General features: G+C 41.2%; 4 protein-coding genes across 11 annotated transcripts in view; 2 read left to right on the plus strand and 2 right to left on the minus strand.

Moving 5' to 3' along the window:
* The window catches only part of eps8a (epidermal growth factor receptor pathway substrate 8a), a 60,464-nt gene extending 51,959 nt beyond the window's left edge, over positions 1-8,505 (minus strand). For 4 of the 5 annotated variants that reach the window (XM_042078389.1, XM_042078388.1, XM_042078387.1 and 1 more), the window contains exon 1: positions 8,204-8,503. The gene's annotated coding sequence lies outside the window, so the exon portion shown is untranslated. Of the gene's footprint in view, positions 1-8,203 lie in introns of all 5 variants that reach the window. The other variant, XM_042078386.1, reaches the window with a different exon arrangement.
* Positions 8,506-17,267: 8,762 nt separating this feature from the next.
* On the plus strand, positions 17,268-41,845 carry tbk1 (TANK-binding kinase 1). Of its 3 annotated transcripts, none has more exons than XM_042078862.1 (22): positions 17,268-17,354; positions 17,937-18,042; positions 18,577-18,683; positions 20,509-20,649; positions 22,241-22,370; positions 24,277-24,458; positions 28,078-28,238; positions 28,950-29,060; positions 29,462-29,641; positions 30,408-30,604; positions 31,307-31,365; positions 33,728-33,819; positions 34,066-34,167; positions 34,465-34,543; positions 35,291-35,412; positions 35,707-35,783; positions 36,290-36,329; positions 36,496-36,597; positions 38,979-39,075; positions 39,404-39,504; positions 40,072-40,143; positions 40,996-41,845. In XM_042078862.1, the coding sequence occupies exons 3-22, from the start codon at positions 18,597-18,599 to the stop codon at positions 41,045-41,047; spliced, it is 2,184 nt and encodes a 727-aa protein (XP_041934796.1). In that variant the 5' UTR covers positions 17,268-17,354; positions 17,937-18,042; positions 18,577-18,596; the 3' UTR covers positions 41,048-41,845. The 3 variants fall into 3 exon arrangements, with proteins under 3 accessions (XP_041934796.1, XP_041934798.1, XP_041934797.1); XM_042078863.1 differs by having other exon boundaries at positions 17,324-17,372; XM_042078864.1 differs by lacking the exon at positions 17,937-18,042 and having other exon boundaries at positions 17,269-17,354.
* A 2,265-nt stretch (positions 41,846-44,110) lies between these two features.
* On the plus strand, positions 44,111-49,668 carry gpr19 (G protein-coupled receptor 19). The gene is made up of 2 exons (XM_042078998.1): positions 44,111-44,602; positions 47,662-49,668. Exon 2 carries the CDS (start codon positions 47,686-47,688, stop codon positions 48,967-48,969), a length of 1,284 nt encoding a protein of 427 aa, XP_041934932.1. The 5' UTR covers positions 44,111-44,602; positions 47,662-47,685; the 3' UTR covers positions 48,970-49,668.
* Positions 49,669-52,176: 2,508 nt separating this feature from the next.
* Positions 52,177-56,233, minus strand: crebl2 (cAMP responsive element binding protein-like 2). 2 transcript variants are annotated; one of them, XM_042079001.1, is made up of 3 exons: positions 56,114-56,233; positions 54,992-55,189; positions 52,177-54,393 (listed from the first exon to the last, which is right to left on the minus strand). In XM_042079001.1, the coding sequence occupies exons 2-3, from the start codon at positions 55,187-55,189 to the stop codon at positions 54,232-54,234; spliced, it is 360 nt and encodes a 119-aa protein (XP_041934935.1). In that variant the 5' UTR covers positions 56,114-56,233; the 3' UTR covers positions 52,177-54,231. The 2 variants fall into 2 exon arrangements, with proteins under 2 accessions (XP_041934935.1, XP_041934933.1); XM_042078999.1 differs by having other exon boundaries at positions 55,959-56,200.
* Between the last annotated feature and the right edge of the window lie 15,856 nt (positions 56,234-72,089).

A 72,089-nucleotide genomic window follows, 5' to 3' on the forward strand; every position in this document is an offset into this window, starting at 1 on the left:
TCTCAAACAATTTCGACTTGCAGGTGGTCAAAAAGAATTGGAAAGTGCACAAATCCCCGCTAATACTGTTTTAACAAGCTTTTAAAACACAACTATGGACTAATCTTTCATGCAAAGAGCCTAAGGAATTCAACAACTGTGGTGTTAGGACCCGAGCTGAGTTAATATGCTTTTTTTTACCCCTCTGATCCTCTCCCGTGATTTACTCTTTTGAAGGTCACAAGAGCATTAAAATATGAAATTCCTAAACATCTATTTTAAGTCTGCATTCCAGAAAAACAGCTTCATAAGGCCTTTCCTTTTTACAGCTGTGAGGACCTCGAGTCACTAATTAAGCTAGCCACACGTCAAACTATGAGCTAAACATGCACTTGAGACACGCGGGCGCGCGCACACACACACACACACACACACACACACACACACACACACACACAAGGGCAGGAGGACAGAAAGGCCCACAGGGCTGTCTATCATTCTTTGTTTACGGAGGGATCACACTGTTTACTGGCAGCTTGATGGCAAATCCATACCTCAAAAAGTCCTGCACTGCTCAGCTTCTCTCTGCTTCACTCCAGGCTCTCTGCTCTGCTGGAGAACTCAGCACTGTTCTCTTCAAGGATATCGCCTTTTCAATTGGTATTACAAAGGTTGAGCTGACTGTGAAATTATTTGGCTACCCAAAGAGGACCTTTGCATTCATTCATATGCAACTGTTTTATCTAAGTGATCATCTTATCAAATCATCATCATCATCATGTAGTATAAGATGACAGAATAGGCATAGACGAGTTCCTGCACTTTCTTTCTACATGTCATGATTTCAGAACACACACATACACACACAGCAGGGGTGCTATGTCCTCCTCCATGCCTCCAGCTCAGAGACCAGATGAACTGCTATCCCATTCAGCCTCTCTGCATTGGTGATGTTGTGATTTCAGCCTAATCACTGAGAAGAGCACTACCCTATCTTCAGTCAACGCCCTGTCCACACACACACACAGTCTAGGGGATGCCTCAACCCCTGCTGTTAAAAACACGACAGTAGCATTTTCTGATTTACAGCAGTATTGTCTTTTACCAAAGGCAAAAACAAGACAGAGAGGAAGATAGAGAGATAACTAAAATATAAACAAACAGAGAGGTACCCTCAGAGGCGAACGAGAGATTCCTCTTCCAGACACAGATGACAACAGTGGCTGACTTCTTTGGCTCCATTTCTTATGCACACAGCGAGGGGGCACACAGCGAGGGGGCACACAGGCCCCTACCAGGTCCCCTCTTGACCTAGAAACACAAAAACTACTCCCTCTCCCACTCTTACAGCCTTTCCACATAACTCGCTATGATGTCTTCTTCCCCCCTCCCCTCATGACAGATAGCAGTTCAGGATTTCACCCTTCATCACGGATAAAGAGGTCAAAAGTTTGAACAATTAGGATGCACTTGGACGAGGATGAAACAATTGTGGCAGGTCGGGCTGGAGTCCAAGGCTACTGTCTAAGCACCGGTCGGGACTGGGCCCTGCCAAACCGCTCTTCCGGGTGGAAGGAAAGGGCTAAGCAGCCAAGTGACCGAGAAGAGGGTCAGGGAGATGGTGGTGCTGTCCATCATTATTATAAGTGCTGTCCATCATTATTATAACAGTGTCTTTGAGTCTAGTACATTTACATTGACACATTCAGCAAATGTTTTTTTTTTTTTTATCTCAACTGTACTTACAGTACAGTTAAATGTGCTATATGGAGTTTTATCTTAGCTTAAAAATTAAAAAATTACCTACTACCATTTTGTGCTATATGTGGTGCATGATTAAATACAGTACAATGCAAGTCAATGGAAGTGTCGTGTGGCTGCGTTTCAGACAACTCAAAACCTACAGAATGCCACAAAGCACTTCTAAGGCGCAGATGTAATCAGTATTGTGAGATTAAAAGCATAACTCTGTGTTGGTGGCACACTGCTTTACGCTGCAGGAACACAGCAGACATAGTTAAAAATGAATGCAGTAATACAATTTTTAAGACTTTAAAGCACTGAAACAAATATTCTGTGATTCACAACAACAACAAAAAAAAAATGTTGTGTCGTTTTGGAAGATTTCTTTGGGGAGAGAGAAGCGTAGTGTTTGTTCATTCTTTTTTTCCATGCCGTGTTGTTGATCTTTGAAACCACTACACTGCAAAAAAGGAACTTGCAAAGAGCACTACAGAAAATAAAAACATGCATGAAAGGATGTAGTGAATCAAGACAGAAAACAAAAAGAGGAACAGGGAGCATCCCCAGGACGCCTCTGCTACTGGATCCATCCCAAAAACCAACCAAAAGCAAAATACGAGTCTGGTTGTTATGGGTGAGACGGCGCAGACCTACTGCAGAAGTGCCCATTCAGCTCTGGTACACTCTTGAGCAAGAGAGTCCAGTCTAACGGACAAAGGAAGGTCAACGCTTGACAGGAGATTGTGAAAGCCGCAGTGTTTCCCCCTCTGTCTCTTCTCAATGAGACCCCTGTCTGTGAATATTACCTGGATACTACCATCTTGATCTAGAAGAGGCGAGTTCTTGTAGTTCAAAGAGGAACTTAAGATCCCCCTGTGACAGACCCATTGAACCTTCTTTGGTGGTGACAGTGATCGCTATTCCAACTGATGTTAGTCTTACTGAAGAACACCCAATCTGACAAATTTAAGACCAGCACCACAAAAGCCTAACATAATATGACAACGCTGCTTCTATCCTGGCCATTAAATATAATGGCCTGGTCATTCTCCCTCTCTTTTGTAGGGCTCTGTTTTTTTTTGTCAGTTGACTGAGTCAGCATCTTTCCCAATACTGGATGTGACACCGCTACATATAACTACTGGATAATAGGCCCCCCTGGCATTGTGCTTACACTGCACTTTGATGAAGTCAATAGAGATTGTGGCACTGGAAACGAAGACCAGGACATGCTATAAATGGATCCCACAAGGTCTGCTGTGGAATTTAGTGTGATGGGGTAACAGTGATGAATGCATGAGGCCGATTCAGATAAGACAGCAGGGTGATCTCATACAGTATTCAGCTTGACTCCCAGTCCCAAATCAAATTACACGCAGCAGTGATAACAGCAGCATTGCGAGAGGGAAAAAGTCCTTCCATTTCACCTCCATTTCTTCATGGTGGTAAATAACTTTCATGCCATTTCATTTTGTCAATGTATAATTCCCTTTCAAACGTGCAGGATGTGAATGGCGTGGTGAAAGGCGTGTAAAAGAAGATTGTAGAACATCTCAGCTATGTTGTGTATGAGCACAGGCACATCACACAGATCTACACAACAGAAAAGGACGACGCTTGAACATACAGTTGATTAGCCAACACCTGGATACAACTGAATACGAGATCATTTACATTGATCTTCCTCTTTGCCAGGAGCGCGACAGAAGCACCCTAACGTCAGGCCACTTCCCTGTCCGTGGAAATCTCCCCAAGACTATGTGCAGGACTGTCTCACTCTGCTGTGTTTATGTGTGGTCGGACGCTGGCCAACAGGAACAAGGCAGGCAACAATAGGCAGGCCTACTGTGCACTAGCAACACCCGCAGCCCTAGGATAATACAGCGGGCCTAAGAATAGACAACAATCAAGGGCCTAGGTGACATCAGAGATAAGAGTGGAGGAAACCCCTTCAATGGAGCCGAAGGCAGCCCAAATGGCTCTACACTCGTTGCCATCACAACCCACTATTACCACATAAACAGAAGGGAGCTCAATGTCAATGACACTGATTAGGAAAAGAAATGATGGTAATGATGATGGTGGTGGTGATGGTGTGTGTGGGGGGGGTGGGTGGGGGGGGGCTTGTTTGAATGATAAATTCTGTTTCAAGAGAGCTATTCATTATGGACCTGAAAGGAGAAATCCGGTGAGTTTTCCCATAGATTCTCGCAGCCAGGCAACTACAGTGCTACACTCTGGGGGTATGTCCATGAGCTCCCATTTACATACCCACAAAGCATAACACTGTAGCTGCCTGGCTGCATTAGCTGCTGGCTATAGCAACTCGAGCTAGGTAAAAACGATTGTTTTCGAGTTCTTTTTGTACCAACAATACTCGGTGACCTTGAGAAACGAAGATCTATGTGAAAAACTCGCCGGATTTCTCATTTAATCCAAGTAAATACAGTAAAGACACAATAGTGGAGGAGAAAAATCCAGTTCACATCAAGTTCATTAAGCAAATTCCTACTTGCAGACAAATTGGCACATTGTAAATGGTTAAAATTACACAATTGAACTGTTAACTATACAACTCAAAATGATGTAACCTATGTACTTCATGGAAATCCAAATCTCCAATTCAATTAGTCACTTGTTCCAGACATTCACAGGCTTTTCAAGCATAATTTGGCATCTTTGTGGTGTTTACACCAGAGAACAGTAACAGATGGACATCAGTCATTCTCCATCATCTCTGTCTAACCACAGCGCTGACACTGAGCCCTCTGCTCTGATGTAAGTAGACCCCAGTCAATCTCCTCCACAGCCACCATGATCTTCTTAGAGATCCACTTGCAATCCAAGGCCTCAAGGCATTCCTTGTGGGAATTCTATCGTGTACATATATCCAGACTGACAGTTTGTGTTATATTATAACAGTGTAAGGCACGGGCTTCCCTATGTGTGTGTGTGTGTGTGTGTGTTTAAATAAACGGAGACCGATATTTCATTGGCCTAGAATACATCACAGGCAAGTCTACAATGCAATGGATACAAAGTTTGTCATGCCATCAACAAAATCCCTGACAAAAACACAGCATCACACATTGATGTAAAACATTTTCCAATAATGAAACTTCCCTAAAACAGTACAATAACTATCAAAACACATACCTTTACGAACAGTCTTTCCCTAACATGTGTTCACTTCATGTAGTATTCTTCATTCACGCGGCACTGTTCAGACAATTTAGCGATCCACTCTTCAACTACTTCATCACTTTCACCACCTCACTCCTCCCCAACAGCCTTGTGTAATGTTTATTCCCCCCACTCTCCTCTTGTCCTCATGAAGACACCAAAGCCTCTTTCTCTTCTCTGGGAGCAATGAGCATGCTTAGCCGGAACTCAGCTTTCAGACCTCTCGCTCTCTCCCTCACCATCTGTTCCCCTTGGTAAACTCCCGATTAGGGCCCTCGCCCCCCAGTTAATACCCCCCGGATTCTCAGCTCCTCGGGTAATTGTGCTCATGATACTCCCATACTGAACTAGTGTTTTACTTGATTCCGTTGAATGAATGAATGAATAAATAAATAAATATTTATTTATTTATTTATTTAAATAAATAAATAGCAAAAACTGGACAGTATCCTTTTTTTTTCTTTTTTTATCTGTATAGGGTCTCCATATCAGCTGATGCTTGTGTTTAATTCTATCACCATCCCATCACTAAATTCAGTGCTTTTTGGGGAAACTCACTAGCCTTGGAAAATCCAAGCAAATCCATAACTTCACAGGAAACTTTCATAGACACGGGCCTCCCTACCAACCAATTACTTTGCATGTGCATAGCACAGTGATGGGGGTGTTATGGTAGCCACGCCTGAAGGAAGCAGACAAGAGCCACTAGCACCAGTTATAGCAGATTTACATGTTGAAAATGCCAGTGTCAAGAACTGCCAGCTGACAGGTATTTGGATCGCCTGACACACATGTGTCGCTGGCAAACACAAGGTTTTACTCAAACAACCGGCTATAAAATTCACATAATCACACTGATAAACAATCCACGATGGAGAACGCACTGGCCTTCTGCAAGCATGAGGGCTTCGTTTGTGCGAGATTTGCTTTTCTGGCCAACGCAGAGAATAACAAGGCTTGAGAACATCCAAAAATACTGCAGAATGCTGGGACTTTGGCCAAAATGAAGTTTCACATGGACTCTCGCTGTCCCAGGTGACCAGCCGCTTTCAGCTGCAGCTGTAAGTTAGGGCAGAACTCTGCAGTGTCTGAATGTGCGGTGTCCAACTAACACTACTTAACGAACTCTCAGCTCTGCAAGGCCATGGTTAGATAAGGTTACAAAGCTCACCTCCAGATCAAAGGTCCCCTCTTCTCTTCTCCACAGTGATATTCCTTTTGGGAAGACAAAGGTGTTTTCTGGAGCAAAGGATTATCATCACATCTGAGTGTTAATAATAACTAAGTAATGTGAGCCTTATTCATTTCACCAATCCAGTATACAGCACTGTGGCTGCAAGGTTGAACTACACTGGGTGAGAATCACAAGTGTCATGTTTTCGATAGGGCAAGAAGAGGAGTTGGAGGTAAAGAGGAATTATGGTTGTGTAACCTGGCTCTTGATTTAACCCCATACCAGAGGGACCTACATAACACCAATTACTGAGCAAGATCACCAGAGACATAAGGCTTTCCAGTGAGCTTTCTTATCCTTTTTAAAATGATTAACCATTTCCTTTGTCCTGCATTAAGACATTGCAGGCACAACGCATCCAGTAAAGCACGGAAATCTCTATTTTGATGAAGGTTACATAGAAAGTGACAAGGGTTGGGTGGGTGAGGGTGGGTTAAAGCACTGCTTGATACATCATACATTAAGACTTATCTGAATTTTATTTTCAGAGGTACAGTAGGCTATTTGTGCTCTAATAACAGCTTAGGTCTACATTAATAAAGATGCAAAATGTGATCTCTAAAGGGAGACTAAACTATATTGTTGTGTACTAGCAATACTGGAAACTGTTTAGAGGTAGTTTCCGTTGGTGAGAAAATACCACCAACAATGGCACTGCACTTGTTTGAAAGATTAGAATAATCCACATTGGAGTGTTCCCTCAACAGGTCCAGTTTAGGGTATGTGGGTTTCTTTTTCCCCCACTTTCAAAAAGGGAAAAGGGCTGTCCCTCCATAAACAGGCTCAGATTTAAAGAAACCATTGAATGCCATTACAGGCTCCTCAGACAGAGGGCATGCCGAGTATTTGGAGACTTGCATAACATTCCAAAAGTCACACTCTCTTCCCAGGCCCTCGTGCCAGGCACTTCAAGGGAGCAAGAGGGGCAAAACAAAAGCTGAGATATGTGAGTGAGTACAGGCAAACCAAACACAGGCAGCTGCTCTGTGGTCAGCGAAGTGGATGGGGTAACAAGTAGAAGCTGATAATTTCAAATGACTGCCTACAGTATATCAGCAACTCATTTCCCATTCAACTTTCATGGAACACACCCTTATGAGGCGGAATGACATTTTGAGTAGCCTAGAGGATGTTTGTGTAGGCTCGCCTTGAGAACTCATGGCAGCTGTTGCATTTTATATGTCCTTAGGATATGTTGCGTTAGTGATAACACGCGCCTTGATAACCACAAGACCCTTCCTATAACCCCGGCTACATAAACAGCGCACACCCCTCTCCAGACAAGCGTTTTCCGAGAGACAAAGCACTGCTGCATTATCGTTTTTCGCGGACCCAGATCTGATAGATATGTTGCTTTTCTCACGTCTGTCCTAGAAAATAGCGATTGTAAGTCTTTAGATGAGCCAAAGAGAAAGATTGGTCATGTTGAACAGAAAAAAAAAACACTGAACAAAAATCACTCTGGACCACACTGACACATTTACTTACACTGTAATGTGGAACCTAATCCACTCATTGTTTCCTAATAACCTGTAAATGCATTTGATTCCTAACCTGCTTTGAATTTATTGCAACCACCTTGACATGCACCTAAAATTTACCGCGTGGTTCCAATCCAAAGCTTACTATGGTTACCGAATTAGTCAGCGTGCACTGTGCAGGTGTGCTTGAACATGTCTTCATTAACCTATCAAATTGCTCATAAGGTGCGGCCGGTTACTTACTCTAGTATCCTTGACAATGTCGGTTCAACAATCATAATAGTAGGCTACAGAATTGTACCTTACGTTTCGTTAGGATATATTTACATCATCTTATATTGCCAGGGACTGAGGGACAGTTATCTTATAGTAACCTAGGTAGCTAAGTATATGGCAACTAATATTAAAGGGGGGAAATTATATAGCCAAAACTTATGTGTTAATAGAGTAAATTCGTGGCGCAAAGAATGCGCTTCATGACACACACTTGTTAGGAGTTTGAGTCGAGAACAATGTCACCTTTGTGTAAGGAACAAATAAAATATCCCTCTACACAGCTATCAAAGGAACCCATTTGCCTTACCTGCTTTGGGAAGATGCAGCTTCTCCACTATCCAGGGTTACCGCATGGCACAAACAAAATGTATTTGACAGAAATGAACTAAGGGATGGCCTGGAAGTCTTGCTGCGGTCACTTAGACGTCCAACCCGTTTTCTTCCGCCGCATACATCGACTTGATGTGAGAAGTTAGACACACAAACAGGCAACTTGCCTCACAGAGTAACGCAACGTAGTCCAACCGAGGACTCTTTGGTGGACGAGGATACTGTTACTATGTGTGTGTTTTTTTCACTGAAGGTCCGCCTCACCTCTGCATGACAGCAAAGCCATTAACGCCCTCTACCGCAACGACCGAGCATGGGCACGAGCGTAATTTCTTTACGTCAAAATGTAAGGCAAGTTTATTTCAAGATTACATTAAACCACCTCGAATTTTCATTCTAGACACCATGACAGCTTTGATTAGAGTCATTTTTTGTCATCAAGCCACAATTAGTAAAATGAGCAAATAACTTGTTTATTTTCACCAGTAAGGTGTTTTTTCTGCACGTTTAGAAGAAGTTAAGTACGTTCTTGCATAGGCTATGTAAATGTTCAGGTTTCTCGGCCAAGTATAGCCTACTTGCAAGAAATTTGGTCTCTGCATTTATCCTATACGTGAATTAGTGATCACACAGACAGGGATGGATTACTGCACGGGCCTACAGGGCCCAGGCCCAAGGGCCCAAGGGGTCAGGGGGCCCTGAAGCCCAAGCCTTTGCATGGAATCATTGCCTCAATATGAACAAATCAGGATGTAGGCTATATGAATCTGATTGAATTTAGTATTGGCCATCCCCAAAATGCACCAGAATACAGGAAATCACATCAAACAAATTAAGATTTTTCTGAGGGAGGACCCCCAAACCCCCCCTCCCACATATACGACAATAAGTGGGGGGCCCTTAATACATCTGGGCCCAGGGGCCCGAAAGTTCATAATCCGCCCATGCACACAGAGCACACAGTGAACACACAGTGAGGTGAAGCACACACTAACCCGGAGCAGTGAGCTCAGCTGCCTTGCCTACCCTTTTGTGATATTATTAAAGAGGTAACATTAGTAGTGTGTGTGTGTGTGTGTGTGTGTGTGTGTGTGTCTGTCTGTCTGTCTGTCTCTGTGTTTGAGAGGTGAACTATTTAATATACAACCTGAAGAAATACACAATATCATACATATACTGTACACATAGACATAAGTGGGAAAGGCTTCTTAGGAAACAACAATTCAACTTAAACTTGAAAACATGAATTCTTAAGAATTTAAGAATACAAATTTGCATTTTATATGACCAATAGTCTACATAAGTTAAACATATTAATCTCCCTTATATCTAGTTGTTGTGTCTTCATGTCTAGTTATCACTAGATGGCATCCTGGCGCTGAAAAGGAGGTGAAAAAGGGGTGATTAGCTCCTAAACTGATACAATACTGTATCAATACTGAATGAATGAATGGCTATAACCCTATTACCTCAACCTGTTATTGCACTGAAATAGTTTTTTACTCTACCTTGTCTACATTATACTTTACTCTCCTATTTGTCCATATTATTTATGCTGGTCTCTAGACCTTACTCTTGCACTGTTGCACTGTTGGACTATTGTTGGACTACTTTTTGCACCTTCACCATGACACTCACTCTCTTGAGCACCTTGCCATGCACACAACTAAAGGACTATGGTTGGACTACTTTTTGCACCTTCACCATGACACTCACTCCCTTTAGCACATTACCAGTCCCGGCCCTGTCACTACAAGCGTCTTACTGTATGCTTGATCACCCTCAAGCACATTGGACTTTCTTAATTTAATTTATATAGTGTATTTAGTATTTAGTTTTGTTAGTTTTCTTATCTTTCTTATCTTGTACTGTCTTTATTGTACAGTGGAGTTTAGTTATATGTTTATACTTATACTTATGTTTACCATTTCTGCTGTAAGTGCATGTTGTGTGTGATGTCTGTATGCTACTGAGACCCTTGAATTTCCCCATGGGGATAGATAAAGTATCTATCTATCTATCTATTATCTAAACAGAGGTTCATTGTGTGGGTGGGTCACAAAATGATTTAGAAACCATGGTGGGTGGGTGGGGGGTGAATCCAGCAGTTTTAGTTGCTTAATACCTACTGATATGCAATGGCTAATCTGCTGCACCAAGCACTTTCCCATAATGCAATCTCAATCATTATTTTGTCATTTTTATCTCACTGTCTGATTAGCCTGAGATATCTCCAGACACAATGGATATTGACACTTTGACATGCAATGGACATGTAGTTTCTCTGATCGTCTCAATAAACATGTAGTTTCTCAAATCGTCTCAGTTCTTTACAAACACTTGGGAACATCATCGCTGAACTTAGAAGTTGGCACATCATGGTTCTAAGTTATCCCTTACGAAAATTAACCATGATTGTTTTTTGGGGGGTAACCACGATAACCATGGTTTATCATTACAGTTGATAAACTGCATCATACCCTGTGTAAGGATCAAATTCACAACCTTTAGATTATGACAGTGACAGAGTACCTATACAAGGCTTCAGCTACAGATGTCAGGAAGGAGAGCTCATTTTCAACTTAACAGTGTTTCATCTTTGGTTTTGAAGTCAACTCAATATCATGTGGGCTGAACTTAAGTATTCACGGGTTTCATCAGGTCCCTTTCCGTATTAATCAAGCACCATGCAGCCTGCATTGATAATCAAGGTGCTTTTATACACCTGTGGAAAGGGACCTGATGAAACCCATGAATTGTAAGTTATGGTCCTAACTACAGCAGTTAGGGATTGTGAGTAAGTGTTACTTTCTTGTTTATAATGGTCATTTTTTCCCCTCATTACTCTTCATTGTGGCTTTTTGGGATGTGTACTGTATGTCATTGTAACGAATGAACCTCAGACTCAAATGCAGAAAGCAAATTGATTTAATAAAGTTCACGTAGCTGGTCACAAATCCAATAAACAATCCAAAGAGTAATCCAAGTTCAGGCAAACAGGTCAAAAAAACGAGAGATCAGAATCAAATCGTAGGCTATACAGGCTTAGTAGAGTCACAAACAACAATACCTCACGTTGGTGTGAGGTGCTTCAAGTGAATATAAAGGGTGAGGTTAATTGGTGATTAGTCCCAGGTGTAGCTAAAACTCCGGGGAAGCTGTGCAGGGCTGAAGTGGGCGTGTCTGTTCAGAACGTGCAGCCTGCACAGTCTCAGGTCTTACAGTCATAGAGCAACTAATGAGCAAAATATAACTGTGTAAGGGATTTTTAAGGGAGTTTTATCAAGATTACCACTAAGTTGAAGACCATTATTCAAATATATGGACATTTTAGAAAGCAGACATACTTCTTCTTGGGTGAAATGCAAAATTGACTACTTTCCCAAACACACATACACACATACACACACACTGGCAGACACCCCCTTGGTGGTGTCACAAAGTTGGGCACTCAACTTTCTCAACAGACTCAACGGACTCTTGATCATTGCTATTCTACCATCAAAGAGGCATATCGCGCTTGTGCGCGCGCCACTAGGCAATAGCGATCATGCTGTGATTAAACTCATCCCCACATACCGGTCTCAACTCAAAAAACAAAAACCGATCAAGAGGTCTGTACAGAAATGGACACCTGCGGCAACTGAAACACTACAAGCCTGCCTTGACATTACAGACTGGGAAACTATTAAATTGGCATGCAATAACTTTGATGAGTATGCAGACACATGCTCGTCCTACATCTACTCCTGTGAGGAACTCTGCATTCCCAGACAATCTATTGTCATCTATGGGAATAGTAAGCCATGGTTCAATAAGGAAGTAAAGCTATGGAGGAGAGAGAAGGAGGCGGCCCACAGGAGCGGAGACAAGGCTGCCTACACCAGGGCCAAATACGCACTCAGCAAAGCCATGCTAAGGGGCTGTATAAGGCCAGGATTGAACAACAGGTCGGGGATAAGAACATCAGAGCTGTCTGGAAGGGCCTACAATCTGCCACGGGCTACAAAAAGCCCACCCCTACCAGCCTCCACCGACCCAAATCTACCAGATAAGTTCAATGTGTTTTGCACTAGGTTTGAAGCCCCACGTGGGTCCCCCCACTCCATCCCCCCTGCCACCACCTCACCTTCTCCACTGGTCATCTCGGAGCATGAGGTTCGGAGGCTCTTCAAAGGTCAGAACATCAGGAAAGCACGGGGACCAGACATGGTGTCCCCTGCTACCCTCAAGCACTGTGCCAGCGAGCTGACCCCAGTGTTTACGGTCATTTTTAATCAGTCACTAGAACTATGCCGAGTACCTGTCTGCTTCAAATCTGCTGTCATCATTCCGGTGCCGAAAAAGCCCAAGATCACCTGCTTGAATGACTACAGACCAGTCGCCCTCACCTCTGTAGTCATGAAAGCATTTGAACGCTTGGTCCTCTCTTATCTCAAAGCATCCACCGACCACCTCATGGACCCCCTTCAATTTGCATACAGACCCAACCACTCAGTTGACGATGCAATCAACATTGCACTTCATTTCATTCTACAACACCTAGACAGTCGGAATACCTACGCAAGACTCCTGTTTGTGGATTACAGCTCTGCCTTTAACACCATCATCCCTGACCTCCTCCACAGCAAACTGACCCATCTGATCATTCACCCCCTCCTCTGCTCATGGATTACAGACTTCCTCACCAACAGGACTCAGTATGTCAGGCTGGGCCCACATCTCTCACAGCCCCGCACAGTTAACACCGGTGCCCCCCAGGGCTGTGTGCTGTCCCTCCTGCTCTTCTCTCTGTACACCAATGACTGCACCTTTGGAGACCCTTCTGTCAAAACCATCAAATATGCGGACGACACCACCATAATAGGCCTCATCTCCAACAACGACGAGTCAGCCTACCGCAGAGAGGTCAGTCTCCTGGAGTCCTGGTGTGCAGTCAGTAACCTGGAGCTGAACATCAACAAAACAGTGGAGATGATAGTGGACTTCCGCAAAAAGCCCCCGACTCATCCTCCTGGTCATTAACTGAATTTCCCCTTGGGGATCAATAAAGTATCTATCTATCTATCTATATAACAACTCATCTGTTACTCGGCACAACCATCACCAACACACTCAAATGGGACAATAACATCTCCCATCTAGTGAAGAAAGGCCAGCAGCGCCTGTTTTTCCTCTGCCGCCTGAAAGGACTACAGGTCAGTCCCCCCATCTTGGTACAGTTCTACAGAGCGGTCAATGAGAGTGTGCTAACATCCTCCCTCACGGTCTGGTTTGCCGTTAAGCCCGTGCAAAGGCCAGGCTACAAAGAATCGTCCGGGCAGCAGAGCGCATCATCGGCTGCCCCCTGCCCCCCCATCATGGACCTGTACAGCTCCAGGTCCATTAACAGATCTGTGAAGATTGTAGCCGACCCCTCTCATCCTGCCAATAGTCTGTTTAATCTTCTCCCCTCTGGAAAGCGGTACAGGGCTTTTCTGCCCAAAACATCACGCCACCGCCACAGTTTTTCCCCCCAGGCAATAGCCCTCCTAAATAACTCTTAAACTTGGACTTCATTGCACTTTATTTTTATTTAACACAACACTATTTACATTCCTATTAATTTATTGCTCATAATGGTCTTGTCTGTCCTTGTATTGTGTTTTTTTTGTCTTTATTTTTGTCTTTCTGTTGCACTTTGTGTTGCCTGCATGGAGAAGATCAAATCAAATTCCTAGTATCTCTGTATACATGGCGAAATAAAGTTGAATTGAATTGAATTGAATCAATGCTTACTTGCATTATGTGTCTGCAGGGGCACTGCTGGACAATTTGGGCCCTCCAATAATATAGAGTAGGCCTATTATTGGGAGGGGGGGGGCTTTCTGGGGGCCATCTCCCTAATAATATTTAGCATTATTGGGGAGAGGCCGCTCTGGGCTCCCCTGTCAGTGCTGGGGACATTAATATCGCTGACTTTAAAGTTTACAGCACATTAGACGTGCGACCAAGAAGTTCATAGTAATGCGAGAGTTCATAGTCAAGTTAAGATATATTCATGGTCAAACTGTAAAGGCAATGATAGAACTATAAAACATTTAAGTTGAACTATAAATTCCACTGTTTTACTGTGAAATTGTACAGTTAATTTTTTCTTGGGCGAGTTTGGTTCCAAAACGCTATAAATCCATTTTTGAAAACAGTAGGCCATGTTAACAAGTCATGTTGAAAACAGTAGGCCATGTTAACAAGTCATGTTAACTGTGTATTTCAATCAAATTGCAGTTAAAATAAAATAACAATAACCAACAACTACAGTACATTTCCACTGAAAATTACACAAAATTAAAACAAATGATTTATTAATCATTATTAATGTATTAAAATGGAGGATAGGCTATATAGCCAGAGACTTTCTAATGAGGAGACACAGCGCTTGAATAATCTCTCATACTGTATAAATGTATGGGGTTAGTTCTTAACACAAACATGGCAGTCGTCTACGCCATTCCGTCGCCAAAAGTTGACATGTGAATACATTGTGCCAATCATGTGGTATGTTTTGAATACATCGTGCCATTCATGTGTTGGGATCTCGCAGCTGGAGCGAGGTTGGTGTGTCATGATACGTGAAGCATTGTGCATGCACAGTTGTACCAGAAATAGATGCCCGAAAAGTGCCCAAAAAGCGTTGCAATATGGCCACTGAATGGAGGGACTTGCCTAAACGGACTTTTCTATAGCGTTTTGGAACCAAACTCTTTATTTTCATCTGTTTGGTTCTGTTATCTTCAGCATGCATTGTATTTTCTCTTCTTTGCAACCGCTATGCTATGCAACTTTGCATGTTTTGAAGAGTTGGAGATTTGTGTGCGGAAGATAAGGAATTAGACATATGTGGCTTGTCAGTTCACAACCTCAAAAACAAACAATACAAATTTCAATTATCCCTAAACCTTATGACTATAGTTCTGATAAAATTGGTCTCAAACATTTTGGTCCTACATCAAGGTCTGGCATCCACATCCAGGATGGTGATGAGTCTGCATACAGGCAGGAGGTGGAACAGCTGGTCCAGTGGTGCAGTCAGAACCACCTGGAGCTTAACCCCAAGAAGACTGGAGATGACAGTGGACTTTAGGAGAAGTCTCTCCCCCCCCCCCCCCTCGCCATTCTGAATGACAGTGTCCAATGTGGATTCCTTTAGGTTCCTGGGATCAACCATTTCACAGGACCTAAAATGGTCTCTCCACATCAACACTATCCAGAAAAAGGCCCAGCAGAGGTTATACTTCCTGAGACAGCTAAAGAAGTTTAATCTACCTAAGGAGCTGCTGATCACTTTCTACTCAGCCATCATTCAGTCTGTCATCTGCACCTCCATCACTGTCTGGTTTGGGTCAGCCACCAATAGGGACAGGGCCAGACTGCAACGGACAATTAGGGCTGCAGAGAGGATCATTGGAGCTGACCTTCCCTCCATCCAGGACCTGGGCAGCTAAAATCTCTACACACCCCTCACATCCTGGTCACAAACTGTTCAATCTCCTTCCCTCTGGCAGACGATACAGGGCGCTGTTTGCCAAAACCAGCCAACACAAAGACAGCTTCTTCCCCCAAGCAGTCACTCTGTTGAACACTCAGTAACAGCCCCCACCCTCATACTGAACAAGTCTGCTCATCTACCTCATGTGTACTTCAACCTTACAGTTACAATAGTATTATTAATACATGATCATTGCACTGAACTGCCTTGCACTATATTTATTTTTAATCATAAACCTCAGCCTATACTGATATTGCACTATTCCCACCCTTTCAACTGTATATTGCATCTTGCTTGTGTCTGTTGAGGGGTCCACAACCATGACATAATCTATGATCATAACATAATAACATAATTATGACCCTTGACATAATCTGAGTACCCAGAAGTTCGCGTCATGCAGGGACAACAAGGAAGCGATCATCCTTAGCTGCACACTACACACCAATAAAGCTGATTCTGATTTTGGAAAACTTGTGTGCTGGAGAGGAAGGATTGTTTGCGATGACATCCAACCTGAATTTCTGCATACCGAGGCTACCCAAAAATGTAGCATGTCAATGGTGATGGTCTTAATTTCAGAATATAACTGTTTCAGATAAGATGAGAACTACTTCATCCTGAAGGAAATTTGGCTGTCACAATAGTAGCCTACCACCCTTTGCATGTGGGCTGCACACATAAAAGTAAAAATAAGATAAAAAAAGATAAGTCACATCAGTCACCAGCCACATCACTGCAGCAAAGAGAAGAATTATGGGCCTATAGGTTATTGGAAATTTCTAGGCAGTAGGAATGATTTTCTGTCTCTCAGAGGAACATTTGGGGAGATTAATTGAAGGTAGGCTACTATTCCGCTTAACAAGCCTATAATTTAGGGAATACGAGATGTTTCAGTCTACACCATCTTGAGAAGCATCCTCTTCTCTGCCACCATTATATTCGCAGCAGTAATAGCCCAGAAAAAAGCCATCTGATTTCAAAATCATTTTTTAGTCTATCTAGCCTACCACAAGGGGTCGCACAAACATAGAAAATGTAACAAAAAAGCGCTTACATTGACAAGCGCTTACATTGACACCTTTTTGCTAAGGAGTTGTATTTTGTATGCCAAAAATGTATCTAATTGGACTAGCTTCTGAAATCATAGACTAGCCTACTAATGCGCACCATTAGTGACTAGCCTACAAATCAGGCAATAGGCCTGTGATGCTTTTTCTCTAAAAGTAGCCTAAGATTTTTGAGTCGTGGTAACAGTTGATTCTTAAGTTTCGTTTAGCCTACGTTTCTAGATTGTGACCAAGGCCTGATAGGCAAAAGTTACGAAATACATGAGGTCGATCTAGGCTAATTAAAGAAAGTATTGATCAGATCTGCAATCTATCATGTCGGAATAAATAACGTCCATTGCCAAAACATGAATAAGACGTCTAATTTGTTTTTCATTTCTTACTGCATGGTTTCGGTATTCGTTCTACTAGAAATTACGGTAAACAAGACCCGCCTCTTTTTTGTGATTCTGTGATCCTGATTGAATCTTTCCAGCCCCGTGACTATGATGTCAACATAAGAAAACGGAAGACAGGTTGGCATTGTCGGGGTAAGGAAATAAACATAAGTATGATCTGATATAAAACTACTATTAATCCAAATGTCAGTTGCATTACAGACTTTGTGTATTTGTAAGTTAACGTATAATTTAAGTGAACGTAGCCTACGTACAGGTTTTCCCTTAAAGTGAACAACGAATGCCCCAGCATGTAGTAGTAGTAGTAGCTAGCTAGAATGTCTAGTGTTATTATGGACAAGAAATCACTGGACGTTTGTTTATGCATAAGTAGCAGTATCGTAGTCTTCATAACTCAGATGACCTTAACTGTCATAATTTACTTTAAGCAATTATATTGTGGATAGTTGCGAATCATAAATGTTAAATCTTGGTCGGAGAGGACCCCCCCCCCCCCCCAGCTAGCTAGCAATAGGCTATAGTTCATAGTAGCATTCATGGTTAGCTTTTTCATCTGACATGTTAGATGTCCTCTTTCAGTATATTAGCTAGCTAGCACACTGAACTTGAGTGTTGTTACTCTTTTTGCATGACTAGTGATCAAATATTTATTATTTTATTATACAATTTGTCATGAAATTAAATGGTTTAAAACGTTGCTCCGACACGTTCTAGGTTGTTGGACACAAGCTTTTTTAATCTCGGGGGGAATTTCCCACTGGTGTGACGTCGGCTCATTTATATCGCACTGCACATCGGGACAGCTCCGTATGTCGAAATAGTAAGATGTATCGTCAATTATATCATTCTATCGTTTGTTTAAAATGGTGTCATATAATACCTGGACATTATTGGCCAACGTTAACTGTAGCATTCAAATTGTTATTGTATTGTTATTTTGTTTAGTAAACTCGCTATATCCCTTCAATAACTTCTGTCACAGTACTCACCTACTTCACCTACTTTTGTTGATTTTATGGAGTATTGTCTAGTTAGTATGTGTATTCAATTTCTAGCATGTTGAACATGACAGTATGCAGTCACTGGTTCATGTTTGAATATGATGCACACCTTAATACTGTACAAAAAACAATTTCCATCAGCATTGGTTGTGTGTCTATTGAATCTGTCTACTGTATAACAAAGAATAGCAAAAGCCTTCATATTCTGATTACACATATTCCGGTTTACATTGGGGAATGTAACCCTACACTGCAACGCTACTTGATGGAAAGAAAATATAGTCAAGTTAATAGAAGGAATTGTTCTATTGTCAACATAATGTTAATTACGTATCTGCTTCTTTCCCCACCAGCTGTTGCTTTTGAAGTCATCATGCAAAGCACAGCAAATTATCTGTGGCTAATATCAGACCTTCTGGGTCAGGGGGCCACTGCAAATGTCTACCGCGGAAGGCACAAGGTAGGTCAACAACATCTCAGTGCAGAAAACAGGAGCATGTCCTCCTAAAGCAGGCTGGTGTGGTTAGGTATGCTCCAGTAGCATCAGATAGCAAGTGTTTGAGCGGTTGATTTAAGAAGAGGATGAGACATATTGCCACAGTTTGGCAGTTTATCAGACGGGAAACCACAGCTTGTCTCTTTCTGGTGGCTGCAGCACTTGACATTTTCACAATTATGTGTGTGTGTGTGTGTGTGTGTGTGTGTGCGTGTGTGTGTGATTGAGTTGTTGTCCTCATTGTTTGTCTCCCCTCTATCTTCTGAATTTGTTTGACTTGTGCCATTTTAAATTCAGCAGCTGCTCACACTCTGTACACCCCAAAGGAAGTCAATGTAGCATTTGTTTCACGGTCACCCTCCCAGGACTAAACCCATGATTTTTGAGTATAACAGACCACAGTTCTTTGACAAAGATGTCATGTGCAATTAGGTTTTTATTATGCAATGGTATGTGTCTTTATATCTCTCAACAAAACTGCCTTAGAATGTCGACAGATCAGCTTATTTACAAGGGCCTCATACAGAGCTCTTCTTAAGTCTGATCAAATCGAATTATAATATATTCTAAAAACAAATTAGTTAGGTTGTTCAGTATCCTAATTACAAGTTAAATTTTCCAGTTAGTTGCAAAACTAATGGCTTGAAATGAACACCTGTATTTGCAATGTCATTCACATGGTTAGATTTGCCAAGGTATGAACGGTCTTGTGTGTTGTGGGTCATGTTGTTGCTAAAAGACAGAGAATCTGTAGAGAGTATCGAAGTAGAACAAGTATTGACCTCTGAATTCCGAGTGTCATGAAAAAGGTAGTATTTTCTCTATGAGTCACAGACGTAGTATGCAGCCTTATTTTGTTGTGCGTAGCCCTGGTTGCTGTTGAGTCATATCCATATGTCTGGAGCTCTGGAGCTCCAAAGTTTGACCTAATATGTATCTCTAATTTTGGTATTTGACACAGTTACATCATTTATTTAATGGCAGCATTCTGGTCAAAAGTTGACAAATTCACCATCACCTCCTCCTGTCTACTCTACTGAGTTTTCATGTGGAAAGCACTGCTGTTTGTAGTGAAAAAGACATTTCAAATTACGATCACACTGATACACTAAGGTGCTGTGGGTGTCACAGTGCCACACATACCAGAACAGTCTAAGAATCACCGTTTGTTTTTTATTTTTGCGATGTCAAAGATAGAGATCTGTTCTGGGCATTTGCTTGCAGTGCACATTGCATCCCACGCTCTACATGGCTGTATGTCTGGCTCCAGCTCCTGGGCTATTGGGGTCATGTGACCTGTGGGGCCCCAAATTACCAGCACACCACAGCTGGGGATTTCCCCTCAGCGGTCCCGCGTGCAGCAATCTGCTCTGCGTCTCACTCAGCTGTCCCTGCGACGCGTGCAGCTGGGGACAGCCACTCCATAACTGCCCCCCTACTCATGGCACAGACGTCCTTCATTGCTGTATGCCACTGCCCTGTGCCCTGCCCTATCGATAGATAGATAGATACACAGATACCCCCCCCCTTAAGTATATACTTAAGAATGAAGCATAAATTGCTTCGTAAACTGATAGGAAAACAGTAGGATTTTAGGATCTTAGAAAATCCATGATTTCATAAATTGTATGTTTTTATGATGGGTGTTGTGCAAGTGTTTTTGTTTACACTGTTACACTGTTCTCTGTTAATCAAATACAAATGCAACTAGGTATGGAGTTGAAAGACTTTGTTTTCATCTCCTCTCTGTCTCCTCATTTTTTGTTTTTGTCCCGCACCTCCCATGCAGAAAACAGGTGACCTCTATGCCGTCAAGGTCTTCAACAACTTGAGTTTTTTGCGACCCTTGGATGTGCAGATGAGGGAGTTTGAGGTGCTGAAGAAGCTCAACCACAAGAACATTGTGAAACTCTTTGCAGTGGAGGAGGAGGTGAGAGTTTTTGGCTGTTTCCTAGTTTACGCAAAGCTACATGGACGCCAGGACAAGGACACGCCATCAGTGTAGCTTGCGTAGACTACGAGTCGGTTCTTTAATATGTGTGTGATCCTTGTGTTTAGAACTGGTTCCACGTATCTTGTGTTAACTTTGAAACCTTTTAGTATAGTTTTTTCACACTCTCCAAATGCTCAACAAGGTTGATTGCTTTCTTTTTGTAATCAATTTGTTTTTGTTTATAAACATGTTAGACAACAGTTCATATTGTACACCATACAGAAAAGCTTGTTAGAAGTCAACTGAGCCATGAAGTGATCTCACATCCCCAGGCCCTTTGCCCCTACATAACCTCATATGATACTGTCTCACTCAGAACTTTCCACTCTTGCGGTGTTGGGAGTGTAGGTGATTTCCAATATCTCAGTATAACTCTTGCAGTATCAACCATCTTGCAACCATCAGAACTGAATAGGCACTTTTTTTGTCAAATTTCATATTTCTGTGTTATCTCCCAAAAGGCATAAACATGGAGATACCGGCAAGGTTCCTCTTGCCCATGTTTCTTTTTTGTTTTTTTGTTACATGTATTCCTGCTCATTAGTCCTGTTTTGAAATGCCCCCTTGGTCACCAGTAGTGTCCGTGCAGAATTTTTAATAGAATTTCCCTCTAGTTTTCCTGACATATTTACCATTATTTGCCATAACCTGTTTCCAAGCATCCTTGTTGATTTTACAGTCAAGGGCTATCTGCTAAATTATTATTAAATTATCACATTTACTATGAAATGTTCACACACCTTTTTTTAAAAAAAAAAATCTCCTTTCTTTTGTCATCTGTACTTTTGGGCTAACTCAGCTGATGACTAAGGTTGAGTATCGAGTGTTTGGAGAGGAACGTGGATTAAAAGCAGTTCCCTTTGTCATAACACAAACATGTGCAAGCCAGGCAGTGTACCACTGCAAAGCGAGTGCTGTTCTTCCTTTGCTCTCTGCAGCAACCTTATGTGTGGGAGGATTGGTTTTGGTCTTGTTTTTTTTTGTGGACAATGTTGTAACAGCACTTCCTTCGTGTGTGTGTGTGTGTGTATCTATGTGTGTGTGTGTCTGTGCGTGTGTGCTGTAATAGTTATTCAGTAAGTAATCGGCAAGAGTAATTCACAAAGCATTTTAGCTATAAAAATAGCACCGAAGTCTGGGTGAGCTTAGTCTAAGACCAATTTCACATATCATAAAGCAGACGTTTTGTATGCTTCATTCCACATTGTGACATTGTGATGTTTTGAAATGCACATGCAAAATCAGTTTATAGGAGATCTGTTCACTCTTTTGTTCTTTAATTGAAAGTTAAATATGGGAGTGAGTATGAAACAGAAGTCAACCGCACATATGACATCATAGAACATTGCTAGTGCATCAGCAGACGTACTAGCCTATTGAATGGATATGTCAGCGCATCCCAGGCCAACAGTGAACGTTATTATCCACAACTTGACTAATGGCTGGCCAAATGGACCCTACTATAAGGATTCATCCTCACAGGCTGTCTCTGTTATTGTGTCAAACCTCTGCTCTTTCCATTCCCCAGTCGAACACCCGACACAAGGTGCTGGTGATGGAGTACTGTCCCTGCGGCAGCCTCTACACTGTGCTTGAAGAGTCATCGAACGCCTATGGCCTCCCAGAGGATGAGTTCCTCATTGTGCTGCAGGATGTCGGTAAGGAAGCAAAACACACTTGACATGTATTTATTGCTAAGGCATATGCTGTTGACGCTTTTTAAAAGATCTCCATTTTGGATGGTTTATTATTACTGCTTTTTTTTTCATTTCCTATTCACAAAAGAGTGGGATGTAGTAGTATATATCATTCCTCGTCACAGTGTTTTCAAATGTCTCACTTCAGTGAGATCTAGATGCCGAGGGAATAATTGTGCAGCTTGTAAGGGATGCAATTCTTCAATGTCATCTTTGTCACTTATGAGATCATACTAAACCACACTGGCTGTAGATAATTAAGATATAAAAAAAAGATTTCATAATAGATAACATATTCAGTAGGTTGGGACAATACTTTGGGTTAGGAAAATAGTTTCATTCTGACTAGGGCCTATTTAAAGGGCCAGCCCTTCCTGTGGTAAATGCTTTCACTTTTCCATTGTTTTGAACTCTGATTCCACTATGGAGGCATCTGGTTAGAAACTGGTTAAACGATTATTGTAATGCTACTGTATGTCTTGCTGTAGTAGGCTATGCTGGGATGGAAAATATGCCAGATTACTGTCCTTGTGAGCAAGTAGGATCATTATCTGCTCCTCAGGTGTAGGTGGCCAGATTAGAATAATATGTCTACTTCATTTAAGATTGAAAGTTGTTGTGTTATGTTGTATTGTGTGGGATTATTTTTGCGATTTAGGTATTTCTGAACATCAGCGGTTCCAGTGATTTGATTATAATTTAAGATTCTGACTGGACTATTGCATAGTGCATAGTGACGGTCAGATTATTGCCTACAGTGCACAGTAAGGGAGTGAATACAAATCAGTCAGTTCAGTCTTCAGGGTTGAATTAGTTAACACATGCCTGTGGATAGCCTGTCAATAGTTTTCAGGGGCCGTATTCACAAAGCATTTTATCTTACCACTAGTACTCCTAAATCGCACTAAAAGATTTTAGCTAGGAGTTTTCTCTTAAAAGTTATTCACAAAGCCTTTCAGACCTTACTCTATGATTCCAAACACCTCCCTTACGATGATGAGTGACAGGTCTGAGAATGCATTCGCTACACAAGGACAGAAGATGATGAATAACTGAATAAAAAGGCCTAGCCTATATGAATAAAGAGTAAGGCAAAACAAATAGCCTAGTAGCCTCATGAAACATACGGATTGATGCAGTGTCTTTGCAACATTATTAAATTAATCTGTCACCATATGCCTACGTTTGCAAAGAGGAGAAAATTTTAATTTGATTCACAATGAAACGTTACATTTAATTTACATGTTGACAGTGAGTAGGCTAGTTTTGGTTGTTGTTGGTTGTGTTATTGCATCCAGTGTGAAATTGTTCCCTCACGATTGGAAGCTCCTACAGCCGCATACGCATTTCAAAACATCGCAACGTGAAATGCCACAAAAAGCTGTTTGTGAATAGGTCTTAGTGAGTTAGGAGTCCTCTCGACTTCTTTTAAGCTGTCCCAGACTTAGGTGCTACTTTTAGCCATACAATTCTTTGTGAATACGGCCCCAGTATTCTACATTACAAAGAATCTTTAGAGAATCCTTGGCATGTCAATAACACCATCCCCACTCTGACACTGCAATTAGTGTTAAATCATATGCCCTACTGTTTAAAGCAAATCCGTTTGCAACTCAGGAAATCAAGTGTAAACAAAAAACTAATGAATATATTAAGTCTTTATTGACGGGACAGTGGAGAGTACACAGGAAATGATGAGTGGAAGAGAGAATGACCCCAGGAAATGACCTCGGGACAGACTTATGGTCACTGGACCCAGGCACACAGATGCTACCGCTGCACTATGCCAAAGCAGCTAAATAGAATATAATACAGGTAGCTTATATTTGATCACATGCATAGCTGAATAATGGTCTCTGTGCTTCAGTGGCTGGAATGAACCACCTTCGGGAGTACGGCATCGTCCACCGAGACATCAAGCCGGGGAACATCATGCGTGTGATCGGGGAGGATGGCCGCTCCGTCTACAAGCTGACAGACTTTGGGGCGGCCCGGGAACTCGAGGACGATGAGCAGTTTGTGTCCCTATACGGGACAGAGGAATATTTGGTGAGCTGGACAACCGTTTTTTTCTCCTTCCAGCGCTTTTGTTCTCCCATGTGTTTTCATGAAGAACGGTCTCATGGCCTGGAGCTCCCCATCCTGCTCTCTCCCTCCATTCATGTCTCTTCTGTCCTTCTGAAGGGGCAGCCGTGGCCTACTGGTTAGCGCTTCTGACTTGTAACCGGAGGGTTGCCGGTTCAAACCCTGACCAGTAGACACGGCTGAAGTGCCCTTGAGCAAGGCCTTTGGACCTAAGTTCAAAATAACCAGGCTTTCTTTGGGCAGCTGCCAAGTTCAAGATATGGTGTTGTTTCTGTCATTCTCTTATCATCTTAATCTCAATGTGAATGTAAACTGTTGGTTTAGTTTAGTTGGTTACATTTATATCATAATGTAATAATGTAAGTAATTCTATACATGTATTACTTATGTTAGTCACATATATATGCATATCTTTGGTAAATTAAGTCTTGTGTGTTGCCTTTTGAAAGTACAGCGGAGAAAATAAGTATTGAACACGTCTTTTCATCTTTTTTAGTAAGTATACTTCCAGAGAGGCTATTTGCATGAAATTTTCTACAGACATTAGTATTAACTTAGGTAATCCACACATATTAAAAAATCCAAACATTAATGTCCCTAAGTAGAGTTATGAGTAAAAAAGTGGAATGGCACAGGGAAAAAGTATTGAACACACTAAGAAAAAACAGTACACAAAGGCAAGGAATGGCAAGGAACGAGCTGGAATCTATACATAGTTAGAGAGTAATTATCCCTCCTATCTGTGCAAATTAATGTAAGCTGGGTTACTGAGCTATAAAAAGGTTTTTCGTTACCAAGTTGTCACACAAGAAACATGTCATGATGGGTAAAAGCAAAGAGCTCTTCCAAGACCTTTGCAACATTATTGTTTCAAAACATATCAATGGAACTGGTTACAGATGCATTTCAAAACTTCAGAATCATCCAGTAAGCAGTATTGGAGCCATTATCTGCAAGTGGAAGGAACATCACTGCATCATCAATCGGCCATGCACAGGATCTCCTCACAAGATTTCTGACCAGGAAGTCAGAAGGATAGTCAGAAGTGTAGCCTAAGAGCCAAGGACCACTCCAGAAAGACTTGGAGGCAGCAGGTTCAATTGTTACAGAGAAAATCATAGGTAATGCGCTCCACCGCCATGGCCTCTATGCACGCTCTATTACTGAAGAAAAACATGTCAAAGCTCATTGAAAGTCTGCTACACAACATTTGGACAAGCCTATGAAATACTAAGAGAATGTATTCTGGTCAGGTGAGAGCAAAATTTAACTCTTTGGATGTCATACTACACACCATATTTGGAGGAGAAATGGCACTGTGCATCACCCTAAAAATACCATACCAACAGTGAAGTTTGGAGGTGGAGGCATCACGGTGTGGGGCTGTTTTTCATCTCATGGTCATCTCTGGGGGGGGGGGGGTGGCATAGCACAGTGGCTCCTTTTATTAAGTTACAGCATGAGACTTACTGTACCACCTCACGACTTGATGTTACTCAACTAGCTAACTAGTATAATCACCATAATGAGTCGTGACACTGGCCCTGAATGCCCTGCCCTGTGCTGTCACTTATTCTTTATGAGAGAGAGAGAGAGAGAGAGAGAGAATTTCAGGTTTATAATTCAGCCTACCTCTGAAGTGTTGAATGGTAGGTAGAAGACCTGTGCCATTAATCAGGCCACTGAAAGAGAAGAAATCCAGTAGGCTTTCGGAATGTCGTCTGACTACTCTCTGCTCTATAACACGTCTCAGGTGGAATTACACTCCGATTCTCTTGCCCCAGAGGCAGCAGTTTACAGGTTTCCACTCTTAAAACGTTTTCCTTACAAAGTTCATGCAGAAGAGGCTAATTTTCCTATCCTGGAGAAATGAATACGTTTTTCCGTACATATATATATGTATAATATGTATATATATCAGAGGAGGCTCCTTCATTGAGGAAAGGGAGGAACACCCTCCCTAAAATTTCAGAGAAAAATAAAAAATATATAAAGTGAAAGTCATACTACACACCATATTTGGAGGAGAAATGGCACTGTGCATCACCCTAAAAATACCATACCAACAGTGAAGTTTGGAGGTGGAGGCATCACGGTGTGGGGCTGTTTTTCATCTCATGGTACTGGCAGACTTTATACAGTTGAAGAAATGATGAATGGAGCCATTTTTTCTGGGAGAATCTTGCCATCCACCAGAACAATGAGGATGAGACATGGCTAGACCTTCCAGCAGGACAATGATCCAAAGCATTCAGCAAAGGAAACTCTCAATTGGTTTCAGAGAAAGGAAATTCAGGCCCTGACTTAAATCCAATTGAACAGTTTTGGAAGTTACCTAAAGATCAGGATTTACAAGAGGGACCCCTGGAATCTTCAATATTAAAAGACTATCTGTTTAAAAGAATGGGCCAAAATCACACCTGAATACTGCGACTGATTAGTTTCGTCATAGAGGAAATGCCTTGAAGCTCTTATTACAAATAAAGGGTTTTCCACAAAGTATTTAAGAAATTTCAGTAGGCGTGTTCAATACTTTTTTCCTGTGGCATTCCACTTTTATACTCATAACTCTACTTATGAACATTAATGTTTGGATTTTTTTATATGTGTGGATTACCTAAGTTAATACTAATGTCTGGTGAAAATTTCATGCAAATAGCCTCACTGGAAGTATACTTACTGAAACAAATGTTGACGTGTTCAATATTTATTTTCCCTGCTGTATGCTACGAAATACCATGGTGTATAGCATACAGAGTGAAGCAACAAATGCAGAAATACATTTATAATTTGCTAATAATAATAAAAATAATTTGCTAATAATAATAAATAAGGACACAAGTGTGTTCTTCAGCTCAGGTTGCTGACGGAGCCTCTAGATACTGTATTCTACAGCTCTAGATTAGGCCCTGGGGTCAAGGGTCGTACATAGTAGTGTTTGCACATCAGTTAAAGGAGAATTCCGGTGTGATATTGACCTAAAGTGTGTTGAAACATGATACCGAGTGTGAACGTATGTCTCATAGCTCATCTCGGCTTGTCCCCTGCACTCAGAAATATGGCGCTAGTTAGCCGATGCTACAAACAGTTTTTCGATGGGGGTGCCTCGGGCATCGGCCTAGCCATGCAAATAAATCACTGTTTTACACCATTTAAAGCGACAAAATATCTAGCAGGAGTGTTGTAGTGAGGTATGAAGTATGGGGCAATTCCATGGAAAATTACATTTTTGTAACATCCATAACGCCAATAAAATGTGATGGTATGGCATGATGTGAATGATTACATGAAATTTGAGCATTTGCTAATTTTGGCTGAAGAATGTACATGAGAAAAAATGCTTTCCATTAATCCATTTTCCGTGGAATTGTCCTATGACAGTAGTAGGGTGGGTTGAAGTGGGTTATTTCTTTTATTGTACTAAGAGAGACAAATGTCTTTTCAATTATATTCATTTATACAGACCTTAAACGTTATCTGCCTGTCAAACACTAGTTAACATTTATAAAGAATTCTTTAGACTTTCCCCTCTAATTACTCATATCTATTTGTGTGTGTCTGTGTGTCTGTGTGTGCCCTCTAGCACCCAGACATGTACGAGCGTGCCGTGCTGAGGAAGGACCACCAGAAAAAGTACGGTGCCACGGTTGACCTGTGGAGCATCGGCGTGACCTTCTACCACGCTGCCACGGGCAGTCTACCTTTCAGGCCCTTTGAGGGACCTCGCCGGAACAAGGAAGTCATGTACGTACACTACTCAGGATGGGACATCTGGACATCTGGGGGCATAGCATTAGTGGCCCCTTTTATTAAGTTACAGCTTACTGACTTACTGTACCACCTCACGACTTGAGGTTACTCAACTAGCTAACTAGTATAATCACCATAATGAGTCGTGACACTGGCCCTGAATGCCCTGCCCTGTGTTGTCACTTATTCTTTATGAGAGAGAGAGAGAGAGAGAGAGAGAGAGAGAGAGAGAGAGAGAGAGAGAGAGAGAGAGAGAGAGAGAGAATTTCAGGTTTATAATTCAGCCTACCTCTGAAGTGTTGAATGGTAGGTAGAAGACCTGTGCCATTAATCAGGCCACTGAAAGGGAAGAAATCCAGTAGGCTTTCGGAATGTCGTCTGACTACTCTCTGCTCTATAACACGTCTCAGGTGGAATTACACTCCGATTCTCTTGCCCCAGAGGCAGCAGTTTACAGGTTTCCACTCTTAAAACGTTTTCCTTACAAAGTTCATGCAGAAGAGGCTAATTTTCCTATCCTGGAGAAATGAATACGTTTTTCCTATATTGTTCTTGTCTTTGTTTTAAACTAACCATATTATATATATATATATATATATATATATATAATATGTATATAATATGTATATATATGTGTGTGTGTGTGTATATGTATGTATGTTTATTATATTGATATTCAATATTGTTCCTTGTTTTACTGTGCAGGTATAAGATCATCACAGAAAAGCCATCAGGGACCATCTCTGGGCAGCAGAAGTTTGAAAACGGCAAGATTGAGTGGAGTTCAGAGATGCCTGTGTCCTGTAGTCTCTCCAAGTAAAACTCAAATGTTATATCACACACACAGGCACACACACATACACACACACACACACACACACACACACACACACAAACATCACACACAAACATCACACATCATACAGACACACACACACACAAGTAGAAACAGATTGATAAATATACTTACATTAGATAAAAATAAATAGTGGCTCTTCTTTCTATTCGACAACCCTATGGATTACGCATATTGTCTATTTTCCCTTTTGAGTCACTTTGCCAATTAGCCAACATCGCTACTGGGAATGAGAAATGGGAAAGACTTTCAACATCCGGGACTTTCCCCTTCTGATTGATTTAGTTTTATCAGGAGTCCTAGTACTGAGAATAATGGCAGCGCTGTGTCTGACTCTCTGACCTGTCTGGACTTTCCCAAGGGGACTGCAGAGCCTCCTGACCCCAGTGCTGGCCAACATCCTGGAGGCCGACCAGGAGAAGTGCTGGGGCTTCGACCAGTTCTTCGCCGAGACCAGTGACATCCTGCACCGTATGGTGGTCTACGTCTTTAGCCTGCAGCAAGCCACGCTGCACCATGTTTACATCCACAAATACAACACGTGAGTGCTGCCATGCCATGCTGGATACGACTACATTTCCCAGACTTCCTTGGTCTTGTTTAATACCCTAACATCAGCAATCAAGAAAAAAAAAAACAACTTTGCGTCAGACCTGTAAAGTAAATTATTTGCTCCAACTACAGTGTTTGATATAACTGGTATAACTGTTATTTTTCTGTGCTGGAGACACTGTAAAGATTTAATCAGCTCAATTTCCATAGAGCTTTTAACCTACAGTATGTACAACACTGTGTAAGCTTCACCCATCAGTCTACACTATCAGCAGAGCACTTATAGATACAGATAGTGATCTGCATCTTACCAGTCTACAGTCTACATTTTTCAGTTAATTCTTTGTTTGGCCAGAATGAGGAGCTCCTGCTCCCAAAAAAAAAGGACCGTACATACGGCTCTGCCAAAAAACATCTGTGGTCTCTAGCACCGTTGTCGTTGAAGTCTTGTTTCATATGTCACGGTCTTCCTTTGTAATCATTAATAATGTCAACAATAAGAAAGTTTCAGGTAATAGTAAAGCTATGAACATGATGGCGATAACAGTGATAATCAAATAATAATAATAATAATAATAATAATAATAATAATGGAGATAAATTAGATAAATTGATAGGAAAATAATAAATACGGTAAAAAATTGTGAAATAAAAAAAATCACAAAGAAACAAAAAAGTGGTAGAAATAAAGTTCACACGTCTGTGGAAACATGTAAATTAAAGACTGGAAACCTGTCCCCTCCCCTCCCCCACAGAGCCACTCTGTTCCAGGATGTTCTCTTCAGATGGACCAACATCACCCCCATCAGCCAAGAGTTCCTGTATGAGGGCCGTCGGCTCAACCTGGAGCCCAACCGCCAGGCCCAGACCTTCCCCCCCACATCACGCGACAACCCCATCATGCTGGTCAGCCGCGAGCTGGTTAACACCGTCGGCCTCATCTTTGAAGACCGTGAGTTTGTATTTTATCTAGATATACTGTATGTTTGCGTTTACCTCATCTATGAAGACTGCAAGCTTATTTAGACGTACTGTTTATTTGGTCTTAGTCAAATCTAAGAGCCATTTAAAATATCAATTACAAAGAGTTCAATATTAATTGTGAATTTGTCAGTTTTGCTTACCTTTGTACACCTCTTTGTAAAATCATAACTTTTCATTGGGAAAGACACATTCATTGTCAGGTTTGAAGAGAAATAAACACAACCACTGACTTTTCTTTTAGTTCCTTCTTTGAAACCACAGACTTTCTAGACTAGTGTGCATTTGGAATGAAGTACATTTGGAATGAAGTAGCTCTATTGAAAGCCTAGGAAGTCATCCATAATGTGGAGCACAGAGCACAGCTTTGCCTAGCAACCCGAGCTACCTGAGCCCCCAGAACTAGTGTAAAGGGCAGAATGACATGTTTTTAAACACACACTCACTCTCTCTCTTTCTCTCTCTCTCTCTCACACACACACCAGGCTTGTGCAAAATTCCAGAATTGAATTGAAACTGGCTCTTAAATTCCAATTAAATTCTTGAATTTCACTTGCATTTCATTTGAGGTAGCAAACAGGAAGCAGAATTGCAATTCGAATTGTGCACAACCCTGACACACACACACACACACACACACACACGCTAACTTTGCATGTTCATCTGTCTCCAGCTAGCCCACCTAAAGTCCAGCCCCGCTACGACCTGGATCTGGATGCCAGCTACGCCAAGGTAAAAACACTGTTGGTGACCTGTTGTATTACTCTTGTTGACTAATTTAAATATTACTCATGACATCCAATTGGCTGCAATGTACTCTATATGTTGTGCTTTCTATAACGAAGTTACTCTGATAAAGATCCGACTGACCCAAACGTCAGTTTAGTTCAGGGGTGCCCGAATTCTTCCCCGCAAAGGGCCCAAAATGAATCGGGGTGGAGGGTCTTGGTCCAAAACTAAATGTTCAAATGTTCATTAAATTGAAATGTATTGCATGTTTGTGTAAAATTAACATTCTTTAACAGACTATTTTTAAGAAATAAAAACACTACTCTTTACTGTGCTTGTCTTTGCACTATGTTTACAGTACTTTTATTAATATCATGAAATGATTGAACATCCATATGGCTGTTTTAAGGAGTAGAAATATACGGTTACGGATGTAAAATTCAAATCTTTGAAGAAAAGCATATGCAGCAATTCTATGTCTTGGAAAAAAATTATTTGCATCAATATGAATTATTAATATAGAACATAACATGCCCCTATTGGACAAATTGACACATTCTTTAGAACATTTAGAATATTTTTCTCAGGAATGGAGACATATTTAAATGGAAACCATATTTTTAAAAACGTTTTGTGCAACACAATGTCAAATGTAAATTTGAAGTTGAACGCATATTAAGGAATAATAAAATAAATATTCAAACAATATTAATACACATAAGTAATGAACAAAATAGTAATACAAATAAATTTGATTCAGCAATGACAATTGGACAAATTAGCTACTAGCTTCTCCTCAGCCCTCCTCACTCTTGTCATCATCATGACAATGGCTTTGCGCTGACAGAAGCTTCATAGCGGCCCCCCATCACCCCATCTAAAACAATGTTGAACTGTGGCCAGATGGTGAACTGCAACCAGTCCTTGAGTCTATAGAACGTTGATACAGAATCAAATAATAATAATAATTTGACCAGAGCGCGGGCCAAAAAAAAATAATGATGGAGGGCCAGATTAGTCCCTCGGGCCTCAAGTTTAGCAGCCCTGGTTTAGTTAATCAATAGATTGGTTGTCGTTTGTTAAAGGGGAAATCCGGTGTTAAATGGGTTTTAGATATGTTAAGTATGACCATAATCTAGAGTCATGGACGAGGGGTGCCCTTATCCAGACCCGAAGCATTCCGAACTTAACCAGTTTTTACCGATTCTTCTATAGTGCTATTACAGTAGCTCTAGCTAATTACACTGTCAACGAGGTTTTGAGCTCTTGTTAGCCTTGTAAATGGGTTAAAAGAAGTGATTTATGTGCAGTATGAGACATGCCCTGTTGCTAGCGCTATGGAAGAATCAGAAATAAAGTTCAGGATAGTGTCACCCCTCGTCCATGACTTCCTCCCTCTAGCTTATGGTCATACTTAACATATCTAAAACCCATTTAACACCGGATTTCCCCTTTAAGTGACTTTTGCGCTATTTTTTCCTATTAATACTAAACCTGTGAAAACACCACCACAAAAGCCAAAACAGCCTTTGGTCCCCCCAGCAGTTACTATGATAATATTGCTAACATATTCCCTGTTCCCTGTAATAATCTTTGCTCACATGTAGTGAGGGTGCGTCACAATGATATGAGCTATCGAGGGCCCTTAGCTTCCATTAAAACAGGGTTTGCTTAAGAAACAACAACAAACACAAACAACAGCCACAACAGAAATAACAGCGGCAGCCTCGTTTGGAGATCAAAGGAGGCCTGACTCTCGTCTGTGGCTCTCGCGGAGGTAGCCATGTGTAATAGACCATGCTATTGTTCCAGCCACTCAGCTCACCCACACCAAGCTGGTCAGCAGGCTTGAAATGAAGCAGCGCACGTCCTGCAAACAATGCAGAAAAATTGTGGAATACTGATTCTCCCTTTCCTTTTTTGGCTGATATGAGAAGGGTTGCTCTTGGGAGCGGAGTAGGTGGACAAGGCTCATGGCATGAATTGGTTTGAAGTAGCTAAACCATGTCATTCAATTCTTTATCCAAAAGATGATGATAATATCAATGTTCCTCATTACTTCTTCAGTTCTGGGACCTGTTTACAACTAGGTATTATCCTTCATAAAAGTTTAGTGTGTTCTTGATATCTCACGGAGATTAGTGTAGCATGCATCATTAAGGGTTACGTTTGAATTTTGACATAGTAGGACAAGACTCCTGCTGTCACAAGAAATGTTAACAGCGACGTCTCAAATCAGGCTGATAGACAATTTTGTGTCAGGCACTCACAGGCAAACAGTGTCCCCATCTGAACTGACGTGATGTGTAATTGTGCTCGTCATTAAACCCTTTTGAAAATCCCAACCCTGTATCTTTTTCTCCAGACGTTTGCAGGGGATGTTGGCCATTTGTGGAAAACGTCAGAGTCGCTTCTGGTTTATCAGGAACTGGTCAGAAAGGGGGTCAGAGGCTTGATGTGAGTACATAAATACACCAACAGCCAGAAATGTATATGAACATGTAATGAATATAATGAATGTGACTGTGACTGTGCATATACACACACACACACACACACACACACACACACACACACACACACACACACACACAGATTGCCTTTTGTAACACTACCCATGCTAATAACCATCAAGAAGAATGAGCATCTCACTGTATATCTGGCCTTCATACTTAATATGCTTTGGCCATGTTTTCATCCTAGAGAATTGATGAAAGAGGACTTTAATGAAACCGCCCACAAGAAAGCAGAGGTGTTTCACATGTGCAACTTCTGCAACCAGATTCTGGAGAAGACCGAACAGCTGTGAGTGATACAGCCAATTCACAGCTCTTGTATTGTGATCCTTGCCAAGCACTAGGAGTACAAGACATTTCTTTTTCTTTTGGTGCAGCTGTAGAAATATGAAATAAAATAAAATAAAAAATAGAAATAAAAAATAGAAATAGTCTCTGACAACAGTCGATATAACCAGTAGTTTACAGCTAAGAAATGTCAGAGGGGTGTTTACCCAGGAGGATTATGGGCTGAGATTTCAGGGTTACTTTCAGTTTTAGAGTTATTTCAGTGTGGTTTGTTTGTTTCTCTCTCTCTATATTCCAGCTACGAAATACTGATGCAGGCCAACTTGGTGCCATCAGAATATAATGAAATCTCTGACATGCACGGAAAAGTCCGGAGAGTAAGTTCCTCTTCCATCTTCCATTTATCACCTAAAGGGACAGTTTGGCATTCCAATACAAAACATTTTTTTTTAATTCAGCAAACAGTTCTTTAGTCATTTTCCAGTGTGTGTGTGTGTGAGTGTGAGTTTGAGTGTGAGTGTGAGTGACTGAGTGAGTGAGAGAGAGGGAGCACTAAAAAGACTCAAGCGTCTTGACTCTGTAAATAGGAAACAAATTGGCTGGGTCCGAGGCAATTCCTGCCAAACATGATGCTTCAGGATCACGGAAGGAAGAGATATTTGATTAGCTGTTGAGCTCAAATGTACAACAGCAACAACCTTTTAGCAGAACTGCAGGCTGTCCCCTTAAAAGAGGGAAGATAATTGTAAAGGATACATTTGCACAAATGAAGTCACAGAGCACGATGCCAGCAATGCTGAGCTCATGTCTGCCTCAGGGCTGTATGGAAGTGAGTCAGTGTTCTGGAGCATCATATAAAGACAGCTCTTCTTTTGTGTTTGTGTGTGTGCCTGTGTGTGCGCATGTTTGTGTGTGCGCATGTGTGGTGTGGTGTGTGTGTGTGGGTGCGTGCATTTGTGTGTGTGCATGCTTTTGCGTGTGTGTGTGTGTGTGTGTGTGTGTGTGTGTGTGTGTGTGTGTGTGTGTGTGTGTGTGTGTGTGTGTGTGTGTGTGTGTGTGTGTGTGTGTGTGTGTGTGTGTGTTTGTTTGTTTGTTTGTTTGTTTGTGTGTGTGTGTCTGCTCAGCTCTCAAGTTCGCTGAGTTCTATGGATCAGACGATGCAGGACATCAAGAATAAGTTCCTCCCTGGAGGCATGCTAACAGACGCTTGGACTCAGCAAGTGGGGACACACCCCCACGACCGCAAGTAAGGCTTCCCCATTCTGTCATTTCTCATTCATTTATGGACACAAAGAACCAAAAGAAAACCAAAGAACGGAGACTAACCATGAGAAATCTCCCTTTATTATGGGCATTTTTACAAAACATCATATACGAGGATCTTTGTCCCATATGCCATCTCTTACATAGTATGTATAAGGACACACAAATGTCTACTACAACAGAGAAAAGGGCTTATATGAGTCAGAGTAAAGGCTTTGCTGTAAGTCTAATATGGGTAGCCCTACATGCTGAGTGTCTCCCTGGTGTCTGTCCTCAGCGTGGAGAAGATTAAGGTCCTCTTGGACGCCATCACTGCCATCTACCACCAGTTTAAGAAGGACAAGGCCGAGCGACGTGAGTAACGAGCTAAATGTGCAGAGCTTGAACTGCCCACACTTGGGCTGTTTGGCAGCCGTGCAGCACCATCACACACACGTAATGTAGCAGCAGGAGCGCTCCAGTCTGAAGCCTGAATGCCAAATGTGAAGGTCCCACATGAAGAGCTGTGATGTGAAGGAATCTTTCTGTGTACTCAGAGTGTGTGGGTGATAGTAGGATGATTCAGAGTAGCTTGACATCATTGAGACCATTTTGATGCTGATTCATATACTGGTATATTCATCAATGGCATTGGTGACTATTGTTTTTCAAATATTATATTGCTTTGGATAAAAGTGTCTGCTTAATACCATAAACACAAGTATATTTAAAAAATGATAAACGACAGCTCACAGGAGAAATGTCATTAGGCTGAAAGGGAACGGCCAGCAAAGGTTCCTCCACATTGTTACAATATATATTGTTGACATTTTGGTGTTGGGGATTTATATTTGCTCATATATTTTTGGTATTGCCTCCAGGTCTCCCTTACAATGAAGAACAGATCCATAAATTTGACAAGTATGATCAAGTATTATTAATGCTTCATTTTTTCACTGTTGCATGGTTACATGCATTATACTGGCTCTTGTATACAGACTGAAAGAAAAAAAAATCAAGAAAAGACTTCATGTCTTACATTAAGCAGGCATTTTACTAATGTGTTTTTGTCCTGTGCCATCTGCAGACAGAAGCTGGTGCTTCACGCAACGAAAGCTCGAGCTTTATTTACAGACGAGTGCGCTATGAAGTACCGGCTCTTCATCTCCAAGAGTGAAGAATGGATGAGGTAACAACAGACTTCATCTCTTACTTCCAGCAACAACACACAAAATGGCTGCCGTTATATTAATGTTGCACATCTCAATGATGTGTCCCACTAGTATGTTCAAATAATTGTACACCACTTTCTAAGCTGTAAAAACGCTCCTGTGCAGTAATTCATCTCTCTAGTAATTAGTTATAACTGCTGTGTCTATAGTGTCTATATTTTAGTAGGCTCACCAATATAATAATCACATCAGTGTAAGGTAATAATATTTAATAGTCCATGCTAGTATATTTAGCAGTAATAGCAGTGCAGTAGCAGTAATGTCTGTGTAGGTGTAGCAGAGATTCTTCCAATTCACTACTTGAGGTTTTCTTTGTTCAAGGACTGCAAGATTACTTTGTGGAATGCTATACATTAAGAGTTGAAAAGAGGACTGAATGGTGTACTGTACTGTACTGTACTGTGCTGTACTGTGCTGTAACATAATGCACTGTACTGGCATTGGCAAGACATGTTCCTGTTGGAGTGAGTTAGGTGCGTGGAAGCACACAGTCACTAACAGACAATCCGAGGTGTGCAAGGCGAGCTCTACTGCTATCTTTCTCTCCTCTCCTCTCTCTCGCTCTCTCTCTCTTTTTCTCTCGCTCTCTCTCTCTCTCTCTCTGAGGAGCTACTTGAGCGTTGCCCGGGTAACGGTGCCATAGACGAGGCTGACGTGCGCTCTGTGAATTTATATGAGTAGAGGGTTATCAGTCAGATGTGTGTGTGTCTGTGTCTGTGTGTCGTGGCAGTGGGACTTGAACTAGGGTAATATAGCGTGATGTGTTTGTGTAAACAGCGCATTCCTCCCAGAGAGAGTATGCACTGTGACCGTGTGCCAAGGGAATACGATTATGAAATGTTGGAGTTAAAAGTGTGCGGCAGTTAACTTTTCCACCTCAATTATAAGGTTATTGCCCTACTGTGGTTTTGGTTTCCCTAGACTCATACCCTTCCTAGAGGAATTGAAAGTAGGTTTCTTCATAGCCATCCCACATACACACACTAAGCATACACACACCCTATCAGCATTGCTGTCAAGGCATAACAAGATTTTGTTATCAGGCCATAGCTGTGTGCTTAACAGTAAAGATGTTCTCTTGGTCTGCCCATGCGGAGTGTTCTAGAGGAAGTGCACTCGGTTGCCTCGTAAAGTGTTACCTGATTCCTGGAATAACAACGCGCTTCAGCAGACAGCTAGCGGATCGTTAGGAAAGATTAGATGAATGTGATCATTTATGTTTGGGCCTTTTTTGGGCCTGAAATCGCTGATACAACCTTTAAGGTCTGGATTTCTCACTTTGGCTAAGAGGACCATCATGACAGTCACAACACTGTTCTGTACGCAGTAAATGATACAGGAACAGGAAATAACATCATGGAAAGGAAATGAATAAAGCTAAAACAAATCATTAAAAATGTTAAGTAAATATGGTGCTGGAAGCTGATCATTGTTTGTGTGTGTGTTTGTGTATGTTTCGTTCATTCTTTAATTTACGACATATTGAGCATCCTTTCCTTATGGCTCCAAGAATTTCTAAAGAAATTGGGCGACATGCGTTCCAATTTAAAGGTCCACCTGACTGGAACAACCTACCCAGCTCTCTCCAATCTATTTCCTCTCTTCATTACTTTAAAGGTGCTCTAAGCGATGCTGGGTAACATCACTTCTGTTGACTTTCAAACAAAACAGAGAGCTAGCTCACTACTTCCTCCCCCTCCCGTGCTGCACCCGTGCAATTGAAACTCTCCTAAACGCGCATCTCGTCTGTGATTTGCTGGGATAGTTTGTTATGTTTTTATGGGCTATGTTGCCCAGGTTGTTTTTGTTGCCATTTTTTTAACAGTGTATTCAGGACACAGACAGCTAGTGGTTGGTTAGGTGATGTTTGCAGTAAGTGACATAAAATGTTTTAGCCTAAGAAACGTGCGTGGCATCACTTAGAGCACCTTTAAGCCATCTCTTTTATTTATCTCTAGGAAACCTGCTTCTCCTCCTAACCACTCTAAGATAGTGAGATTTGTTCATTTATTTATTTGACCTCTGGCATGCTTGTGTCATTTAAAGCATTTATAAAGCTTTACATGGGTGTGTAATGTGTATACTTGCTTGTGTACTTATTTGTGCGTGTTTACCTGTGGTAACGTCCCATTTGTAGAGAAGCAGTGTACATGGGTGTGGCTAGGGGTGGGAGAGCTTTTGTTTGAATGTGTATGAGTATGTTTGTGTGACTTGTGTCATGTACTGTACTAAAGGTCAAGGACCCCCCCCCCCCCCGCCCCCTGGAAAACGAGATGCTTCATCTGAAGGGGTTTATCTTACCACTAAATTGTCATGTGTCGTGATTGTTTGATTGCAGGAAAGTACACCATGTGAGGAAGCAGCTCGCCTCACTGAACGGCCAGTTCATCAACATGGAACAGGAAGTCACCATGCTCATGCAACACGTCTACAAGGTGAGTGCACCCAGGAAGTGTCCTTCAGTGGGCTCTGTGTGTGTGTGTGTGTGTGTGTATTTATTTCTCCATGTCTCCGATTGGAGGAGACGTTACCTTTACCCATAATGTGTATTCTAGCAAACAGTCTCGGATAGTGTTTTAATTATTTTTAGTTTATATAAGAATATTTAAGTGTTTGTTGTTGAGTGGGCTGAACATTTGCATTACAAGCCATGCAATTGAGAGAGAGAGAGAGAGAGAGAGCTTTAATGGCAACCTCACTAAACCTTGCGCTTTAACTCGCTGAAATGTAATGTCTCTTCTTGACTCCTCTGTGTCTCGACAGCTCCAGGAACAGTTACCGCAGAAGATCATGCCCTTAACCTCAGGCGGGATTAAGCCGCAGGCGTATCTCAGTCAGAGCACACTGGTAGAGATGACCCTCGGGTGAGTACCCATAATGCACCATACCTGTCAGTCTCCGGGGGACCAGGCGCAATTCGCAATTCGCAAGCGCAGTTAGTGAGTCTCACATTTCATTAACAAGGAAGTCGCTGAAATAGAGTGACACAGAAATTACACACCTATGATTTATACTAATGAAGTGTTGAGAAGAGGTTTGTGTTATGTGTCACCTGATGTGGTGATCTTTGGTCGATGCACATCTTAGGTTGGACATATACCGGTAATGGCCCGAGACTGTACCTTCCATGTGTATATTTTAGGTGGTATTTTTTTCTCTTTATTTATGTGACTTTGGAACTGAATTGATATGACTTTATTTATACGACTTTGGAACTGAACAATTTATATGACTTTTTATTTACTGTATATGACTTTGGAACTGAACAAGATTCAGAGAGCAGAATAATATCTTAGTCCCATTTACAAATTCTTAACAAAGTGCCTAAAATATCACTCAGCAGTGCGATAAGCAAGCTGTCATCAGAAGTATTTGTTTGCCAGACAGAAATGCTTCTCTCTGAGTGACTTACTCCTCATGTCTCATGTCAGAATGAAGAAACTAAAGGAGGAGATGGAGGGAGTGGTGAAGGAGCTGGCAGAGAACAATCACTTCCTCGAGCGGTACGTTGATCACACACATCCATGGGTGTTTAGGGTATCAGAGGAGTGGGTGATGGGCAAGATGGCAGAGGTGATCATTGACATCCTTATTAAATATGCAAATATTGAACAACGTCAGATTTGTGTTTGTTTGTTTGTTTGTTTGTTTGTTTGTTTGTTTGTTTGTTTTATTAAACCACATGTCATGCAGCACATATTTTGGACTCTAACTGCAGTAAATGCAAATGTAATAAAACAACATTTACAAGACTAAAATGTTTGTTTTACACAAAAACTCTGGTTCGCTAACTACGTTGTTGGTGCTTTGTTTAATGTGTGAGCAAGCTAGTAATGAGGTTTGATGCTGTTTTGAACAATATTACTGGCTCATGGCCCCGAGTTAATCCATTGTTTGCTATTTGGGGCTATAGCGTATAGCTGAGCAAGCTCTGCAATGGCTGGTCAACAAAAAATACTGTCTCCACAGCTTATTTGATGTGTTTCAGTGTATTTGTGGCGGCCAACCACAATATCAACATTGACCACCACACAATGATTTAACTGGTTGCACTAAATTGTGCTTAAATCTGGTTAGAATCATAACCGCGCTACAATAATTTGTTAAAAACTGTTGCATTCGAGTTAATTCTGCAAACCTACTGTACCACCACAAATAGAATTCAATTCCTTGGGAAACACTGTGTTTTAATGCAGAAAACACCCTTGGGTCAATTTTCGCTGGAATTACACTTTAAGAAGATTTTGGGGAAACTCTGCCCTGTGCAGTTTTTATATATTACTATTGTTGACACTATATTTTTTATTTATTCTGAAGAACATGTATCTGATATTAACCAAAACTACTTTCCTCAGGTTTGGAACGTTGACGCTGGATGGCGGACTGAGAAACGTTGATAGGATCTAATGGCCCACCCCTGAACCCCATGAGGAGCGACCACCATGTACATAATGCATAGTGTTGTAAATATGTTCCAGTTGCTTTTATGTTATATTTTATTTTATTTCTATCTGCTGACTCTCTCGTCTCAGAAAAAAAAGGCTCTAGAACGCGGATGACCTTTGGCCTTTTCAGGCCGCTCGTCTGCTCTTCTCTTGCTCCATGTTCCATGTCATTTTTCTCTTCTTTTTCTATCTGTGCACACGGGTCTCGTATAGAGCTGCCTTTATTTGTAGTGCCTGTAGTGTGCTAAATCCTCTTTTTTATATCAGTCTTCGTTCCGTTTTGTGGTTCGTCTTTTTACTTTATAATCAGGAAATCATTTGTCTCTTTCTGGACCCTTACTATTTAAATACTGTCTTCATCTGAGAAGTCTTATTACTGGAATTTGTATAATAATGGTTATATAATATATGAAATTTTGCATTTCCCCTCTATATTCATCCTATGGATTGAGGTTGTAGTTGGAGCACCTGTGTAGAGTCACAAACTGCTGGGAGAGATAACAGGATGGGCATTAAACTGAGTCACCTGCTCTTTGGAGATGATGTGAACATTTTGGCTGCGTAGGATCTGGCAAGGAACTTCTTCTCCCCAACTTTCCAGCTATCCCCTTGCTGATTTAATCTGGTCACTTCACACTGCAGCCTTCTTCACTTCACCCTCCATATATTTTCTTTCATTTTTTGCCTTTTGTTCTGTCAAAAATCAAACAAAGCAAGAGTGAGTGAGATGATGATAAAGTCTATATACTACAACTAAAAAGTGGATGTTCTGTGTTGTTTTTGTGTCGTTGTGGAATATGTCTGCTCCCATTTGATGCAGCAGCACAATGTTACAGGAGTGAAGGAAAAGTGTTGGGAAAGGAGGAGATGCGGCGGCATCAGCATTTTAACGTTGCGATTTAAATGGCAAAATGAATGCATATACTGTAACAAGCTGCTCTCAGACGTCATTTTGCCTTTTCCAAGGCCAATCCAAATGACTGTGATCGGAGAAGGGGTGGGGGTGGAGAGAACGCACCCTTGTGATGATGTCACAATCTCTCTCCATGGTAACCATTGTTTGCACAACATGATGCATGTATCCTAGTACCTCTCTTGCTTTCTGTCTTTCTTTTTTCTCTTTCTGTTTTCCACATCAACCAGGTCGTTCTGGGATAAGGTGAGTCAGCTGAGCTGGCAGCCATGACAGGGGGTCGGACATTACTGTCAACAGCCAACATGGGCGCAGCAGTGTTCTGCTCTGATGCCATTAATATCATGTAGTACCCCCACACAGTAGCTCACTTGTGATGTGATGAGAGAGACATGTAGCTATGACAACTCCAATTCTGCTCTGCAAGTGGCCTAAGTCACTTTGGCTAGAGAGTGTTGGGACAGTTTGGAGTGAATGCATTCATCTGCTTGTATCATTTAGTCAAGGGTACTCATTAAGGGAATCAGAGCAAACAACTGATGTTTGATCACATGGGTCAAATGATTTTATCATGTTAAAAATGGACATAATGTATAGTATAAATAGTGCCCACATATTGGGTAGGTGTGCAACACCATTACTCAACAATACAACTATTGGAGGTGTGCTATTGAATTCGCTCACCAGGGGGCAATGCACATTCACAGCATGAAGTGTACAGCACTCGAATTCACCTCTATGTAGCCTCCCTGTCTTTCGATCTGGCTCTTATCTAATTGGGTCCATTTGATGATTGTTTACTTTTTTACAAGCCTACCAATGTATCAAATACTATGTATGTCAGACAATGACATAGAGGGCTCTTCCGACTCTGTTGATGGAAGTCAAAGTCTGCTTTATTGTCAATTTCTTCACATGCCAAGAGATACAAAGAGATCGCAATTACGTTTCTCACTATCCTACGGTGGAGACAAGACATATTTTACCAATTTAAGTCCAAAGACAAACATAACATTCAAGTAAACAATAAAAAAGTAAATAAGAAGGCACATACAATGAAGAAATAAGAGCACCTCAGGCAATAAGTGTGTGAGAGGTGTCTGATTGCTGGAGTTGGACTTGCTTTCGCATTGATTTAAACATTAGAAACAAGGTACTGCTATGGAATTAGGCTCACCAGCAGGGGTGGAAATCCATGTTGCAAGTTCAAGAAGTTTATTGTCATGTACTGATAAAAGGAATTATAAGTAAAGTTAAGTAAAGCTCAACGTTAAAGAATAAAGAAAGAAAAGTGTAATAAAGAAAGAATTAAAAGTAGATGAGAGCCACAGGAGGATGAGCGTGTGTTTAAGAGTTAGTGGAAGAGAACAAAGAGGAGCAGTACCAAGAAGAGCTGTTTCAGATTAAATTGGTCTCTTATGGAATGACATTTAAATACTGCGTCTGCATGCAGTTAATGGGCTGCATTGATGTATGGATATTAGTTCTGAAAATTATGAATATTATGAATTTGTTTTAGCAATTGTGAAAATTGTAAAACATTCTATAAACATTATATTTTTTATATATGATTATGTTTTGCTAAAAGCCATGTGACATCATGGAGGATGTCTGTCAGCCTAATGTGCATCACAGGTGTTTTGACATCAATTGGTCAAACATTTTAGAGGCCAAATAAACGTAATTGATTATTGATTATTATACAGTATAGGCTAGGCCTATAAAGTTATAGATAGTTTGGCCTCAATAGGTCATGAACCCAAATGTGCAGCCTATTGTTTTAATGGAAAAGGGAATAAATTAGGCTATACTACCTGATTAAAAAGGCTTTGTGCCATGACCGGTAGGTCTAGGTAGTTTGACATAAACCTACGTCAATCAGGGCAAGTTTGAACTACATTTTTTTTAATACTGAATGTTGAATATAACTATAGCTTCACTTCACTCTAAGACTGGGACGTAGCTTGTCAGAGAGAACATCACCCCATTGTTAAGTCAGATATATAGCCTAGCCTAGCAGTTACAATAGTGGTATTTTGCATTAAGAAATCAGGCTATTTTTGTGTGGGAGTCTTTATGTTGCTTTTCTCACTCGCCACGCACGTCCACGCCACCAATTTGAGATCATTATCCTACGCTTGACAAGCATCAGCATTTTCTACCGGATTGAAAGATGGTGTTCCAGGCAACAGTGACAGCTGGAACGTTCCTTGTCTAGTCGGCTAAGTGTGCTTGTTTAGGTGGGGCAGACCAGACGAACGTCTCGGTAGTGATGAGTCGTTGTCCAGGGTCCTGAACGTATTCTCCTTTTAACCTCTTGTGTCATGTCGGCAAGCACGCTGTTCGAAAGCAAAACGTGACTTCTACAGGGCCACACGGTGCAGGTGCTCTTAACAGAGGAAGAATGGAATTGATAATTTGTGCATCTAGTTCTGTCCTCACCAACGACGCATTGGATCTGTAAACAGACCACATATCCCAGGAAAACAATGTCGGAGGAAGATTAATGGGTGAAATATGAATCGAAGGACCTTGAGACCTATTTCCGAATGGCTTGATGTTACAGTGGCCATGGAGATGCGGTCACTATTTTCTTGAAGACAGGTAGTGTATTTTTTCTGTATAAAAAATGACTAAAACATAAATGTTGTGGTGAATGGGCTCTACACTGTACGTTTGCGAAAGTACTGTAGGTCTATAAATGTTTGCAATATTGGGAATATTAACAAATATGTCTTTAATAGCATGAATCCCTGAAAATATTTCTGTGCGTGCATGTGTAGCCTAAATACAAAAAAGGCTTTCCATAGGATGCCTTGGAGGAGCAGAATTCTGTAATCTTTGGGAATGATTTGAGATGTATAGAATGACTGCTATTACGATGTCAGTCTAAAACTCGTTGTAACATATATCCTAGGCTTTTAACAAGACTTATTAAGGCTTATTATGTCTACTTAAATAGGCGAATATTAGAATAGCAAAATAATGTTGCTACAGTGGTAGACAACCTATGTACTGACAACATATTGAAGACCAGCCAAAATAATGTTGGTACAGTGGTAGACCATAATGTGAATAATATAGCCTAGAGTAACCTCAACGACAATCACCTGGCTTCGTGGAAACTTAACGTTTGCTTTAGTCTATTCTTTGGATCTTTTCATAGGTCTAACTATAAACTACTGTCTATTTTTTCAAGGACTGGCTTAGGCTATAAAATGCTATAGGGCCTATCACCAAATGAATCGCCAGACGACGTGTGCTATCAACATGGTATTAAATGAATCAATGTGCCTGTAATAAGATAGTAATCAAAAACATAAATATTCGCGGCGAAGATAGCCTTGGCTACATATGCTCCCTTGGGCATGATGTTTGTAGTTCACCGCTGCATGGAGGAAATGGTCCTATGAGCCTCTGCTCCTGGCTCCACAAAGGTTTGCTAATAGTCTACATAGGAAGCTTGAGATACCTGAGTGAAAGGTTGCCAGGGGTGAACTGAAATGTGCTAGTGCAAGAGTAAACATGAGGGATGAGATAGGCACAAAGCTTCCCTGAAAAAAAAAAAACCTTAATTGATCTCCGCAGAGACAACACGACCTTCTGGGAAAACCTCTTCTCGATGTTGGTAATTGAATTCTCACGCCGTTTCGTTTCAGATCAGTTCACCTAAAAGTAGGCTGCACAAGATGTGGAGTTCGTTGCATTTGTGGGAGACCAGTCCATGACGACATTTGATTTGAAATGTTTCAGGTCGATGACACTTAAGAATGCGCTTGAACGGAGTAACATACCATTACCTAGAAAATGTAATTCGAAGGAATTACCATTGCATGTACATTTAAAAAGTCTGCTGTGTATGCCTAAAACATTGTACTAGTTAAAAGAAATACAAATTACTTACAGTAGCCTATGATTATTCAGATTACATAGACCTACAGTATTGAAAACCACTTGGTTTAGATGTTAGCTTAGAGTATATTACAGTACAAATAATTTTTTAATTCAATATTGATCAATATTTTTTGTTTTAATACTGTACAGTAGAAACAACAGCAGAATGATACTCAGAATACACTAATGAACACTTAACCAATGCAAGCTGGAAGTCAAAAATTCAAAGTTGTTGAAACCAAATTTAAAGCTACCCAATAATTTAATGATCAGGGTTCACCAGATGTCTACTGAATTTGGATTCTTAGGCCTATACAGAACTTGATAATGCCAATAACATTATCCTAAGATATAGATATATTTATCAATGGTAATTCTGAACAGGCAGCAACAGCTAGAGGTCTCAGTTAATGGTAATAGGTCACATTTGATGGTGATATAGACTGAAGAATAAAAGAGTCAGCCCTTCACATGTTCAGTTTAAGACAGAATTTAGGTTAGAATAATAATATGAATAGCCTACCTCAGATTTTGTAAACAGAGAGAACAGGAGAAATGTCACAAAATATAATCATGCGATGGCCTTCTGCCACAATCAATTTTGCATAGGCTTGATATAAGTGCTTTGGGTCAATTACTTGCATGTGACATTTGCGTGTAAATTTTTCAGGCCTACTCATCTGCCGTTTTGTTTGATAACAGTAGATGATTAAGATAATCTTAATAACTCAATAGAGAAATATGACAAATACACTTCTCCGAAGTGTATTCATCCACAGGGAGAGGGCTGCCTTTCACCAAGACACATTTTCTCTGGAGCAAATTCTTGAAGTGAAACAACAACTCCATTAATTCAACCCCTTGTGGTATTTTCATCTCCAAAATCGCTGGTTTGTGGTCACATGGATGACACATGCCGTTTCAATCTCTTACTAATCTACATAACAGTACACTGTCCCAGACTGGCGCCAATGGCATGCTGCTTCTGGGCCATCATCACCCTTTAACTTGTTGTGAATAGCAAGAAAAAAGGCATAACATGTATTAAGGAAGAAGTAGGCCTATAACTGAATAGATAAATTGTGGATCACAATTGGCAAAACGGGGCATTTGGCGGCTTCCTGCCACCAGTATCTACAGTGGTATCTGGGTGTGAGTGTATCATTTGTTTCAGTAGAAACTGGATTGGTTCACCTGCAGGTCCACCAGGCAGACTATATTTGAAGACTTTGGTTCCAAAATGCTATGTCGCCATTTTTAAAACAACATTAAAAAGTTATGTTATTTAATTGTGTATTTCAGGTAATATCAATAAAATTGCAGTTTTGCTGTTTTGAATGAGTAAAGATTAATCAAACAACAATACCCTATTTCAATTCTGTGGAAATTACTTGGAAAACAACATGTAAAAAAATGATTTATGAAAATTCATTAAAATGGAGAATATAGCGTTTTGGAACCAAACTCTTCATTTGTAGGCCTACTTGTGAGAACAAAGTGCTTAGAGATACATTTCTGACATCTGCTTTTTAATTTAGTTGTGTTTTTATTGCAGCCATTGGAAGGTTAAATATACTTACATTTAACTGTGAATCTCAGTTGAACTTCTTTCTTACATGTTTTCTGCAAACTGTCTCTCATTGTGCAACCCTTACTGTACAGCATACATCTGTATCACCACAACCACCACCAAGGACTGAAATGGAGAATGTAAATAAGCTGACAGTTGCCTTACATTTTCTAACTAGCCTCCCCTCTTTTTCCCTCAGAGCCTACCTGTGCCGGCTGTGGCCATGGTGTACGCTGTGCCGATGGATAGTGTCAAGCCCTCTCTCTACACCCCTGCTGTGTACCCAGCACTCTCTAATGCGTCTGAGAGGGACAACACCACCCTCCTGCTAGGCCTGGGGACACCTGTGGTCTGCTATCCTGAAGACACCCCTCCTACACCTTCCTCACTTTTCAACGCCTCTGCCCCGTCCTATGAGCTGAGCCAAGCCGAGGTGGCCGTCCTGGGCCTGGTGTTCGGTGTGTTTTGGCTCATCTCCGTGCTTGGCAATGCCCTGGTGTGCCTGGTCATCCATCGGAGCCGCCGGACTCAGTCCACCACTAACTATTTCGTGGTATCCATGGCTTGCGCTGACCTGCTGCTGAGCCTGGGATGTGGCCCGTTCATCTTGCTGCAGGTGAGCGTGGGGCGCTGGCCCCTGAGCGCGGCCGCATGCAAGGCCATCCGTTACCTCCAGCACCTCTGTCCCGGCGTGCAGGTCTACGTCCTCCTCTCCATCTGCGTGGACCGCTTCTACACCATTGTCTACCCGCTGAGCTTCAAGGTGTCGCGGGAGAAGGCAAAGCGCATGATCCTGGCGTCCTGGGTTTTTGACGCCGCCTTCGTCTCCCCGTGCCTCTTCTTCTACGGCTCGACCGCCAACGGCGGACGGACTCAGCACTGCGACTTCTTCCTCCCCGACAGCTGGGACGGCATCGCCTACGGCGTGGCGCACCTCCTCTTTGGGTTCCTGGTGCCGGCGCTGCTTATCATGTCGTTCTACCAGCGGGTGGTGCGCTACATCTGGCGCATCAGTGCGGACGGGCGCACGGTGCGCCGCACCATGAACATCGTGCCGAGGACTAAGGTCAAGACCATCAAGATGTTCCTCATGCTCAACTCCGTGTTTCTGTTCACCTGGGCGCCGTTCTACGTGGCACAGCTGTGGCACCCGCGGGAAAGCGACGGCCCCAGCAGACAGGGGGCGCTGTTCTTCAGCGTGGTGGTGTGGATTTCGTTCAGCTCCACGGCCTCCAAGCCCACACTGTACTCGGTGTACAACGCCAACTTCCGGCGGGGCATGAGGGAGACCTTCTGCATGTCGTCCATGAAGTGCTACCGCAGCAATGCCTACACCATCACGGCCAGCTCACGCATGGCCAAAAAGAACTATGTTGGGGTGGTGGACATCCCTGTCCCAACAAAGACTCTCGTCAAGGACTCGGTGTACGACACCTTCGATCGGGAGGCGAAGGAAAAGAAACTGGCGTGGCCAATCAGTGCAAATCCACCCAACACATTTGTGTGAGGAACGCTGGATACCATTTTAATTACCAGAACTGCAACCAAAACCACTGTCAATAGTATATGGGATATTGTGAGATCACCCTACACAGACAGCTGAATTCACTGGGCTACAATAATGACCTGTCAATGTGATATATATATAGTTAGGCTGAGATGTCAATGGTTTAGTTTGAGTGATATTTGTGATTTCATGGAACAAATTTACAGGTGATCAGTTAGTCTGTAAAGTACAGCGTTCATTTAACTATTCCATTACACATATGCTGAAACAATCATGCCAACATACAGTAGATATCCTTAAAGATCATATTTTGGCCACACATTCCAACTTGTTGCTCTTAGAAGCTTCTCAGGCTCCGAAAATTGGCCTAGCAACAAATCCCTATGGCACACACATAGGGTCAGCAAAAATATGTAAAATCTTTGTTAACAGGCAATCACAGTAAATGTTAAGTGTGAAATGTTACATTGTTCATGTTAGGGATCATAGAGATAAAAACATATGTATCTTTTTCAGAGTTTGTGAAGACCACTCTGAGTCCAGCCAGCACAATTTATGCCACTTAAGGCCAAGCTAGCAACAAGTGGTCAGACTAGATTATGTGAAATCACCAGCTATAATGACAACTTATTTAAAGTTTAGGTAACACTTTACTTGACAGTATCGACATAAGAATGACATGACACTGTCATGAACACATTAACCCTAACCCTAACCCTAATCCTAACCTTTAACCCTAATCCTAATCCTAACCCTAACTCTTACTTGTTATGATAAAACCGAATGACACTTAATAAGAGAAGCGTTAAGTCATAAACGTTTATGACTTGTTTATGACACGTTCATGATAGTGTCATGTCACTCTTATGTCGACACTGTCAAGTAAAATGTAACCAAAATTTATCACCACTGCCTTTTCTATCTGACTTACATGGTAAGAACTTTGACCATTTCGATGTCCTGTCCATGTGATATAATTGAGACAATTGTTAGCCAATGCATTAAGTGAAGAGTTTTTTGTATCTCAACCTATGAAAAATGTATGTGCTAGTAGCTGGTAACTGTTTCTTGTCTTCCTTCTACCCCTGCTGTCAGGATAAGAATGCCCTCCATAAATGTGAGGTGGAGGGATGTTGAACCCAGAGATCATTATTGTACCATTGCCATCATGAAGGACCAGTTGCTGTTGAAGTTGAATGTTGCTTGTAGTCCCAGTCCTATTCTTTCAGAATGTCTATGCACCACTACCTGTCGTACACTAGCCAAAATGTCAGGTTTGTGCAAGAGATAGGCTAGCCTTTAATGTCATCATTTAGTTTAGGTCCCTGTTTACGTGACTTGTGCTCTCTCCCTGTTGGAAAAAGGTACACTGAATGAGATGGGCGTTTTCAAGCTGTAAAAAGAGCTATACTGTATGTTCTCAGCTTTGCTGAATGTGATATTGCTAAATGAGCCACAGAATTTGAGTGTGATGTTAGGGTTAGTAGGCCACTTTCAATGTTACAGTTTTTCTCAGTCGCTTTGCTGCTTTTCTCACATCACTATTAACATTTGCACAGCAGTTAGTGCATTTCTCAAAACAATTAGTGCAAACTGCAAAACCTAGTTGATAACCTGCAAAAGCACGTCACTTGCTCAAAATGGATAGTCCATTCCTCAAAAGGAAGTATTTATGTCAATGAAAGTGCCAGTGTCATCAAAATGAGAAGTCTTGTCGCCATCGTTTATGAACAAGATAGTCAAATGGCTTTGTCATGTTTTCATTACGACAGTTTATGCTCTCAGTGTTTTCCCATGCAAAAAAAGGTCAGAACTCGGTGACACTACCTGAAAATGCTCAAGACAGCACTATACAGTACTTGTACAGCCATTTGAAAACTACAGTACAGTAAAATTGCTGTAGTTAGGGGAGTAAGTGAGCACAAGACACTGAATATGTGAACTGAACTAGTTCACCAATTTTGTATGTAATGACTCAAGCAAAGAAATGAAGACTATTAGTTTTATTGGGAACGACTATTCAGCATCCATAAGTATAGTTCATTTTGACTGACATGACAAAGCAACTGATACATGTTCAAAAGCATTTGCAATTTGTTCAGAGGAAGGAGAAATTACTACTATGATGTGCACAAATGACTAAATGTTGTGGAGGTTGAACTTATGAGAATTTCCATTCTGATCTGAGAAAAGCACCAAAGCGACTGAGAAAAACTGTAAGTTAACTTGTGTAACCAGTGACCACAGTCAGGAAGAATGTTGTGGCCTAAAGAGTGTATTCTCATCCATCCACAAGGGGTAAAGGGCAAGCCTGGAAAGGAATGCAACGATCTAAATTTACGTTTATCATATGTATATACCTGTAGATATATATTGTGGCAAAAACATAACTGTTACAAGTCTGTCAGCATATTCCTAGCTAACAAACTGATATTAATATAATGATATAACTGATATTAATATGATATAATGATATTAACATATATACATCTGACTTATTGATTTACCTACACACTGTACTGACTGTGCCAGATAGACTGGACCAAGAACTAGTTTTACCTGGTACTGGGTAGGTTAAGCTCCAGAGGGGAATTATCTGATTGAACTGTGGGAAAACAAATCATCTGTGCCTCTATTGTCTGTTATTATGGCTGTGACACTCTTCTTCAACACTATGTAGTGTTGCTCATGAACTGTGAGTCTTGTCCTTGTAAATTGTCACTATTGTGAATTAGATAAATAAAATTGTTCTTTATATTAATGTTTATTTTTATGTTTGTACGGTCATGTGATGCCCCATTTGTCTTCATCTTCAGTGCAGTTCAGTGACTTTTGAGTTTTACAATTGACTGACTATGACCCAATCGCATAGATTCATTTCAAATTGTAAAAATATTTTTCACACAACATCCTTGAATATGACATGAGGTGGTGGAGAAAGAGATAAAGGAGATGTTATTAACAGTCAGTACAGCATATACTTCACATGAGATAAATGTAAACTTCACACACACACACTGCTAAAACAATAGCTAATCGCTGCAGTGAGTACTAAAGACTTTTACTTGATGTTTTTTTATTATTTGTTTGTCGTTCCAATTGCTATAACATTTCTTGATTCCTATTACATACTTAGTTTACAATTAATAATGTATTTGTCAGCTATCATATCATTTTATGATAGGGAAAGAATAAACAAAACAACAGTTTCGGTAGCTTATTTCTTTAATGTCAGTAAATCCATGTTGTAGCTTTCCATTTGTACGTCAACAGTTTCCAGCATTACGCAAACATGGACAATTTGTGCTCCCGGCACCAAGGTAAAATCCACCCGCTATATAAAAAATATATCTCTGCCCATACAAATATGCAATATCTCCGATTCTGCAGATAAAAGTAAATAGACACATCAAAAATACAATCAACAATTAACTCTGTTCAACATGTGTACATCTGATAAAAAGGTTTTTGTAGTTTTTTTTAGAAGGGAGCCAACTTCTAAAAGCAGCATGTGCAGACATACGGCGTGCCGATAATTTGCGCTTGTGAAAGCTGGGAAATGCACATCATTACACAATGCCTGTAATGCACTTTATTGGCATTGAGTAACAATCTGAGTCATAGAACAGAACTGATGTGTCCAATCAGAAGAGAGTTCTGAAAGGAATGATTTACCCTTCTTGAGCTGAACCACAGGGCTCATTCCAAGCCATACTTGCCATAACCAAAACAATTTCTCACAACAACTGACTTAGCCACAATTGCTTGATGCCGTATTTCTACATCCAAATACGTTTTTCTAAGTGTCCATGACCCCCCCCCCCCCCCTCCATTTCCACATACTGTTTCTGTACATTGTCTCTCACATTCTGTCCACATAAGGCTTTTTTCAGCACAAAGTAACTCAAAAAATGCCAACCACTTCATTTACATGAGATGGTCAATATTATACATAGAAAAGCTAAATGTATGAAGAGTTGAACTGAAAAATATAAACTGATTTATTAGGTGAACTAATGATTGTAGTCTTCACAATGCCTTTTAAAGCAAAAACTGCAACTGAAATGTTGCCCTTATTTAACTTGAAGAAAGGAATAACATAACGTATAAGCAATTCTACAGAAGTCCTCAAACCAAACTTAAAAACAGTACAGCAATTTATAACAACAATAATATTCTTAAGAGTTCAGAGCAACAACTAAAAGATCAAAGTGCTTTTATGTATATTTGCTATCCAAGTATTAAATAAGAATGAAACTGTACATAATATAAACCTTCATTTATCCAATACCTGACAAAATTAGCCACTCTGCTTCCCACAAACCACCTCAGTGGTACTTAAAGTGCATTATCATTATCCAAAGCAAGAATTTCACTTGATTTTCTAGGGTAAAGACATCTTCAATAGATATCTTTGTTTGGGGATAACAGGGGCAGTGTTAAGTGCAAAACACTGGTTAGGAAACAAGATAAGAAGATCTGAAAAGTCACTTTCAACCTAGTAAATAGTATTAGGGTAAACAAATAAATATTTACAAAAATAAAATATGCTTCAACGTAGAACAATTTACATACAGATATTCACATGAAAGAAAATGGTGGGAAAGCCCAGAAATGATTTCACCAAATTAACATAATTCTGCTCTACTGCCACCACATTACAAAACAAATATCTCTTAATACGCAAGTAATTGCACAGGGCCTACATATGTCCACACTATGTAACAAAGAGCTATGTTTCGCCAAAATGCCATAATAATGAAGTCCATATGCACGGATAAAGGAGTTTGAGAACAAAGAATGTGAAATGGTCAAGAGTTAATCCGGAGATTTGTCACATTTAGAAACATGTCAGTCCTCAAAGAATAAGAAACCAGAAACAGATGTGAACAACATTACATTTGCTCAGTACTTTCCCTATGATGTTACAACAAAGCTATAAATTTGCAGTATGTCTGAGCATCTCACATATACAGTACAAGAGCAGAAACACAAGGGTTTAATTAAACGTGATGATGAACATGATAGCATGGGGTTACCCACTGCTGTAATCATGATTTCCAATTCTGACTGTACCTATCGGGGTCACTTGTAAGCTGAAAGGAGTAGATTTGTAAGGCAATATAGTAATGCACTGGAAAGACTGTGACTGTGTCCTGGGAGGGAACAGCAGCTGATAATTTGGCCTTTACACAGTTCAAGTCCCCCATCATAGAGGAGGCTACACTTTCTCACAAGCGCTCATGATCCAGACTTCTGGTTTTAGGCCGATTTGCTCTGGCTGTTGCCGCTGGAGTTGTATTTTCCGTTCTTTGGCGTTTTGGTGCTGGAGCTCTGTGGCATCTTCTGATCGTCGCCTGTAAGAAGAGCTTTGATCTCTGACGGGATTTTGCCTTGGTCCATGGCTGAGCACCACTGCTTGTACTAAAAACAAATTAAAAAAGTGTGTGTTAAAAACAGTCATACAAACATCAGTAATAAGTGGGTGCTATACTGTACACCTCATTCTAAGTCACTTATAATAGAGGCGTCAACTAAAGGGTAAATGTAAGCCTGACACAGCTTATTAAAGATCCTACAGCGCATAACCAATGATTTCAAGAGGCTTTATTGTGATTTTTAAACCTCTATATCCTTAACTTCATGGGTGAGCAGAAACCATGCTAGTCATGCAACCACTTCTGAGTGTGTAAAAGGTTAACATTTACAAATGGAAATGCTTTACCTCAGAGAGTAAGAAACAGTATGGACCACTTTACCTTCATCTTTAAGAAACATTATGCAACTCTTTTACAGACTGAAACTGATGTCCAAATTGCATTACATCCTAGAGCTCGGCTGCACGTGACCCTGTCTGGGTCGGGTATGACTGGCCAAGGGGGAATGGACAACACATAAAAATAAAAAATAAAAATCACAAAAGTCCTAGAGTGTGCGGCTCTTGACCTAGGGATAGGGATAGGACCTTTTGCAGATGTGCACACTTGCTCACCTCTTAAGAACAACAAAATAACAGACTTACCATTTCAAGCTCCTCTCTGAGGGCACAGATGGCCCGCTCCTTGCTGGACACCAGCTCCTCTAAATACTGGTAGCGCAGCTTCTTCCGGGCTCGGCACTCCCTGGCACTCTGCCGGCTTCTCTCCAACTTGGCCTTCAAGTCGATTTTGGCAGGCTTCCGGCCACGCTTTCCTGGTTTCTTGATTTTTCCACCCATCATCTGACCAAGGACCAAGTGTCAGTGAGAGGGAGAGAAATGGAGAGAATAGTCAGCACTGTTTTCATCGGCAACGTATTGCAATATCAATATCAAGTATAGGCACTTTGTAAATGTGATCATTTGATCATTTTAGTTTGCAAACTATGGCTTTACTTAGAAACCATAACAGAAAACAGGAACACAGGAACTCAGGAAAACAGACAATCATTGGTTTATAACTCATGCAGCCACACAGGGGATTTGCACTGTGAACAGAGCATGTTGGTCATTTCCAAAGAGGGTGAACATTTTAATAAGGCCTCATGGTTCCAAGTCTTCAAGCTTTGCATGATATAACAAGTAACATTCATCTAACTTAGCCTTGTACCGTTAGCTAAATAACTTAGCGCAAGACAGTTGGAAGTCGCCAAAAGTGGGAGCAACGAAAATTTCATGAGATCAAGCCCACTACTGCATTATTAAATATGCAAGATGATTAAATCGCGTGTAATTCCCTAAAATCGTGAAGTTGGTAAGCTTTCCAATCTTCCAAGATTGTATGGCAGGCTAAGGCTAGCTGTGTAACGTTAGCTAATGTTGGAATTCGCGAAAATTCGTGTGCTAGCTCACAGGTTTCATCAGGATTTGGTTAGTCGTCTACATCTACACCTAACAACATTTCTGTCTAGCTAGGTAAACTCATAGTGAATGAATAACATGATTTACTTAAATACGATTAGCTGACAGGTAGGTTAAGATTAGCAAAGGGAATGATACTTCTTTCGCTTACCTTGCTGTCATCCATTTTGGATAAGCAAGCCCTACGCTGACTTAACGTTAACTTACTGTTATTAAAACAGGCTAGCGTATGCTAAAGTTTACAACACTATTTTATAAATGTTTGCAAAGAGATAAAATAACAAATATGTCCCTTAACTCACACACCGTCTCATAGGCACAGGTATCAAATGTCGCAGACGTTGTTTACAACTGTGCTCTTCAATGTTTTTAGCAACACTGCTAACATGCTAACCTACCTTCCTGTAAATGAGGAAACGAAACGCCCCTTTTGGAAATGTATGATGGTACATGTAGTTTTATCTCTGTAACACAGAGCATGAAAACACATCCCCCATACACCACTTAACCGTGTAAACTTTCAATGACAACGTAACACATGGTGCGAATTCCGAGCACATGAATGCTAAAACAACATTTGTATGCAATTATGTTCATCATCACAACGTAATCACCAGTAGGAACTTTGGGACTTTGTCGTCATTTAGTAGTTCAGCTGTAGTTCAGACGTAGTTCAGACTAGACTTTGGGACCTTGGTTATTTTAATGTGAACTTGGCCTACAGTTTTGCCACTTGCAATCTGCTGTTGCATAAGCGCCTTAACACTGTTCTTTTGAGCATTGTTATGAGTAACAGCATTTTTTTAATTCCTGACAGTGGTGTAGTGTAGGCTACACTAGGACTAATAGGGCCTATAATTAGATAAACATAATATTTAAGAATTAAATAAACTGCAATGATCTAAAAAGTAGCAAAAGTAGCCTAAAGTAGCCTAAAGTAGCAAAAGGTTCAATTATTTGACCTCTTCAGCATCTGAAAGAGTAGGCTATTTGAATTTTGTTACATAGGCTAGGGATTTAAAAGCTTGATTCATATTGAAAATATACCAAACTATGTCAGAGGACGAGAGGGACACACCAAGTTACACACCTGCTAGAAAACACTTTTATTAATGACCACCTAAAAGTTTTATTATGACCTTTATGGATTTCTGAATTTTTGTGTCAACGATTCCCGGGACACCGAAACACCGGGGCACATGAAACTTGGTGAGCATGTAGCGCCACTGGCCTTTTACGGAAAATAAGCATTTGGTCCCTGGGGGCAGACACACACATGCACACACTCATTTAGGTTTGTGGAATTCCATCCATGGGGGGCATACAATAAATTAATTTGTGTGTACAGTGACTGTAGATGATGACTGTAGATCGGCCTGTAGATGGTGATGTTGAGCAAAGGGTTGCCGGTAGGAGGATGATGTTGAAATGTACTTTCTACATTTCTACAAGGCAGGACTGTCACACACTCTCTCTATCTCTCTCTCTCACACACACACACACACACACACACACACAGATATAAACACACAGGCGCGCACACACACACATGCACACGCACACACGTATGCACACACACACACACACACACACACACACACCATTACCCCCCCCCCAACACACACACAAATACCATTACCCCCCCCCCCACCACCACCACACACACACACACACACACAAGTGAACATACACACACACAAACACACACACACAAAGAGAGAAGCACACAAATACACAAAAGCAAAGAGTATGGGATGGAGTAGGAGATGGAGACAAATTGACAAACGTGATTTATTTTTTATTTGAAACAGAAATAGACAAATAAATGTAAAACTTTAAACAACTGTTGTGAATGTAAAGGAAAAGAGTCCACTGCATTTATAGTATAACTCAAAGACAAAGACAGAATGGAAACATTGTTGCAACGCAAAATGCAGAAAATGTATCTTGATTATCTCGATTATGTTTTTTTTCATGATGGAAGTCGTAATTGAATTTGAAATTTAATTAATTGCATAGCCCTAATTTGCTGCTGAATTTTGATTGGCTGTTCAGGGTCGTTCACACAAGGAACTAACTATAAAATAATTATAATTATAACGATATTAGCATCTACGCTGACCAACGATAAGTAAAGTATATCCTCATGTTGATAAATGTGATGTCTAAAAATTTCATGGATTCTGATTGGCTGTCAGCTTTTTATCATTCTCAAAATCAATGATATTTTACTCATAGTTCTTGGTGTGATCAGCCCATTAGTGTCCATTCTAAGTCAAGTGAAAGGAGATGTCAAGTGAATTGAAAAGCGTTTTTTAAGTGTCGGTTGCAGTGCCCCCTATGGACAAAATTTGGCATGCATCCCAAGAATGTAGTAATGATGCTGAGTGTCAAAAAACAGTTTGAACTGTTACATCACAAGATAGCTCCACAACGCTACAAATAGCCTTTATCGTAATGAGCTAGGTTAATGCGCCTCCTAGAGGCCAGCTTGCAATAAAACATTTTGGCAAAACGGTTTTCGAACTTTGGCCCAAAAACAGCTTTGACCCTACCCCACTTTAGGGGGCGCTAGTAGGCTACCAAGGGAAACGCACACCTTGGAACACAGGCCATACCAAGTTAAAAGTTTCACTGTCTGCATGCAGTGGTGTGCGGTTGTAATAATACATCCCAGATAGTGCTATCACTTGGTGGTTCTCATTCTTATCACAACATCATGCTCATATTTATATGGAAAAGAAAAATACAAAAGACTCGCTGCTAGCCCTATAGACTATACTACTGTGCACAATGGAAGTATAGGCTGTATCATGAGTGGAGAAAAGCCACGGGTGGGTCACATGAATACCATTTCATTCAGAGCATGCTGATCTTTTACGGAGACCTAGGCTACTAGTGCCATAGAATTCTGCCTTAACAGCAGATTCCAGAAGAGAGGCTAGCATTATAAGGGATTGGGTAGTGGGGTGGGGGTCCAACTTCTCGTTCAGTAACTGGATAAAAAGTTTGCCAGCGACTGATTACTCCCTCAGAGCAGACTAAGCTTGGCCCCTGTGCCACGGCTCCTAATGCTGCCATGTGCCAGCAAGGACCGGCAGTAAATTCTGAGAGGGGGGGGTGAGGCGGGGGGGGGGGGGGGGGGGGGGGCACTTAACAGGCAGTTTCTTCAGACAGCGCTGAGACAGTTGTTTTTCTCAAATCATGATCACACAACTAATAAAAGTGTTATGACAAAGAGCAACCAATTATTACATATTTTTTAAGTCAGATATGTTGTTTGGTTTATGGTCTTTATCCTAAACCAATCATTGCTTGGTGATAATCAGTCTCTAGTTCAAAAATATGCCAACACTGGACAAGGATACACACACACACACACACACACACACACACACACACACACACACACACACACACACACACATCCCCATGTTCTTCGTCTCTCTGTTGGCTAGATAAAGTGCCTAATGATGTTCTTTACCCATTGGGCTGCTCCCATGACAAGCGACTCAGGCCTTTCATCCTGATTCAATAGTCTGAGTTAGCCATGCACATTAATTGCTCCAGTATGAAAAACTCCTCTGTCTTGTCAGAGTAAGGGTCCCTCAACCATTGTCTCCAAACAGCTTACCCATGCATGGCTTACCCACTTAACTAGGGGCATCTTGGTCTTGCTCATGCTCTTCATCCTCTTTGAGTTTGAAAACGGAGGTTTTAAACCCATACTTATTTACAGTACCCTCCAGAATTATTGGCACCTCTGCTAAAGTTGACTAAAAACCGGTCTAAAAAATAATCTGTTGGTGATTTATTGTAATCTCGCAATGACAAAAATGAGGAAAAATCCAACCTTGAAGGGAAGCTAATTTTTTTTGAGAAAAAAGAAAATCCCATAAAGAAATAAATATTTTTAACTAAAACACGTTGCTCACAATTATTGGCACCCCTGAACAATCTTATAAACAAAACCTAACAGAAGCATTTTCCTATCTAATTTCAAATTATTGCACAGTATGCAGGATAGTAAGACAGGTAAAATTCCATAAGAACCACTGTTGGAGAGTTACAGACAAAGGTATCATTTTGGTCACCAAGTCCCCAAAAAATCTTCAAAAGTGACCTCACTGCTGATAGATTATTTAGAGGGCATGACAGGTAAAGGCCTGCTCAGTCATTTATTTACCAATGTAAATGGCAGGAGTTACTGAATGGTACAGTGACTTTGTCTGGAAGTGTGGTCTATTGTCAGATTTGTGCTCTTTGGCTAGAAACACTGTGTGTTTGGCATACATAGAAGAATGGCTATACTGAAAAGAACCCCATGCCTAATGAGAATTATGGTGGAGGGGCTGTGCTATTGTGGGGCTGTTTTTATTCTCAAAGGCCTTGGGAACCTAATTAAGGTGCATGGTTTCATGAACACCAAGAAAAACCTGAACATTTTTAAAGGAAATCTGTCAATCTTTGCCAAGACACTAGAAGTTGGTCATGATTGGATCATTCATCAGGTCAATGAACCAAAACAAATGTCCAGATCAAAACAAATATGGTTTGCTGAACACAAAATCAAGCTTTGGACATTGGACATATCAGTCCCCTGATCTAAACACCATAGAAAAACAGTGGGGTGAGGAGAATGCCAACAAGTGTAGACTTAGGAATCTGGACGATCTGGGGAGATTTTGTAAAGACGAACAGTCTTAAATCCCTTGCTTTGTATTCTCCAACTTTAAGGGGTGTCATAGGAGAATATTACAAGCTGTTTTTTTTTTGGCAGGCTTAAGAAGGTATTACAAGCAGGGGTGCCAATAATTGTGAGCGAAGTGTTTTGTTAAAAAAATATTTATTTCTGTATGAGATTTTCCTTCTCAAAATAAATTTGTTTCCCTTCAAGGTTGGATTTTTCCTATTGAATGATTACAATAAATCACCAACGACCGGTTTTTAGTCAACTTTAGCAGAGGTGCCAATAATTCTGGAGGGTACTGTATATTATCCTTATGTGGAATGGCTGCATTGGCTGCTTAGGCTTTAGATTGTCCTTGAAGATACAGTAGGAAGGAATAAAGTACGGAGCCCAGCAGTTCTTATTGTGAGATTATTTTACTAAATTGTGCACTCATTTTACTAGGTTGCGCTCTCACTTTAAACGAGCGCACAATTTCATAAAATGAGGGCACTATTTTCTAAAATGGGTGCACTGTTTCCCAAAACATAAGTGCGATTTAGTACAAGCATACTTCAAACACACAATTTACTACTAACTAATTTTGACTCCATTCAACTATTTGATACATTTGCTTATTCTTTAGCCAAAACAGTGGAATTTGATAAATCAAAATGAATTCATTAATCAAGTTAAATCTAAATGTATTTATTTACTCCATGAATAGGCCCACGTAGACCTTGAATCGACAGATAGATCTGATTTTAGATCTGATCACAGGAATGTTTAAGGGTTGTTTGGATAATAAATCTCTAATCATATTCCCCTTCATTTTTAGATCCATCATAATGATTATTATCCTAAATAGTTTGGGGTCTTCACACACATATAGAAAAGGGTGATAGTTTGGGGTTTCTCTTGATCTCTATGGGTTTGTGTCACTGTATAAGAGGTAAAACGGCAGGGAAAAGTTATTTTCCTCCATCAAAGACTCACAACTAGTCACTAGTCTCAACCCTTTGACCTCAAGGCTTAGAATATTTGTCTTTACATATTTTTGTCCAGGAGGACTCCTAACTCCTTTTTTAAAAATCTGAGCCCTGATCCTTCACATTTATTCACAGCGGTACACAGACATCTGCACATTAGATCTCCAGATGTTGTTTGTCGAACAGGGGCAACCCTGGCACTGAATACCAGGATGTGGCGACAGATACTGCCCTTTTGTGCCGGCACCCATACATTTCCGCAATAAGAATGAGCTTTGTTCACTGCATGAAGAAAGAGTGCGGCTGAAATGTGGACCTCTGCATCAATCATTAAAGACAGGTGTGTTTTAGAGTACACTGAAAATGAAGACTGACTAAAAAAAAAAAAACCCAAAACATCGTGCAAGGCTTGTGAGTAAAGGATTTCTCAGCATAGAAGGAGAGGAGATAGAATGACAGTCGGTGTCAAGCAGGGGTGTCGCAGTCGGGGAGAAATGGGGGGAAATGAGACTGGCAACCCAGGGCCCCAATGGGGAGGTCAGCCTTCAAAAAAGCCTCAATAAATATGAATAATACTATAGCATGTGGGTGACAAGGATTGAGGGGCCCAAAATACACCCAGTGGTGCTCCTGGTGTCAAGAATGGCATGTTCCCACACATAACAGTTGATTACAGGATGAATCTCAGGATCTGGTCCAAAACTGGCCCTCATATGGCCCAGATCTGGCGTCATCTGTGGTGCCAGATCAGGGCATATCTGTAATAATAGGATAGGAATAGCCTATTAGATGTTACTATGTGGGACTAGGTTGTTGTTGCACCTATAAAATGGATATTAAAAATACATGTCATGGGGTGCTTCCTGAACTCAAATAGAGTTTGGATGGGAAATATTTATTTAGACGTCAAAACCAAATAAAACTCCAGCTTAATTGGATGCATTGTGACCACACGTGCCAAAATTGAATAAAATAGTCACTCAGCTATGAAGAAATAATTCCGTATTCCTCTATATAAGTAGCCTATGACAAAATCCAAGCCAGAGCAGCGGCTAACTGGGTTTCTTCTTTACCTCATTCTTCATTTCACTTATCTCCCTCATGTCACTCTTATCTGCTCAGCACAGCTCTCCCAGTGGCTTTACGTTCCATTGAAGGGGCTTTATCTGGAACTTTATTGTAACCGTATAATGGGACAAATGACACAGTATGCTCATGTTGTTTTTGTGTCTTGAAATGTTGTCCTGAGATAGCTTTGTTGTTAGGGGATCATCCCATAACCTGAGAAAGGTAAGAGTAATTATCTCATTTATACAGCAGACAGGATTATGACCATTGCTTGCCCTTTAGTATTGACAGGCGATTACGAATACATGTGTGATAAAGCATTCGTTTATCTGACTAGAACACAGCCTTGAAGTCATGATGACGAGAGAGTAATCGGTTTATGACCTTTCATGAAATGAAAGGGCCGAGACTGTCGGACGTACATTTGACCTCAGCTTGACACAAAATCTCATACTGAGCTTTGATCTCCTATAGACATATTATGTCTGTGAGTAGTCAGCAGATAGACTCTGCTTGAGATCATGTAGGCCCTCAGAGTTATGGTCGAGACAACTGTGATCTGATGGTTGAGTTGCATGAATTTCCCTCATGGGATCAAAAGAGTATATGACTTGGTGAGATGTTAATGTGAATTACATTATTGAAAGACCATTCAATGACATTTAGCCTTTTTTACATTAACATGACATGACATTTAGCCTTTTTTACATTAAGCAATGCATTGTTTTGTAAGAATGACAACCAATATGTAGACAAGGGCTGTTCACTTAAAGAAGTTCTAGGAGAAGATTGTATTAGGCCAGTGGAGAAGTGATAAGTTACACAAGAGCTCACAAATTAATGAAAATATTCAAGTTGGTTTGATTATATAAACTGAGGACAAACTGTTCAAATGTACAATGTTAAGGAAAAGAAGTAGCAGCAAGGCCTAGTTGATATACATAAAAAGGGTGTTCACCTGTAGACACAATTTTAAGAAAAGAAAAAGTTAAATTTATCACACCGTGTTTCTGACTAGTATACTAGGAGAACATAGCCTCAGCCCCCATGGTTAATGTGAGTTAACAGGTCATCCCAATGCTTCACTGTAGCTCAGTGGAGGAGTTTGGCTCCACCCCTAACCTCAAAAGCAGGATACAAAGTTCTAAAACCTCTCAAGGAAGTTTTCTGTCACATTTTGGGGAACGATGTAATTCATTGAATTGAATGTCTTGTTGTGTTACGGTCATCACGTTTGCCATATTATCTTTTAAACGCACGCTTTTGTACCTTTAAGACCGCCTGTTCTTTCACAGTGGGATTGGTTTCAAATGACGCCATCCTTTTATTTATATCTCAATGACCTCATCTCTAGGATGAAGTTTAGTGACCAGTGAATCTTAATTTCTTTTTAGTCGTTTATTAGACTTTTTGTTTTTGATATTTTTTTCATACATCGTGGCACAGATCTGCCGAGGACTTGACAACTGGGGCCACAATGTCGAAATGAGATTTGTGCGGGCTCATTCTCTGACGGTGAGTTTCCGAATTTTCTGAAATGACAAACTCCGAGTCGCGCAAAGGGGCCTTGTAGCGAACTTAATTTCCCATGCGTGTAGACCCGGGATAGCTCAAAGTTACACAATGTACTAATCGACAGCAAGCGACGTTTGCTGTAAAATAATCTGCAGTTATTTCTCTATGACGCTAAGCATTAAACGGTTTTGACACTCACTTGAGTTTATTCGATAAGTTGGGCAGACGACGGTGTAGGGTAGGCTAAGTTACAGCGCCGTACAAATAAGAACACTTTATATTGAGTTCCTGAAATCAGTCACAAACCACACGCTGATTTGAAAACAGACATTAGGCTACATTTCTTTAGGCAGAAGATTATTATTTTAGAAAGTGTTGTCTATAATCGCCGGTGTAACATTCTTTTTTCACCGGTGGACTTTAGGATACGAAAGAAAAACCCCTTTCGTAGATCCCTGCTGGGCGGCAAGTCTGTGTTGCTTAACGGAGAACTCTACATTTGCTTGTCTAATCTTTAGAATTTACCATGACAACATTTTGTGTTGTGTCTATGTAGGCTACTGTAAGGTGACATACATTTGGTAGGGAAATTGTCTAGCATTAAGGGAAAACGTTTTGAATTGCCAGCTCCATCCTAGTCCGTGTTGTAAGACCGCTGTCAGATGTGCTCTCAAAGAGATCCTGTCTCAGTAATAGCCTATTGATAAGTTAGTGAGTTGAGTCACTGCTTCACATTGGTTGGAAACCTCAGAGTGAAACTTAGCACTTGGCAACGTTTCCGAGGTTTGGTCAGATGATCAGAGGTTAGGTCAAAAGGAAAGTTGTACAAAAAATACAGAGAATCCTCTTAGGCCTACACATCTGTCATTGTGGAATGTAGGCTACAAGGTTACTTCAGATGAAATGGGAGGGGATGTGGAGTCCTCTGTGTTGAAGATGTCTTCTGTGTCATGGAAGTTCAGTGAATTTCAATCATTCACAAAAAGTTGGGGAAAGATCTTTCTGTTTAGGCCTACTTGATAGTGTATTATTCATGAATGTGTGCAAAGGGGATACAATGTTTGGCTGTAGGCATAGACTGTATATTTGTCTTACGTGAAGAGTGGGTCAGTCAGGGAGGAGTTATCTTTTCAGGGGTTATTTTGTTGACAAGCTTGTCATGAACAGTTTTCACAAACAGTGTTGTCTCAGGGTTCTCATAGCACGTATCTCGCCTGAACCAGAAGACCAAAGCCCATTAAACATCGGAGTTTCTCTGGAGGATGAGCTGTCCCAGTCAGTTGTTGTCACCCAGAGGCTGTCAGACCATTAATAGGTGTAGTAATAGGCTACGATGGTCTGTGATGCAACCGACTGACACTAATGTTAGGGGTGGCTGCATTATACATGTCGGCATAAGGTGAAGGAACAGATGTGGATCTTATTCAGATGCTGTAAAGGGAGCTATGGCTCACCCAGACAGTCACAGTGATGGGGAAGATCCATAATGAGTCTCTGACATTTACTCGGCCATGAGGTAATGAGACACGTCAACCTTGGTATGATCAGTTAGGTATGACGTACTGTATGTACTCTTTCACAGCTGTTTTCAGTTTGTGCAGCGTCGTGATTGGACAAGCCAGACGCAGGCTGATCTGCAGAGTAACATTATTCGGATGAAGTAACACTTTGCAAATATTTTAACTTATGTGTTGGTAAGGTTACAGACAGTGAAAAAATAGGCACAAAAGATTGAAGTTTTTGCTGTGTTTACGTGTTTTATAATGCATGTTTACCTTAGAAGTGCTTGGGAGGATTATCGGGTTTAAAAAAAAAAACTATGAGTTATTATGAGGTGATTGGGTAGCACAAAGTCATATTTCTCAATCTGAAAATGATAATTATGCCTGCTCATGAACCAAAACCAATCATGTGGTAAATAAGAGGATTTAAGATATTGTTTAACTTCCTAACATTAATAGATAAGATAGAACCATAAACATGAGTAAGTGAATAAATAAATAAACAACAAATAAACAAATAAGACAATATAATCACTGCTTGTTCTAAATAATTATATAAAAGCATAATGTGCCACAGGCTTCTTGGTGTTGAGGACAGGTTGCTTATCAGTAATGCATAAAAATGCATTAAGGGTCTAATAAGGCAGGGAAATCTTTTTTTGAGACACGCCCTTCCTTACGCGGTCACGCCTGTGTCCTCTCACCCCGTCCCTGTCCCTGACCCTGTCCAGCATGCTGAATGGACGAGAGCAGCGACAGAGAGGGGAGATCCGTGACGTTCCCCTCATAGTGACAGGGCAGTGGTCCAGAAATGGGGTGTGACATTGCACTGGAAGTGCACTTCCCAAATTACTGCCCGCCTCAACCCCCCGCTCTGAGCACTCCCTTCTCTCTCCACCCCCCACTACACCCCACCCCACCCCACCCCCTACCCTTGCACAGATATGTATGCCTTATATAAGAGGGAGAGCAGCTCTGAGCGCTCCTCAGGGTGGTGTACTAAAGTAGTTACATGACAGTCTTTACTTACTGGCAAGGGGGGTCTCGTCTCGGTCCCGGTTGTCCCTTGGGGAGGAACTTGCTGATCTGAGACTGTTTTTTTGATCGACTCCACAAAACTGTAAGCACTGATGTTGCCTGGTTCAAAACAGTTGGGTTGCTTTTCATGTCCTAACCAGTGGTTGGGTTGCTTGTGATGGTGGTGACATGCTTCTTCTGCTGCTTTAGTGACCTTTTGTGCTTGTTTTGTGATTGTACGTCGTTATTCTGGTGATAGCCTGCTTTCTCAGTGAGTTCCCTGCCTCTTGCTTTGAGAAATCATTTGTCATTTGGTTGTCATGGTTTTGTACATCAGTGAAAAGTAACAGATTTGTCCTTCGCGGCCAAACCTAGGACTCGGAGTCCTTCAGCATCACCAGCCTAATAATAGAAACCAAGCTTTTATTGGTGTGAAAAGTTCTCATTGTTGTCCATCCTTGGCTCTTGTTATGTTTGCTACCACAGAAAAGAAAACGTTTCAGTGGCCTCTCCAAACCTAAACAAATGCTAACTGCACCTACAAATTGTTTTGTTTTGCTTCTGACACCTCTTTCTTTTTGGCATGACAATGAGTTCTTGAAAGTGAATCCTGGGGAGATTTTCGACTTATATGTCCCCGATAGTCATGGCCATTGTGCAGAATAAAAGCTTTGTATGTTGGAAGTAGACCCCTCCTCAAATATTATTCACGTCCCTATACCTCCGTGGTGTCAAGTTGCGAGGGGGGATTAAGAGTTTTCACCTCAAATGGAGCATCACACCTGTGCTGTTCACCAGAAAGGAAAGCTAATCTATCCCACATAGAAACCTAAGGATGGCACCACTGTGCTTTCCTAAAGAATCTGTCAGTCAGCTGGCATTGGGAGGTGTGTGTGTGTGTGTGTGTGTGTGTGTGTTGGAGAGGGCCTCAAAAAAGTATCGGAAAGGACCGGAAGTCTTACCGTGTTATAATTTACGCGTGCACAAGGATTTTGTTGTTTGTCTGCTTTTGCAACCTTAAGCAGAGTGCTTGTACTGTATTTGTTTATAGAAATGAGGTCAATATTTCTTCATTTTTTCTTTGGGTTATTTGCTTATTGACCACGCTAACCACTTAAATGCTTTTAAGGAGTTTTTAAAAGTGTTCCTCATTGTCTCGGGGCAGAAAATAAAGCTTTAAAGCCATAAGATTGGAAATCATAAAGAGGGCATGGTTTTGAGGAAATTGTAAAATATGTTCCCTAGTTAAAAATCCACATCCATTCTGAGTCGGCGAAAGGCGTTGCAAAACAAGGGGGCACTTCAAAGACTTAAAGCCTTTAAATATTTTCTCTTAAAAGAGAAAGAAAGAAAAATAAGAGCTGGCCATAATGTGTCACCATGCTTGTTTAGATCTACAGTTCCTCCACAGCGCAGAAGTACTGTAGCTTTTGTCAAATTGCAATCGGCCTATTTGTTTTAAACCACTGACTTCCACCATCTTGTGCGCTTTCTTTAGAACTTGTCTAACAGAAGTTGCGATTTATTTATTGGTTTTTGTCTTTTTATTTATTTACCATGGATACAGGCAGATGTGATTGTCCCATTTTGTCAACCCATAAGAGTTTGAAACAGACGACCGAGACCATAGATTCTCCTTTGGTTGTTCCTGTTACGGCTCTTAGAGAGGTATACAATTAAGATGTCTCACCTTTTGAGGAGGCTATGAGTTATGTGGGGGGTAGGAGGCGGGGGGGGGGGGGGGGGGGGGGGGCGAGGAAGCCGTAAAATCTAAGTTTGTTGTGTCCTAGCCTGATCCCCATGTCATGCGCCTCTGGTTTTTTGGGGCAGTGAATTCCTTCCATTTTAGTCATGGTTTACGTTTTGATCCCCTGCCCCACCCACCACACTGTGCACCACATTTAGGGGTGTTGCTGAAGTGTCGTAAGGCAGAATCAGTGGGTAAATTAAGAATCTCAACCAGTCAAAACACTACCTAAGAGCAGACAGGTTGGAATGGAGTTGGTACGCCATGGGGGTGGTGGTGTGGGGTGGTCGTTGGCAAAGACGCCAACCTGTAAATGTACCGAGACAGACATGCCACGCTGTGCCCTTCAAAACGGGAACAAACGAACTAGCTACCGTCCTGCATCAGTCTATTATTATTATTTGGCAAGGGCAGCACATCTAAAGGGCAGGCCTTCTTCTCCAGGTTTGTTGTGGTAGGGAGTCTTTGCTCTGCGGAGCCTGTAGTTTGTTACATGATGAGCGGTTAGCTCGGCTTCTCTCCCCAAATCCTGTGGCCTCGGGGCAACTCAAGGAACTGTGAGAAATCCCCCTCTTAAAAGATGAAGCGCGTGTGTCTCAGGTGAACACCTCCATATCATTCCATCATCTTGCCATCTCAAGTATGTCGTTCAGGAAGGGGGGGGGGGGGGGATTAGAATAGTTACTGCTATTCAGAGGGACCTCATGGAGAAGTTATTCAAACTATCCAAAACGTCTTCATTTTGAAAAAAAAGCTGAAGGAATACACACACACTGTTTGACCGAGTTGTTTTGGAAGTGAGAGTTTTGGTGGCATGTGATGGCAACCACGTGTCTCTTCAAAACATCAGCAAACAGTTGGTAAACAAGGCCGTCTTGTTCAAAGTTGGTGACTTCATTGGCACGCTGGGGCAAATGTTGAGCGCCTTTCATACCAACTCCATTAAAATGTATCAAGGCAGGGCAATTCATCTGTCTGTAGTCACCCTCCCATCCCCCACCCCAAGTCAGTTGGTGGTCCAAAGTCCCGCTTAGACCACTATCAGTGCCAGACAGGTTGGTGTATTAACTTAAATCAAGTCCTTTGAACACCGGTGGGTCAAGTCTACCCATCAGCATGTGAAATTGGATCCTTTGAGATCCGCAGGAACCATTATTAGTTTTATGACCTTTCTTTAGGTGATGGACACCTAAAGAAAGGTCACCCATTCTAAATCAAGCGAGTGAATTTTCCAAGCTATGAAACTTGAAAACAGAAACTTGGGACCCAAAATAATTTGAGTGCTCATGGTGAGCTCATGGTGCCAGGCCAGGTCATAATGAATAAATACATTTCTAAATATTGTTTTTTTAGTAGGTCTTGATATAGCATATACCATTGAGTCACGTGTTGTTATTATTATTATTATTATATTACAGTCAATAAATAATAAAAAGGAATATATTGCACTTTTAAAAATAAATAAAAATGACACAGCCTGTATGGATGTCTGTATCTATAAGCTTAAATCAAACATGAACCTTTTACATGCATATAGTTTGCTGTAATAAGACACTGTAAAATGTTATTGCCCAGAAAGCTCCCATCAGGCTGTGTGAGATCACAGCCCGCTCTGTTTGGGGAGGACGGGGGACTGTGAAGGCGTTTTGAAGAGGTTGCATTGCTGCGTTTGTTATTACTTTCCCGGCTAGGTCGGTCTCACTTCTCAGCGCTCGATTCGCGGACGTGCTGTGCAGCGCATGTTGAGCTACCTTCCCCTTGTTATGAGAAGAAACTCAAGACTCAAAGGTTCCCCCCTTTTTTCTGTAGACAAAAAAAAAGGAAAAAGAAAGAAGAGGATGAAGAAGTAGAAATAGAAGAAGAAGAAGAAAACGACCCAGGTCTGATAGGGCTATGGAAATAATTTGCTCATAGTTTTTAAACTCCTGGAGGCCATTGCAGGACGGCCCGAGGAATGATCTCACAGGCGCTCGCCTTGCCGGCCTCCACCCACATGAGCGCAACAGTGGGTCAGCAGGCCTTTTCCCCCGTGGACTTCAATGAGACTGTCCTGGTTTGGCCCAGCGGAGGGTGGGAGAATATTCTAGAAAAGAGAGACCCCCCTTGGCGTTGCTATCCACCAGTTAGCAGTTGTGGTTTATCTGTAGTTTCAGCAGGCAACTATGCAGTTTTGCCGAAAAGGAGAAGAGTGAGTGGGTTTTTTATTATGGAAACACACAGTCGGATTCTTATTTTTATTATTTAATTGTGTCAAAGCAGTGGTAATTGCATTGTAATTACTTAGTGTAACAACTAAATAACAAATATAAAATAGTGTGCTTATAGAGGGTGATTATAAGAATTGAAAGGTTGCAGAAATTGTGTAAGTTGTACCAGAGTGTGTCATGCGGTTTCTTTGAAAGGCTCATGCAATTTGATTCCTTGACAACATTCCAACCTATACGTCACCAGTCTCGACTGTGTGACACAAGGGGCCAGTGTGCACTCACACACACACAGACAAACACACACACACACACACACACACACACACACACACACACACACACACACACCACACCAGGGGAGCGATCTCTGACATATCTGACATAACACAACCTGAAATGCACACAAGAGATGTCACACCCCTCTCCCACCAGGCTGCATATGTTTCCATATGTTACTATTCGCTGGGAAGGTATTTTTGGCCTGCATTGGTTTGGCGGGTAATCGAAAAATATCATCTCCAATATCAGGTGACTAGTGCAAACACATTTTGTGAAATGACAGTGTGTTTCATATGGCGCAATGCCATATCTTCTCTCTCCCTTTCTCTCTCCCTTTCTCTCTCTCTCTCTCTCTCTCTCTCTCTGTCCTGGTCCCTCCATCTCTAAATGTGGTAACGACATGCTTAAAAAGACTTAGCCTAATGTGCTTTGGGAATACAAAAGCCCTCTTTGTGTCACTAGATGTGACATCACCACCAAGGCCTCTAACTGTAAAGAGAATGCCACAAAATTGTGTAAAGCGAAGTGGAAAAATGTCCTCCCTAAAGAACCGTTTTACCTCTCGCTAAAGTCCAGGAACAGGTACAGATCCTGGAAAGCAGTTGAGGGGCAAACTTTGTAATTTTCCATTCGAAATAGCTATTGATGGTGGTCTACAGCCATATTATAGCCCAGGTCTGTGTTTTCTCTTGCTCTCCAAGGACTTAGCTGTTAATTAACAATCCACAAAGGAGGGTTTAATGCTTTATAGTAACAAATATATGGGCTTTAACAGCAGAAATGGTAATGACTTTTTGTCAGGTTATGGCTGACCCTTAGACACTAAATGGTGGATATAAAGTTGACCTTTAGATAGGGGAAGAGACAGGGGCCCTGTGAAAAGCTTTCGATGTAGTATTTAATGAGAACCGTGAAATTTGACTGCCCCCTTCTCATGGCCGCTCTGCTCTCAGCTGTTCGTGTTGGTCAGTGTTGGCGTGAGAGGCCAGAACGTCTGGTAGACTTTCAGTCCCAAAAGCCTGGTAGATTTGTGGGGAAAGTTCTAGAGTTTCCCCCTGCGCCGTGACGCCACCGCTGTGTCAGCAAGCATCAAGTACGGCTCCAGAGTGCTCAAAGAAAACTGCATTACGAAAGTCCACCACGTGAAATCCTTAAAGCAGATTACATTTTGAACAGGCCTGGCACAGTCAATAAAAAGTCTGAGAATCACTTAGGGCCAGACTCAATGACGTATTCCCATGGTGCACTGGGGTTAGTCTTTGGCCTGGAAGCGTAATTGGCCTACATTA

Source organism: Alosa sapidissima, chromosome 22, assembly GCF_018492685.1.
Source record: "Alosa sapidissima isolate fAloSap1 chromosome 22, fAloSap1.pri, whole genome shotgun sequence".
Classification (NCBI taxonomy): Eukaryota; Metazoa; Chordata; class Actinopteri; order Clupeiformes; family Clupeidae; genus Alosa; species Alosa sapidissima.

Excerpts from the sequence above, each read along its gene's own strand:
- tbk1 (XM_042078862.1), top strand. The coding sequence starts at position 18,597 with ATGCAAAGCACAGCAAATTATCTGTGGCTAATATCAGACCTTCTGGGT. Across the intron at positions 28,239-28,949 it reads CGCCGGAACAAGGAAGTCAT|GTATAAGATCATCACAGAAA; the intron begins GTACGTACACTA and ends TTTACTGTGCAG. Across the intron at positions 29,642-30,407 it reads TACATCCACAAATACAACAC|AGCCACTCTGTTCCAGGATG; the intron begins GTGAGTGCTGCC and ends CCTCCCCCACAG.
- gpr19 (XM_042078998.1), top strand. The coding sequence starts at position 47,686 with ATGGTGTACGCTGTGCCGATGGATAGTGTCAAGCCCTCTCTCTACACC.
- crebl2 (XM_042078999.1), bottom strand. Across the intron at positions 54,394-54,991 it reads TCAGAGAGGAGCTTGAAATG|TACAAGCAGTGGTGCTCAGC; the intron begins GTAAGTCTGTTA and ends ATTTGTTTTTAG.